The following is a 72,089-nucleotide window of genomic DNA, read 5'->3' on the forward strand; positions in this document are numbered from 1 at the left end:
CAGGTTGCAAATTAAAAATAATTTTTATCTGCATCTACAGTACATCTGAAAAAATATTTGGGCTTCTAGCAGTGTGTGGGACTATTTGTATTAGTCCATCTATACTGACCTCCATCAGGTTGCAAATTCAAAATAATTTTTTTCTGCATCTAACCCAGCCAATAGTTTTGGCCTAATACCACAGTTTGGCCACTCAGCTCTGCTCGGTTACCATCCATTGTTTTTTTGTGCAAACAACTCCAGAGTTGTGAATTAGTTAACCACCAAAATGAGTGGAAAAAGGCCTGCTGCTGGTGGAAAGGGGAATAGGCGTGTTGGGAAGGGGAAAAAAGGTTGTGTCCGTGGGGTAGGTGTTAAAGCAACAGTAACATCTGCAGAAGAAAGACCATCTTCCAGCCAAACTAAAATGTCTACTTCTTTTAGCGGACAATGTGATAAGATCCCTTTCTTACGGCCACGCCAATCGCTACAAATTCCAGATGAGGCACAAAAACAGCAGGTGCTTCAACGGATATCAAGTGCTCCTTTAAGTGGGCTCTCCTCCACATCAACTTCAACATCACAAATACTCCAGTCCTCAAAGGTGTCACCCAAATCGCACTTGCTTCCTCACAGCTCCCAAATCTCCAGCTGCCCGTCTGAGCATGGGGTAGAACAGATGGTTGAGTCTGCAGAGCTGTTTACTCATACTATAGCCTGGGAATCAGAGGTCGACTCCAGCGCTTCTGTGAATCCAGACGAGGAAATGATCTGCACTGATGCCCAGAATCTTTATGAGTCGGATCCAGGACCAGACGCAGAAGGTTCTGACCATAATGTAGACCCTCATTCCCAAACTGTAACTCCTGTTGGTGGAGACAATGAGGAAGACGATGATAAGACTCAAATACCTGATTGGAGCGACAACTTTAGTTTTTTGTCAGGGCAGGAACAGGTTGGCTCTGAGGACGACGGGTGTGATAACGCACAGGGTGATGATGATGAGGTTGGAGATCCCACTTACTGTCAACCCACAGTCAGCCAAGAGATGAGGTCAGCAGAGGAGGTGGAGGAAGATGCTAGTGACGACGAGGTCAGGTTGCGCCTTCCTGGACAGAGACGTAGTACTGGAAGCACGTCAACAACTGCATCCTCAAACACAACTCTGCCTCTCACCACAAGTCGTGGTGGCTCTTCAGGTCGCATGGGTGCTAAGCCTTGCATAGCCTGGGCATTTTTTCAGATCGATAAAGATGACCCAACTCGTGTTATCTGTAACATTTGTCAGCAAAAGCTAAGTAGAGGCCAAAAAATACATAGTTTGAGTACTTCATGCATGAACCGGCACATGGACATGAAGCATAAGTTAAGACAAAAATATATCTCATACCCTACCATAATTATATATAAATGTAAAGCAAAATTGCATAATAAATATAGGGTACTTAGTGAACTATTTTTGATCAAAAAAAGTATACAAGCCGTCCCACCTACGGCAAGGTGACCCTAAATTGGGACGGTACCTATACTGCCTATATTAAAAACCTTACTGTATATCAAAGTTGAAGTAATGCATATAAAAGGGTAGACAAATAGGACCGGGTCCCAACTCCAGACCACCTAGGCCCGTGGTAAGCTACATATATACCAATCAGCTCAACAAAGGGCATGCCACACCCTTAAATTGCACAGAATGCAAACAAGTCAAAAAACCAGACAATGTGAACTGAGGTCTAAGATGGCAGACATACAAGAAACAGAGGCATGTTCACACTAGCAAAAAAGAAGCAAGACAAAAATATATCTCATACCCTACCATAATTATATATAAATGTAAAGCAAAATTGCATAATAAATATAGGGTACTTAGTGAACTATTTTTGATCAAAAAAAGTATACAAGCCGTCCCACCAGCGGCAAGGTGACCCTAAATTGGGACGGTACCTATACTGCCTATATTAAAAACCTTACTGTATATCAAAGTTGAAGTAATGCATATAAAAGGGTAGACAAATAGGACCGGGTCCCAACTCCAGACCACCTAGGCCCGTGGTAAGCTACATATATACCAATCAGCTCAACAAAGGGCATGCCACACCCTTAAATTGCACAGAATGCAAACAAGTCAAAAAACCAGACAATGTGAACTGAGGTCTAAGATGGCAGACATACAAGAAACAGAGGCATGTTCACACTAGCAAAAAAGAAGCAAGACAAAAATATATCTCATACCCTACCATAATTATATATAAATGTAAAGCAAAATTGCATAATAAATATAGGGTACTTAGTGAACTATTTTTGATCAAAAAAAGTATACAAGCCGTCTCACCAGCAGCAAGGTGACCCTAAATTGGGACGGTACCTATACTGCCTATATTAAAAACCTTACTGTATATCAAAGTTGAAGTAATGCATATAAAAGGGTAGACAAATAGGACCGGGTCCCAACTCCAGACCACCTAGGCCCGTGGTAAGCTACATATATACCAATCAGCTCAACAAAGGGCATGCCACACCCTTAAATTGCACAGAATGCAAACAAGTCAAAAAACCAGACAATGTGAACTGAGGTCTAAGATGGCAGACATACAAGAAACAGAGGCATGTTCACACTAGCAAAAAAGAAGCAAGACAAAAATGTATCTCATACCCTACCATAATTATATATAAATGTAAAGCAAAATTGCATAATAAATATAGGGTACTTAGTGAACTATTTTTGATCAAAAAAAGTATACAAGCCGTCCCACCAGCGGCAAGGTGACCCTAAATTGGGACGGTACCTATACTGCCTATATTAAAAACCTTACTATATATCAAAGTTGAAGTAATGCATATAAAAGGGTAGACAAATAGGACCGGGTCCCAACTCCAGACCACCTAGGCCCGTGGTAAGCTACATATATACCAATCAGCTCAACAAAGGGCATGCCACACCCTTAAATTGCACAGAATGCAAACAAGTCAAAAAACCAGACAATGTGAACTGAGGTCTAAGATGGCAGACATACAAGAAACAGAGGCATGTTCACACTAGCAAAAAAGAAGCAAGACAAAAATATATCTCATACCCTACCATAATTATATATAAATGTAAAGCAAAATTGCATAATAAATATAGGGTACTTAGTGAACTATTTTTGATCAAAAAAAGTATACAAGCCGTCCCACCGTCTCACCAGCGGCAAGGTGACCCTAAATTGCATTCTGTGCAATTTAAGGGTGTGGCATGCCCTTTGTTGAGCTGATTGGTATATATGTAGCTTACCACGGGCCTAGGTGGTCTGGAGTTGGGACCCGGTCCTATTTGTCTACCCTTTTATATGCATTACTTCAACTTTGATATACAGTAAGGTTTTTAATATAGGCAGTATAGGTACCATCCCAATTTAGGGTCACCTTGCCGCTGGTGGGACGGCTTGTATACTTTTTTTGATCAAAAATAGTTCACTAAGTACCCTATATTTATTATGCAATTTTGCTTTACATTTATATATAATTATGGTAGGGTATGAGATATATTTTTGTCTTGCTTCTTTTTTGCTAGTGTGAACATGCCTCTGTTTCTTGTATGTCTGCCATCTTAGACCTCAGTTCACATTGTCTGGTTTTTTGACTTGTTTGCATTCTGTGCAATTTAAGGGTGTGGCATGCCCTTTGTTGAGCTGATTGGTATATATGTAGCTTACCACGGGCCTAGGTGGTCTGGAGTTGGGACCCGGTCCTATTTGTCTACCCTTTTATATGCATTACTTCAACTTTGATATACAGTAAGGTTTTTAATATAGGCAGTATAGGTACCGTCCCAATTTAGGGTCACCTTGCCGCTGGTGGGACGGCTTGTATACTTTTTTTGATCAAAAATAGTTCACTAAGTACCCTATATTTATTATGCAATTTTGCTTTACATTTATATATAATTATGGTAGGGTATGAGATATATTTTTGTCTTGCTTCTTTTTTGCTAGTGTGAACATGCCTCTGTTTCTTGTATGTCTGCCATCTTAGACCTCAGTTCACATTGTCTGGTTTTTTGACTTGTTTGCATTCTGTGCAATTTAAGGGTGTGGCATGCCCTTTGTTGAGCTGATTGGTATATATGTAGCTTACCACGGGCCTAGGTGGTCTGGAGTTGGGACCCAGTCCTATTTGTCTACCCTTTTATATGCATTACTTCAACTTTGATATACAGGAAGGTTTTTAATATAGGCAGTATAGGTACCGTCCCAATTTAGGGTCACCTTGCCGCTGGTGGGACGGCTTGTATACTTTTTTTGATCAAAAATAGTTCACTAAGTACCCTATATTTATTATGCAATTTTGCTTTACATTTATATATAATTATGGTAGGGTATGAGATATATTTTTGTCTTGCTTCTTTTTTGCTAGTGTGAACATGCCTCTGTTTCTTGTATGTCTGCCATCTTAGACCTCAGTTCACATTGTCTGGTTTTTTGACTTGTTTGCATTCTGTGCAATTTAAGGGTGTGGCATGCCCTTTGTTGAGCTGATTGGTATATATGTAGCTTACCACGGGCCTAGGTGGTCTGGAGTTGGGACCCGGTCCTATTTGTCTACCCTTTTATATGCATTACTTCAACTTTGATATACAGTAAGGTTTTTAATATAGGCAGTATAGGTACCGTCCCAATTTAGGGTCACCTTGCCGCTGGTGGGACGGCTTGTATACTTTTTTTGATCAAAAATAGTTCACTAAGTACCCTATATTTATTATGCAATTTTGCTTTACATTTATATATAATTATGGTAGGGTATGAGATATATTTTTGTCTTGCTTCTTTTTTGCTAGTGTGAACATGCCTCTGTTTCTTGTATGTCTGCCATCTTAGACCTCAGTTCACATTGTCTGGTTTTTTGACTTGTTTGCATTCTGTGCAATTTAAGGGTGTGGCATGCCCTTTGTTGAGCTGATTGGTATATATGTAGCTTACCACGGGCCTAGGTGGTCTGGAGTTGGGACCCGGTCCTATTTGTCTACCCTTTTATATGCATTACTTCAACTTTGATATACAGTAAGGTTTTTAATATAGGCAGTATAGGTACCGTCCCAATTTAGGGTCACCTTGCCGCTGGTGGGACGGCTTGTATACTTTTTTTGATCAAAAATAGTTCACTAAGTACCCTATATTTATTATGCAATTTTGCTTTACATTTATATATAATTATGGTAGGGTATGAGATATATTTTTGTCTTGCTTCTTTTTTGCTAGTGTGAACATGCCTCTGTTTCTTGTATGTCTGCCATCTTAGACCTCAGTTCACATTGTCTGGTTTTTTGACTTGTTTGCATTCTGTGCAATTTAAGGGTGTGGCATGCCCTTTGTTGAGCTGATTGGTATATATGTAGCTTACCACGGGCCTAGGTGGTCTGGAGTTGGGACCCAGTCCTATTTGTCTACCCTTTTATATGCATTACTTCAACTTTGATATACAGTAAGGTTTTTAATATAGGCAGTATAGGTACCGCCCCAATTTAGGGTCACCTTGCCGCTGGTGGGACGGCTTGTATACTTTTTTTGATCAAAAATAGTTCACTAAGTACCCTATATTTATTATGCAATTTTGCTTTACATTTATATATAATTATGGTAGGGTATGAGATATATTTTTGTCTTGCTTCTTTTTTGCTAGTGTGAACATGCCTCTGTTTCTTCTATGTCTGCCATCTTAGACCTCAGTTCACATTGTCTGTTTTTTTGACTTGTTTGCATTCTGTGCAATTTAAGGGTGTGGCATGCCCTTTGTTGAGCTGATTGGTATATATGTAGCTTACCACGGGCCTAGGTGGTCTGGAGTTGGGACCCGGTCCTATTTGTCTACCCGTTTATATGCATTACTTCAACTTTGATATACAGTAAGGTTTTTAATATAGGCAGTATAGGTACCGTCCCAATTTAGGGTCACCTTGCCGCTGGTGGGACGGCTTGTATACTTTTTTTGATCAAAAATAGTTCACTAAGTACCCTATATTTATTATGCAATTTTGCTTTACATTTATATATAATTATGGTAGGGTATGAGATATATTTTTGTCTTGCTTCTTTTTTGCTAGTGTGAACATGCCTCTGTTTCTTCTATGTCTGCCATCTTAGACCTCAGTTCACATTGTCTGTTTTTTTGACTTGTTTGCATTCTGTGCAATTTAAGGGTGTGGCATGCCCTTTGTTGAGCTGATTGGTATATATGTAGCTTACCACGGGCCTAGGTGGTCTGGAGTTGGGACCCGGTCCTATTTGTCTACCCTTTTATATGCATTACTTCAACTTTGATATACAGTAAGGTTTTTAATATAGGCAGTATAGGTACCGTCCCAATTTAGGGTCACCTTGCCGCTGGTGGGACGGCTTGTATACTTTTTTTGATCAAAAATAGTTCACTAAGTACCCTATATTTATTATGCAATTTTGCTTTACATTTATATATAATTATGGTAGGGTATGAGATATATTTTTGTCTTGCTTCTTTTTTGCTAGTGTGAACATGCCTCTGTTTCTTGTATGTCTGCCATCTTAGACATCAGTTCACATTGTCTGGTTTTTTGACTTGTTTGCATTCTGTGCAATTTAAGGGTGTGGCATGCCCTTTGTTGAGCTGATTGGTATATATGTAGCTTACCACGGGCCTAGGTGGTCTGGAGTTGGGACCCGGTCCTATTTGTCTACCCTTTTATATGCATTACTTCAACTTTGATATACAGTAAGGTTTTTAATATAGGCAGTATAGGTACCGTCCCAATTTAGGGTCACCTTGCCGCTGGTGGGACGGCTTGTATACTTTTTTTGATCAAAAATAGTTCACTAAGTACCCTATATTTATTATGCAATTTTGCTTTACATTTATATATAATTATGGTAGGGTATGAGATATATTTTTGCCTTGCTTCTTTTTTGCTAGTGTGAACATGCCTCTGTTTCTTGTATGTCTGCCATCTTAGACCTCAGTTCACATTGTCTGTTTTTTTGACTTGTTTGCATTCTGTGCAATTTAAGGGTGTGGCATGCCCTTTGTTGAGCTGATTGGTATATATGTAGCTTACCACGGGCCTAGGTGGTCTGGAGTTGGGACCCGGTCCTATTTGTCTACCCTTTTATATGCATTACTTCAACTTTGATATACAGTAAGGTTTTTAATATAGGCAGTATAGGTACCGTCCCAATTTAGGGTCACCTTGCCGCTGGTGGGACGGCTTGTATACTTTTTTTGATCAAAAATAGTTCACTAAGTACCCTATATTTATTATGCAATTTTGCTTTACATTTATATATAATTATGGTAGGGTATGAGATATATTTTTGTCTTGCTTCTTTTTTGCTAGTGTGAACATGCCTCTGTTTCTTGTATGTCTGCCATCTTAGACCTCAGTTCACATTGTCTGGTTTTTTGACTTGTTTGCATTCTGTGCAATTTAAGGGTGTGGCTTGCCCTTTGTTGAGCTGATTGGTATATATGTAGCTTACCACGGGCCTAGGTGGTCTGGAGTTGGGACCCGGTCCTATTTGTCTACCCTTTTATATGCATTACTTCAACTTTGATATACAGTAAGGTTTTTAATATAGGCAGTATAGGTACCGTCCCAATTTAGGGTCACCTTGCCGCTGGTGGGACGGCTTGTATACTTTTTTTGATCAAAAATAGTTCACTAAGTACCCTATATTTATTATGCAACTTTGCTTTACATTTATATATAATTATGGTAGGGTATGAGATATATTTTTGTCTTGCTTCTTTTTTGCTAGTGTGAACATGCCTCTGTTTCTTGTATGTCTGCCATCTTAGACCTCAGTTCACATTGTCTGGTTTTTTGACTTGTTTGCATTCTGTGCAATTTAAGGGTGTGGCATGCCCTTTGTTGAGCTGATTGGTATATATGTAGCTTACCACGGGCCTAGGTGGTCTGGAGTTGGGACCCAGTCCTATTTGTCTACCCTTTTATATGCATTACTTCAACTTTGATATACAGGAAGGTTTTTAATATAGGCAGTATAGGTACCGTCCCAATTTAGGGTCACCTTGCCGCTGGTGGGACGGCTTGTATACTTTTTTTGATCAAAAATAGTTCACTAAGTACCCTATATTTATTATGCAATTTTGCTTTACATTTATATATAATTATGGTAGGGTATGAGATATATTTTTGTGTTGCTTCTTTTTTGCTAGTGTGAACATGCCTCTGTTTCTTGTATGTCTGCCATCTTAGACCTTAGTTCACATTGTCTGGTTTTTTGACTTGTTTGCATTCTGTGCAATTTAAGGGTGTGGCATGCCCTTTGTTGAGCTGATTGGTATATATGTAGCTTACCACGGGCCTAGGTGGTCTGGAGTTGGGACCCGGTCCTATTTGTCTACCCTTTTATATGCATTACTTCAACTTTGATATACAGTAAGGTTTTTAATATAGGCAGTATAGGTACCGTCCCAATTTAGGGTCACCTTGCCGCTGGTGGGACGGCTTGTATACTTTTTTTGATCAAAAATAGTTCACTAAGTACCCTATATTTATTATGCAATTTTGCTTTACATTTATATATAATTATGGTAGGGTATGAGATATATTTTTGTCTTGCTTCTTTTTTGCTAGTGTGAACATGCCTCTGTTTCTTGTATGTCTGCCATCTTAGACCTCAGTTCACATTGTCTGTTTTTTTGACTTGTTTGCATTCTGTGCAATTTAAGGGTGTGGCATGCCCTTTGTTGAGCTGATTGGTATATATGTAGCTTACCACGGGCCTAGGTGGTCTGGAGTTGGGACCCGGTCCTATTTGTCTACCCTTTTATATGCATTACTTCAACTTTGATATACAGTAAGGTTTTTAATATAGGCAGTATAGGTACCGTCCCAATTTAGGGTCACCTTGCCGCTGGTGGGACGGCTTGTATACTTTTTTTGATCAAAAATAGTTCACTAAGTACCCTATATTTATTATGCAATTTTGCTTTACATTTATATATAATTATGGTAGGGTATGAGATATATTTTTGTCTTGCTTCTTTTTTGCTAGTGTGAACATGCCTCTGTTTCTTGTATGTCTGCCATCTTAGACCTCAGTTCATATTGTCTGGTTTTTTGACTTGTTTGCATTCTGTGCAATTTAAGGGTGTGGCATGCCCTTTGTTGAGCTGATTGGTATATATGTAGCTTACCACGGGCCTAGGTGGTCTGGAGTTGGGACCCGGTCCTATTTGTCTACCTTTTTATATGCATTACTTCAACTTTGATATACAGTAAGGTTTTTAATATAGGCAGTATAGGTACCGTCCCAATTTAGGGTCACCTTGCCGCTGGTGGGACGGCTTGTATACTTTTTTGATCAAAAATAGTTCACTAAGTACCCTATATTTATTATGCAATTTTGCTTTACATTTATATATAATTATGGTAGGGTATGAGATATATTTTTGTCTTGCTTCTTTTTTGCTAGTGTGAACATGCCTCTGTTTCTTGTATGTCTGCCATCTAAGACCTCAGTTCACATTGTCTGGTTTTTTGACTTGTTTGCATTCTGTGCAATTTAAGGGTGTGGCATGCCCTTTGTTGAGCTGATTGGTATATATGTAGCTTACCACGGGCCTAGGTGGTCTGGAGTTGGGACCCGGTCCTATTTGTCTACCCTTTTATATGCATTACTTCAACTTTGATATACAGTAAGGTTTTTAATATAGGCAGTATAGGTACCGCCCCAATTTAGGGTCACCTTGCCGCTGGTGGGACGGCTTGTATACTTTTTTTGATCAAAAATAGTTCACTAAGTACCCTATATTTATTATGCAATTTTGCTTTACATTTATATATAATTATGGTAGGGTATGAGATATATTTTTGTCTTGCTTCTTTTTTGCTAGTGTGAACATGCCTCTGTTTCTTGTATGTCTGCCATCTTAGACCTCAGTTCACATTGTCTGTTTTTTTGACTTGTTTGCACTCTGTGCAATTTAAGGGTGTGGCATGCCCTTTGTTGAGCTGATTGGTATATATGTAGCTTACCACGGGCCTAGGTGGTCTGGAGTTGGGACCCGGTCCTATTTGTCTACCCTTTTATATGCATTACTTCAACTTTGATATACAGTAAGGTTTTTAATATAGGCAGAATAGGTACCGTCCCAATTTAGGGTCACCTTGCCGCTGGTGGGACGGCTTGTATACTTTTTTTGATCAAAAATAGTTCACTAAGTACCCTATATTTATTATGCAATTTTGCTTTACATTTATATATAATTATGGTAGGGTATGAGATATATTTTTGTCTTGCTTCTTTTTTGCTAGTGTGAACATGCCTCTGTTTCTTGTATGTCTGCCATCTTAGACCTCAGTTCACATTGTCTGGTTTTTTGACTTGTTTGCATTCTGTGCAATTTAAGGGTGTGGCATGCCCTTTGTTGAGCTGATTGGTATATATGTAGCTTACCACGGGCCTAGGTGGTCTGGAGTTGGGACCCGGTCCTATTTGTCTACCCTTTTATATGCATTACTTCAACTTTGATATACAGTAAGGTTTTTAATATAGGCAGTATAGGTACCGTCCCAATTTAGGGTCACCTTGCCGCTGGTGGGACGGCTTGTATACTTTTTTTGATCAAAAATAGTTCACTAAGTACCCTATATTTATTATGCAATTTTGCTTTACATTTATATATAATTATGGTAGGGTATGAGATATATTTTTGCCTTGCTTCTTTTTTGCTAGTGTGAACATGCCTCTGTTTCTTGTATGTCTGCCATCTTAGACCTCAGTTCACATTGTCTGTTTTTTTGACTTGTTTGCATTCTGTGCAATTTAAGGGTGTGGCATGCCCTTTGTTGAGCTGATTGGTATATATGTAGCTTACCACGGGCCTAGGTGGTCTGGAGTTGGGACCCGGTCCTATTTGTCTACCCTTTTATATGCATTACTTCAACTTTGATATACAGTAAGGTTTTTAATATAGGCAGTATAGGTACCGTCCCAATTTAGGGTCACCTTGCCGCTGGTGGGACGGCTTGTATACTTTTTTTGATCAAAAATAGTTCACTAAGTACCCTATATTTATTATGCAATTTTGCTTTACATTTATATATAATTATGGTAGGGTATGAGATATATTTTTGTCTTGCTTCTTTTTTGCTAGTGTGAACATGCCTCTGTTTCTTGTATGTCTGCCATCTTAGACCTCAGTTCACATTGTCTGTTTTTTTGACTTGTTTGCATTCTGTGCAATTTAAGGGTGTGGCATGCCCTTTGTTGAGCTGATTGGTATATATGTAGCTTACCACGGGCCTAGGTGGTCTGGAGTTGGGACCCGGTCCTATTTGTCTACCCTTTTATATGCATTACTTCATCTTTGATATACAGTAAGGTTTTTAATATAGGCAGTATAGGTACCGTCCCAATTTAGGGTCACCTTGCCGCTGGTGGGACGGCTTGTATACTTTTTTTGATCAAAAATAGTTCACTAAGTACCCTATATTTATTATGCAATTTTGCTTTACATTTATATATAATTATGGTAGGGTATGAGATATATTTTTGTCTTGCTTCTTTTTTGCTAGTGTGAACATGCCTCTGTTTCTTGTATGTCTGCCATCTTAGACCTCAGTTCACATTGTCTGGTTTTTTGACTTGTTTGCATTCTGTGCAATTTAAGGGTGTGGCATGCCCTTTGTTGAGCTGATTGGTATATATGTAGCTTACCACGGGCCTAGGTGGTCTGGAGTTGGGACCCGGTCCTATTTGTCTACCCTTTTATATGCATTACTTCAACTTTGATATACAGTAAGGTTTTTAATATAGGCAGTATAGGTACCGTCCCAATTTAGGGTCACCTTGCCGCTGGTGGGACGGCTTGTATACTTTTTTTGATCAAAAATAGTTCACTAAGTACCCTATATTTATTATGCAATTTTGCTTTACATTTATATATAATTATGGTAGGGTATGAGATATATTTTTGTCTTGCTTCTTTTTTGCTAGTGTGAACATGCCTCTGTTTCTTGTATGTCTGCCATCTTAGACCTCAGTTCACATTGTCTGGTTTTTTGACTTGTTTGCATTCTGTGCAATTTAAGGGTGTGGCATGCCCTTTGTTGAGCTGATTGGTATATATGTAGCTTACCACGGGCCTAGGTGGTCTGGAGTTGGGACCCGGTCCTATTTGTCTACCCTTTTATATGCATTACTTCAACTTTGATATACAGTAAGGTTTTTAATATAGGCAGTATAGGTACCGTCCCAATTTAGGGTCACCTTGCCGCTGGTGGGACGGCTTGTATACTTTTTTTGATCAAAAATAGTTCACTAAGTACCCTATATTTATTATGCAATTTTGCTTTACATTTATATATAATTATGGTAGGGTATGAGATATATTTTTGTCTTGCTTCTTTTTTGCTAGTGTGAACATGCCTCTGTTTCTTGTATGTCTGCCATCTTAGACCTCAGTTCACATTGTCTGGTATGAAGCATAAGTTGCAGTGGGAAGCTCAGTGTGCTACAATGCGGCCTAGCCGGCCGGGCCAATCACCGTCTGCCATATCTTGTGCATCCGCGGCCTCTTCATCCTCTGTGACTGGGGGGACAGCAGTCACACCTGTTTTGGGGCGCAGACCTGCCACCTCTTTACCCGCAACAGCCAGCGTGATTGGCAGGTCATCATTTTCTTTGGAGGTGGTAACACCAGCTGGTGTTGAGCGCTGTCCGACATCGATAGCACCACCTTTGGATCAAGGCAACCTAACATGTCCGCCTGCATCTTCCTCACAGACCGGCAGTTTGCCGGGGACACCCTTATCAACCCCGTCTAAGCACAATAGCCAGCCCTCGGTCCCTCAGATGTGGACAAGTAAAAGACCATTTCCTCCTAGCCATGAGAAAGCTAAGAGGTTGAATTTCACCATCTGCAAGCTCTTGGCAACAGAAATGCTGCCTTTCCGCCTGGTGGACACAGAGGATTTTCGAGACCTTATGTCCGTCGCAGTGCCCCAGTACCAGATGCCCAGTCGGCACTACTTCTCAAAGAAAGGTGTGCCTGCGCTCCACCAGCATGTCGCACACAACATCACCGCTTCTTTGAGAAACTCTGTGTGTGACAGGGTGCATTTCACCACAGACACTTGGACGAGTAGGCATGGACAGGGGCGTTACATGTCGCTGACTGGGCACTGGGTAACTATGGTGACAGCAGGACAAGGGGCTGCTGTCCAAGTCTTGCCGTCCCCACGAGTTGTGCGTCAATCCTCTTTATGTCAAAGTTCCTCCACTGCTTCTGCCTCCTCAACCTCCTCTCGGTCTTCCACCTGCACCCAAAGCCTGTCTGGTCATGCCACAAGCTTTCTAACTGCGCAGAAGGGATCCTGCACACCTCCTTACTATGCTGGCAGTAGGGCTCAACGTCATCAGGCGGTTTTTACATTGAAATGTCTGGGAAATGTGAGTCACACAGCTGAGGAGTTGTGGTCAGCTCTGGAGAACCAATTTCATGAATGGTTGTCTCCACTGGACCTGAAACCAGGGAAGGCCGTGTGCGACAATGCTGCAAACCTGGGTGCGGCCCTTCGCCGGGGCAATGTCACACACGTGCCTTGTATGGCTCACGTGTTGAACCTGGTTGTCCAGCAATTTTTAGCCCACTATCCCAGACTAGATGGCCTTCTGCAGAGGGCACGGTCGCTGTGTGCTCACTTCCGCCGTTCGCATCCCGCAGCTCAGCGACTTACATCTCTACAGAAGTCGTTGGGCCTGCCACTTCACCAGCTAAAATGCGATGTGCCTACCCGGTGGAATTCAACTCTGCACATGTTGCAGCGACTGTGGCAGCACCGACAAGCCCTGGTGCAATACGTTCTGATGTATAGCCTGGGGCAACGAGATTCAGAGGTGGGGCAAATCACGCTGGAGGAGTGGTCTCAGATCAGGGACCTATGCACCCTTCTGCACAGTTTTGAAATGGCGACGAAGATGTTTAGTGCTGACGATGCCATTATCAGCATGACTATTCCGGTGATTTACATGCTGGAGCACATGTTAAACAGAATTCGGAGTCAGGTGGTGGCACAAGAGGAGGTGGAGGAAGTAGAGGAGGAGGAGTTGTATGCGGAAGGGCTAACATCTGCAAGGTCCAGACGGTCGGCAGCACCAAGGCGGCAGGCATGTGAGGGTGGGGGAGATGGTTTTACCAGGGCGCATGGTAGCAGCCAAACTAGTGAGGAAGGTGCAGGAGCCCAGGAAGAAGTGGAGGACGAACTGATGGAAGACTCATCAGATGAGGGAGACCTTGATCACATTTCTGTTGTGCGAGGTTGGGGGGAGAGGACAGAGGAAGGAAGCATGATTGTTACCTCGCCACCAACACAACAGGGACTTGGTGCTCCTGGATGCGCAACACACATGAGTGCCTTCTTGCTGCACTACCTGCAACATGACCCTCGAATTGTGAGAATTAGAAATAATCCTGACTACTGGGTTGCCACACTGTTAGATCCCCGGTACAAAAGTAAATTTGCAGAAATTATTCCTGCCATAGAAAGGGATGCACGCATGCAGGAGTATCAGCAGAGACTGTTGCAGAATCTTACATGTGCTTTTCCACAAAATACCAGTGGTGCACGTAGTGAATCTCACAGTTCCAACTTGCCAACCGTGGGACCGTCAAGTGTTCAGCACTCAAACCGTAACAGAACCACAGTATCTGCTGGTAACATCAATTTTGCGGAATCATTTCACCACTTTTTTAGTCCATCCTTTGCAAGGCCACAGGAGACAAGAAGTCTGACACATAGTCAACGCCTAGAGACGATGGTACAGGAGTATCTCCAAGTAAACATTGAAGCCACGACTGTGTCACTGGACCCTTGCTCTTTTTGGGCTTCCAATCTGGATAAATGGCCGGAGCTAGCCACTTACGCCTTGGAGATCTTGTCATGCCCCGCAGCCAGCGTTCTGTCTGAACGTGTGTTCAGCGCTGCTGGTGGTGTGCTGACAGATAAGCGCACGCGGCTCTCCACTGATAATGTAGACAGACTCACGTTCATAAAGATGAACAAATCATGGATCCGAACGACTTTTCTACCCCTGTGTCATCCTGGGGAGAGTAAAAGCTTGATGATTGGTTAAAATCACCCTACCAACCGTTTTAAGCTTTCAAATTACTAATCATGTTTATCTGTATCTTGACTGGAAAATAATTTGGGCTTTGTAGCAGTGTGCAGCACTGATCCTATTAGGCCATCTATACTAAAGCTTCACCAGATTTAAAATTAAAAATAATTTTTAGCTGCATCTAGCCCGGAAAATAATTTTGGGGCTCCGAGATGCGCAAGGCACATAAGTGCCTTCTTGCTGCACTACCTGCAGCATGACCCTCATATTGTCAGAATTCGAAGTAATCATGACTACTGGGTTGCCACACTCTTAGATCCCCCATACTTTTCGATCAACCTTTTCATTTTAATAAAGACCAAAAAAATGGTCATTTTTGAAATTATAAGCATTAGCAGGTTGTTAGAAACTGAAATCAAACAGTTTTCAACTCAAAACTTTATTCTAGGTGATGTTACATTTTCACATAGGACCCCTTGTTCGAAAGGAGCTTCTGAACTCTCTCGTCCATTGAATTTGTCAGGTTTTGGATGGTTTCTGCTTCAATTGTTTTGCATGAGGACAGAATACCCTCCCAGAGCTGTTGCTTAGATGTGAACTGCCTCCCGCCATCATAGACACTCCTTTTAATGATGCTCCAAAGGTTCTGAATGGGGTAGAGGTCAGGGGAGCATGGGGGTCACACCATAAGTTTGTCCCCTTTTATGCCCATATCAGCCAGAGATGCAGATGTTTTATGTGCAGCATGAGATGGTGCATTATCATGCAGAAAAATGATCTTGCTGTGAAATACACGGTTCTTCTTCTTGAACCATGGCAGGAAGTGCTGTTTGAGAAAATCCACAAACATTATGGAGTTCATCTTTAGCGCCTTCAGGGATCCTAAAGGGGCCGACAATCTCTCTCCCCATGATTCCAGCCCAAAACATTACTCCACCTCCTCCTTGTTGGCGCTGTAGCCGTGTTTGCGTGGGGTGTCCATCAACCAGCCATCCTCCACTCCATCCATCTGGACCATCGAGCGCTGCACGGCACTCATCCGTGAACAAAACAGTTTTGAAATCAGTCTTCATGTCATGTTTGGCCCACTGGAGCCGTTTCTGCTTGTGTGAAGTGGATAGAGGAGGTCGACAGGATGGCGCATGCACAGCTGCAAACCTCTGAAGGACCCTGCATCTTGTTGTTCGGGGGACGTTGGAGGCACAAGCAGCTTCAAAAACTTGTCTGCTGCTATGACAAGGCTTTTTTGCCGCTGCTCTTTCAACCTGACATAATTGCCTGTAGGAAAGAGTCCTCAATTTGCCCTTATCAGCACGCACACGTGTGTACTGTGAATCAGCTACATACTTCTTGATTGCCAAGACACTTCATCCTGATCATCGCACAATGTTGATTGTAGTCATGCCTTGACCTAAACACTCCACAATTTGTTGCTTCTCAGCAGCCGACACATCCTTTTTCTTTCCCATTTTGGCAGAAAATGTAGGCTGCTTAATAATGTGAGAGAGCCTTCTTAAGTAGTCTTGCCTTTCATTGGACACACCTGCCAAACTAATTAGCACAGGTGTCTGCAATTGCTTACAGTGATATAAAGAGCCCTGACACACATCACCATCAATGAGTTTAACTGACAAACAAACAAATTCTTCCCTTATCACTCCTAAACACTTTTTGTATAATAATTTGGAACGCAGTGTACATGTGCTTTTCCACAAAACACCAGTGGTTCACGTAGTGAATCTTACAGTTCTAACTTGCCAACCGTGGTCTGTATGGAGTTGTTCAATAAAGGGCCCAAAATTAAGATAACATAGATGGGAGAGGTCTCTATGAATAGGAATTCCTAAGTATTTGATACCCTGTGAGGGCCAGGCAAAGGGAAAGTTGGACTGGATGGAATCCTATATGGATTTGGGGAGGGAGACATCGAGGGCCTCAGACTTCGCTGCATTGATTTTAAAATTTTACCATGTAACAAAGTGATCTATTTCAGCCAGAACAGCGTGGATGGATATATGTGATTGAGTGATATATACTAGGACATCATCAGCAAATAGAGAGCACTTGTACTCGGTGCCTCCCACCTCAATCCACCTAATATTGGGGTTATGGCGAATTGATGAGAACAGGTGCTCCGTCACTAGGATGTATAAGAGAGGGGACAGAGGACATCACTGCCTTGTACCATTGGTGATTGTGAAAGGTGATGAAAATGTTCTGACGCACCCCCTGGGCCTTGGGACACCCGGAGCCGGACCCTTTTTGGTGGATGCTGGTGGTTGTAGTCTTCATGGCGGCGACCCAGTTCCGTGGCTCAGGGCGGTCAAAGCAGTGCCGGAACTATTTATGTGGTTTTCATGTTTAAATGTCCGACTACGCCACCCGTGGATTGCGGTCAGAGTGAACCGCCGCTACAGGGCAGACCACTGAGGCTGGTGTTGTGGGTGCAGCAGAGCGTAGCATAACTCCCCACGGGAGGAGTATAGCCTCAGGGCAGTGTATGCGGAGGATGGGGGTGATGGTGCAGGGCAGCAGCAGTAACGACACGGAGTCAGTGATGCAGTTCAGGGCCTTTACTCACAGTTCTTATTATCCAGACCACGTCTGCAGGTAACGGCTGCCCACGTCGTACTGTGCTCACCAGGTGAGGGGCTCAGACAACTCCCAGATAACTTTGGAGCACTTCACAGGACCCCCTTTGTGTGTCCTTTGTCTGGCCTTTCTTACCAACACTTCTGTCCGGCTGCCTCGGGCCTCCTCTTGGTAAACTTGGCGCCAGTTTCCCTGACCCTATGTGGTGCCTTCCTAGCGGGTGTAGCGAGGGGCTGCGCCACATAAAATGTCAGAGCCTCCGGTTTCTAGCTGAGGGTCGTTTCCTGCCTCCACTAGTTCGGGGACCGGTCTCCCCCTTTGGCCTGACCCCTCCACGCAGGTGGATTCGGGCGTGCGGTGGCGACTCGCCCGTCCGCACCCCTGGGATCCCTTCATTCCTCGTTCCTGGAGCCTTCTCCGCTCCTCTTCCTTCCTTCTCCCTCTTCCAGGCCTGGGCCTCTGTTACTAGGCCCGCCTCCGGAGCAGAGCTCATGCAGAGCCCCTGCTCCCTGCCACTTCTGCTCAGACTTCTCTGCACTGAACTAAGATGGTGCCCACCTTTTATACTCCCTTCTCAATGCACCCAGGAACTGCTTCCTCCCTGCTCCTGCACTACAGGGTTCCCCTTCCTCAGTGTTCCCTCCCCCCACTCCAGCCAGGGACAGGGACTGTCGTGCCCATCTCAGGGGCATATTGGTCGCCCTGCCCCACGGCAATGTGGTGTAATGCATGCAGGTGTCGGGTCCTGATCCACACTCCATCCTTACCTGAGAGTGAGATATCACACCTCTGGGTGAGGTGCAATACGTCTGTAGCAACCGAGCCCTCAGGGTGCTACAGTTCCATTTATCTTCAGCCTAGGTGACGTATTGCGATACAGGGCCGTGATTTTGGCTATAAAAGGGTCCCCTAGACCCCTACCCCAAGCTTTTTAAGAGAATCATATATGGCGTGCCAGGAGACTCTATGGAATGCTTTCTCAGCATCCAACGAGAGTATCTAATTAAAATTTTTTAACTGCATCTAGCCCAGGAAATACTTTGTGCCTAGTAGCAGTGTCTGCTAGTGAGCGGATTATCCCGGCTGTTAAGCAAGCTGCACCACCTGTAGTTTAGACACTTAATTTTTTCAAAGGAAATGCTTCGGGACCATGGGATACTTAGTGAAGAGCATCAGGAGGCACCCCAAGGCATAGGGGCTGGGACTGGCAGTAGGATGCCTTGCGGTGGACAGCCGAGCTCGATCCTTATAAAAGCTTTTTAACTGCAGCAGCTTTAGTGGACGCTACTGGAGCTGGAATTACCGCGGCTGCTGGCATGAGACTTGCCCTCCAATAGATCCTTGTAAATGGATTTAAAGTGTATTCATTCAAATTAGAGAGACAATTTAAATTAAAAAGCTTAGAGCTGCCTCCACCACAGGGGGGCTCGCTCGACCCACCAGCGGACAGGCACCAGTATTGGGAGAGGGGGGCTGGCCGTCAGGGTTCACCGCGGCTCTGGCACAAACCCGGCGACACTGAGGTGGCACGGGCATGAGCGGACTGAACGTGTCGGCTTCGCATGACTATATGTACTTGTCACTTTTCCATGTGTTAGTTGTGTCTTCTGAGCAGTTTGTCAGCTTTTGGACACCTTTGAAGGTGTTTTCTATGTGTTTCTATGTGTTTTTGGTTGCCTGCCATTGGTTTTAACGGTGTTCGAAGGTGTTCGACGAACAGTTCGACGAACAGTTCGGCGAACACACGGGTGTTCGACGAACCGAACCGAACTCGAACACTACGGGGGTGGCTCAACACTACTGATAACTCGACAGATCAGCAAAACATTTGTTCATCAGGAGAACGTATCCTTTGGTTTACGTTAATAATATCATTGCTCTCAACAGCACATCATCCTGTGTGAACCGAGAAAAATGGCAGTATGTCAACACTGAGCCATCTAATACAAAACATACATACATACTGTCCCTTTATATAAGAATATAACTACTATAATACTGCTCCTGTGTACAAGAATATAACTACTATAATACTGCTCCTATGTACAAGAATATAACTACTATAATACTGCCCCTATGTACAAGAATATCACTACTATAATACTGCCCCTATGTACAAGAATATAACTACTATAATACTGCCCCCATGTACAAGAATATAACTACTATAATACTGCCCCTATGTACAAGAATATAACTACTATAATACTGCTCCTATGTATAAGAATATAACTACTATAATACTGCCCCCTATGTACAAGAATATAACAACTACAGTATAATACTGCTCCTATGTACAAGAATATAACTACTATAATACTGCCCCCTATGTACAAGAATATAACTACTCTAATACTGCTCCTATGTATAAGAATATAACTACTATAATACTGCTCCTATGTATAAGAATATAACTACTATAATACTGCTCCTATGTACAAGAATATAACTACTCTAATACTGCTCCTATGTATAAGAATATAACTACTATAATACTGCCCCTATGTACAAGAATATAACTACTATAATACTGCCCCTATGTACAAGAATATAACTACTATAATACTGCCCCTATGTACAAGAATATAACTACTATAATACTGCCCCTATGTATAAGAATATAACTACTATAATACTGCCCCTATGTACAAGAATATAACAACTACAGTATAATACTGCTCCTATGTACAAGAATATAACTACTCTAATACTGCTCCTATGTATAAGAATATAACTACTATAATACAGCCCCTATGTACAAGAATATAACTACTATAATACTGCCCCTATGTACAAGAATATCACTACTATAATACTGCCCCTATGTACAAGAATATAACTACTATAATACTGCCCCTATGTACAAGAATATAACTACTATAATACTGCCCCTATGTACAAGAATATAACTACTATAATATTGCTCCTATGTATAAGAATATAACTACTATAATACTGCCCCCTATGTACAAGAATATAACTACTATAATACTGCCCCTATGTACAAGAATATCACTACTATAATATTGCTCCTATGTACAAGAATATAACTACTATAATATTGCTCCTATGTATAAGAATATAACTACTATAATACTGCCCCCTATGTACAAGAATATAACTACTATAATACTGCCCCTATGTACAAGAATATAACTACTATAATATTGCTCCTATGTATAAGAATATAACTACTATAATACTGCCCCCTATGTACAAGAATATAACTACTATAATACTGCCCCTATGTACAAGAATATAACTACTATAATACTGCCCCTATGTACAAGAATATCACTACTATAATACTGCCCCTATGTACAAGAATATAACTACTATAATACTGCCCCTATGTACAAGAATATAACTACTATAATACTGCCCCTATGTACAAGAATATAACTACTATAATATTGCTCCTATGTACAAGAATATAACTACTATAATACTGCCCCTATGTACAAGAATATAACTACTATAATACTGCCCCTATGTACAAGAATATAACTACTATAATACTGCCCCTATGTACAAGAATATAACTACTATAATACTGCTCCTATGTATAAGAATATAACTACTATAATACTGCCTCCTATGTACAAGAATATAACTACTATAATACTGCCCCCTATGTACAAGAATATAACTACTATAATACTGCTCCTATGTATAAGAATATAACTACTATAATACTGCCCCTATGTACAAGAATATAACTACTATAATGACCTTTTTATTTAAAACTGACAACCAAATATTACAGAATAATTACATTAAAATCACAAAATAATAAATATTAAAGAAAATAAATACTGTGTTGTTCCATCACTTACACAATAATATTAGATAACATTGATAAATCCCGCCACATGAATGTTCCTCCAGTTCACATTACCGAAGTTAATCTTTATATCTTTCTTATACACTGACTTGAGACTTTCCAGGATCTTATACCTGACACTATCACAGGACAGGACCTCCTTATTGATGAGCAGGCAGCACCGTGCACACCACAGATGATAGATGGTCACCACATTTATTACATAAATTGAGCTTCGGTTATACGCCCTGAGCTCAGGCTGGAAGTCTCCGTACAGCAGTTGACCATACGACTGTCCCACCAGGTGCGGTAACTTTAGGGACAAGGACACACACTCCCATACCTGCATACTGAAGGAACACTCTAGAAGCAGATGCTCCATAGTCTCCTGTATACGGGGACACTCTTCTCTAGGACAGGATCTGTCTGATACATTCCTGCACTTTAGGTTATCTCTGACGTACATCTTACCATGGAGCCCCAGCCACGCCACATCTCTCATATGAGGGGGAACTCTGGGATCTAGTACATTTTTTGCAGCCTGTTTTACATCTAGACTTGGGGCGCCCCTCAATTGAACATGGACACTAAAGTGAGATGACAGCACGTTCTTATACAACTCCTTCCTACTGAGCTGCCTGACGTCCTCATACAGGATCCTCCATCTAATAACCTTACTTATTACATGGACACCATACCAAGAAACATTATTCTTTAGTCGTCCTGAGATTCTCTTGATGGGGTCCCCTACCGACCACACGGACACAAACTGCTGGATCTGGCTCTTAAACAAACCAGACCATGGCGTCTTCTCTGAATTCTTACAAAAAGAGAAATTCTTCATAAGAAACATGAGATTAAAGAAGAGCTCAGGACAGGGCATGGAGAGACCACCCTCCTTATGGGGGAGATAGACAATGTTTCTCCTGACCACATTCACTCTGTTACCCCACAAGAAGTGAAAGAAGACATTGGTAAGTCTGGGGAGTAACACATCGGGCACCAGGAACACCACACTGATATAGAGGAAGAGCGGGAGCAGGAAGGTCTTCAGCAGACGGACCTTCTCCAGATACGTCAGCTTCCAGTGTCTCCAGCTCTGCACCTTCTGCTCACACACCACCAGCTTCTCCTCCCAGTTCACCTTCCCATCATCTACAGCTCCAAACACTACTCCCAAAATCTTTATCTGACCCTGAACTGTTCTGAAGGGCACAGAGAAGACATCACTGTCACCCCCCAACCACAACGCCTCGCTCTTCTCCATGTTCACAGAGGAGTTAGACACATTGGAGAAGGCTGTCATCTCCTGCTGTAGAGCCGTACAGTCTTCTCTAGAAGACACCACCACCGACACGTCATCCGCATAGGCGCAGAACTTTACATCCTCCACTGTACTCTGCAGGCAACACCTCAGCCCTGTGAAACCTCTATGATCCTGCACTTTTCTGAGGAAAGGATCCAGACTAAAGACATACAACAATGGGCTGAGAGGACAGCCCTGCCTCACCCCTGACATGATCCTGAAGGGCTCAGCCAAGTGACCATTAATCAGCGGCAGGCTTACAGCCTCCTTATACACAACCTGCAGCCACTGCACAAACCGCACCGGGAGGCCATAGTGTAACAACACCTGGTACAGGTAGTCATGATGGACTCTATCAAAGGCTTTACTCTGGTCTAAGCCCACAATATATGCCCCCACATTGTGCTGCTTAATGTACGTCACAGCTTCTCTCACCAGCAGCAATGAGTCCTCTATCGTCCGACCCTTCACACCACACGTCTGGTTGGCGATGATCAGCTCACCCGCCACCTCACTCAGCCGATAATACAAGATCTTGGCCAGGATTTTATAGTCAGTGTTTAGCAAAGACAGTGGACGCCAGTTCTTTACATCTTTTAGATTTCCCTTCTTTGCTAAGAGAACCAGAACAGATCTATACTGGGACTGTAGGAGCTTCCCTGCAGAGAGGCAATCATTATAGACCTGCACCAGGTCCGGAGCCAACAAGTCCCTGAACTCTTTGTAAAACTCGCTGGTCAGGCCGTCCAGTACTGGGCTCTTGTTGGCCTTTAAGGAGTCTATGCTCCTCTTCACCTCATCCTCAGTTATGGGATCGGCCATACTATTTGCCTGCACCAGGTCTAACGTTGGTAGGGACACCCCCTTCAGATAAGCTTTAATGTCATCCTTATTAATATGAGCCCCTTTATACAGATCTCTATAATAATCCCCAATGATCCTGTGGACTTTCTCCGGCTCTGACTGCTCCACCCCATTCTCATCTAACAAGCCAGTGATCAGCTTCTTACTAACCCTGTTCTTACAAGCAATAAAGGGATCTGGGTTATGGACGCCCCAACTATCAAACTGTCCCTCCGCCTTGAGAGACTTGAGGCGATCGTACTGCAGCTCCCTCATCCGCTGCTTTATATGGCTGATGCTCCGTCCGTCCACCTCCTCACCACCATTCATCCTGCTGTATAGCCGGCTGAGGTGCAGTCTCAGGGCTGTGTATCTCATATAATCCATATTACTACGTCTCCTGGCTGCTCGTATAATAAACTGCTTGATGTCACTCTTCATGATCTCCCACCACTCAGCTGTGTCATCACACATACACTGGGTGGTCCTACGTTCATTATAGAATGTGGTGAAGGCCTCTCTGAACCGAGGATCTTGGACCACAGAGCTGTTCACCTTCCAGTACCCCTTTCCACAGACCACAGCTTGGGCCAGATCCAGCGTCACACTCACCATACAATGGTCCGAATACTCCAGGGGGCTGATCCTGTACTGAGAGCATCTCACCTCCCTCTTTATATACACCCGGTCTATCCTACTGGCATTACCACCCTTATGGTAAGTGTACGTCTTACTGGTATGATGAGACCCATAGGGGTCTACTAGGTGGGCCTGCTGGACTATATTATTAAGGAACGTCTCATCATATCTTAGTTGCTTATGACTGCTGGATCTGTCCACATTACAGGACACATTATTAAAGTCCCCACACAATATAAATACTTTAGATGTAAAGCAATATGGTTTCATGTGGTCAAATAGTTCCCTCCGCTCTTTCCTGGTCTGCGGAGCATAAATGTTTATCGCTCTATAATGGATGGAGTCCAATGTGAAGTCCAGCATCAGACAGCGACCCGGACAGATCTCCAGGACTCTGTCCACCTGGACATAAATGGTATTAAAGAGGACCCCCACACCGTCATTTCTCTCCAGACCGAAGGACCAGTATGACGGCCTAAGTCTCCAGTCTCTCTTGGCTGCATACACATGAGCATTGCTCTTCAAATACGTCTCCTGCAAGAAGAAGACGTCAGATCTCTCGTCAGACAAACGCTGGTAAATCGCCTGCCGCCGGCTCACAGTCCTCACACTGTTCACATTAATGGAGTTTATTCTCAGCCGCATCCTGATCACTTAGACTTTTTGGTCTTCTTCCTCCTTCCACTGCTGTCACCTGTAGTGCCCCATCTCTTTGTGGACACGGGAGGGTCAGGATCCCCCTCATCAGAGACGTTTTCGAGGACGCATGAAGGACTTTGCTCCATTTGTGACTCTTCATCTTGCTCTTCTCCCAGCACATTGTAACGTCCAGGACTTATCGCCAGCACTGGAGGCTCAGAGGTTTTCTGTACTGTTGTGACTTTTCTGGTGGGATCCACAGATGCATTTTTTCTTTTTACGGTCACAAAGCCTTCCTCATCCACACTGGACAGTGCAGGCGGACTAACTGCTTCCACAGATGTACTGGGCTGATGTTTGGATGTATTGGTGGCAGGCTTTCTGGACACCTTAGGCCTCTCTTTAACAACTGGCATTTTAGGCCCTACTTTAGTGGCTGATCGAAGCTTAGGTCTTATTATATTGGCTGATGGCGGTTTAGGTCTTTCTTTAGTGGCTGGTGGGCCTTTCGGTGGTTCTTCAGTGGCTGGTGGTCCTAGTAGTGCAGCATCCGTTAGTACCTCAGACTCTGGAGCAGGTTCACTGATACTGTGACTTCTGTCCTCATCCATACCAGCTTCTGGGACATCAGAACCTCTGGTGACATCTTCCTGAATAACTTCTGAGGAGGTCTGGCCATTATATTTATTGTGTTCTGCATGCCGGCAATCCCGGAACGTATGCCCTGGTTCTGAGCACAGATTACAGATGACGGGTCCTGTGCATTTGTCCTTTGTATGATCTGACTGTCCACATAATGAGCATGTGATACGAGAGCAGTTTATGGGGAGATGCCGGCCCCCACATCTATGGCACAGACGTGGCTGACCAGGGTAGTAGCAGATCCCCCTCTCTGAGCCCAGGTAGAAGGAGTGCGGCAGATGTCTGGTCACACCGCTCTCTTGTATCAGCTGGATTTTCAGTGTATATCCTCCATTCCATATCTGCTTCTCATCATAGATCTTGTCAGGATGACTTCTCACTATGCACTGCCGGTTCAGCCAGTGCTGCAGATCCGCCACCGCCACCATCTCAGACTGGAACAGGACAGTGGCCGTTATCTCCTGCGGCTTAGATAGCTGGATACAATGGAGGTGATCCCAGATCTCATCTTCTCTGGTGTCATTATAGATGTTCCAGAACAAATCCAGATCGCACTGGAGCTTAAAGCTGATGTCATAGATCCTGCTGGATGGGATATGGATCAGAGCGTAGACCTCAGACGCATTGAACTTCATGAAGTCTTTTAGGAGAACTTTCCCAATGTAAATTCTGGATGGGATGTTCTCCTCTGGTCCTGTGTATTTTATCCTGACTGCGTTTCTCCTCTGAGGCGGGGGGTTCACTGGTCTGGTGACATTAGAGAACAGTCTCCTGAACTGATGGTCAGCAGATGGGTCAGTGCCGGAGCTTTCACCAGCCGCAGATGGGTCAGTGCCGGAGCTTTCACCAGCCGCAGGTGGATCAGTGCTGGAGATCTCCACCGCTGCTGGAGGATTAGTGCTGGAGCTCTCCCTAGCTCCATGATTACTGACACCTGACTGTGCTGCAACAACACCCAGATCTACTACTGATGGTTGCACAGTATTGTCTCCATTCACTGACATGGAGGGTTCAGAGTCCATTACCACTGCAGTGTGGTCTCCATCCGCTGACATACATGACATAGAGTCCATCACCACTGATTGCTGCACAGTATTATCTCCAGTCACTGACATGGAGGGTTCAGAGTCCATTATAATATTTGTATTATCTGTTGCAGACAGACATTCACTAGCACCAGTGAGCGGGGTCTCACTCACAGCGCTGAGGGGGGTCTCACTCACAGTATCAGTACAGGGTGCACTTTCTTTCTCACTCTCAGCAGCTGAGCTCACTTCATTGCTGCATAGAGAGGTCACTGCAGTTAACCCCTCGTTTGCTGGCACACTTTCCTCTGCAGCACTTTCTGGTGTCTCGGACCCCTCACATTGTGCCCCTGATATCAGCGCTGCACTTCTCACTGGGCTTCCTTGCTCCACAATGCTGTACACAGTTTTATATTTAATGTCCTTATTCCCAATAAAGCGTTTTCTGCTCACAGTCTGGGATCTGGATTCTTTTTTTTTCTCTTTAGCCCAAGTCTCCTTTCTGGGCGCAGAGATTAAACCTTTCTCCAGTTTTTCTTTCCTGATCAGCAGCTCTCGGCTGCAATCATCCAGACACTCGCACTTCATCAGTTTTACCTTAGGATCAGTCTCTTTCTTAATTTCTTCTTTTAGTTTGCTGATTTGCAATTCCAGCTTAAATATACTTTGCCTTGTAACTTTAGCATTTAATCCTCCAACATAACAAGCAGGTTTAGAAGACTCACCAGCCACCATCTCCAGCTTTCCATTACCATCAGGTGCAGGCTGCAGGCCAGACTCCAGACCAGGGGCTTTCCCTGGATCATCAGCCCAGCTCCCCTCCCCTCCACCTGGGTCAGAAGCCTCCGCCCTGCTGAGAGCTCTCAAGCACACGTCTATCCTCTCCTATGGACAAGAATAGAACTACTATAATACTGACCCCTATGTACAAGAATATAACTACTATAATACTGCCCCTATGTACAAGAATATAACTACTATACTGCTGCTCCCTATGCACAAGAATATAACTACTGTAATACTGCTCCTATGTACAAGAATATAACTACTATAATACTGCCCTCTATGTACAAGAATATAACTACTATAATACTGCCCCTATGTACAAGAATATAACTACTATACTGCTGCTCCCTATGCACAAGAATATAACTACTGTAATACTGCTCCTATGTACAAGAATATAACTACTATAATACTGCCCCCTATGTACAATAATATAACTACTATAATACTGCCCTCGATGTACAATAATATAACTACTATAACACTGCCCCTATGTACAAGAATATAACTACTATAATACTGCTCCTATGTACAAGAATATAACTACTATAATACTGCCCCTATGTACAAGAATATAACTACTATAATACTGCCCCCTATGTATAAGAATATAACTACTATAATACTGCCCCCTATGTACAAGAATATAACCACTATAATACTGCCCCCTATGTACAAGAATATAACTACTATATACTGCTCCTATGTACAAGAATATAACCACTATAATACTGCTCCTATATACAAGAATATAACTACTATAATGCTGCTCCCTATGTACAAGAATATAACTACTATAATACTGTCCCTATGTACAAGAATATAACTACTATAATACTGGCCCCTATGTACAAGAATATAACTACTATAATACTGCCCCCTATGTACAAGAATATAACAACTATAATACTGCTCCAGTGTACAAGAATATAACTACTATAATTCTGCCCCTATGTACAAGAATATAACTACTATAATACTGCTCCTATGTACAAGAATATAACTACTATAATACTGCTCCTATGTACAAGAATATAACTACTATAATGCTGCTCCCTATGTACAAGAATATAACTACTATAATACTGTCCCTATGTACAAGAATATAACTACTATAATACTGGCCCCTATGTACAAGAATATAACTACTATAATACTGCCCCCTATGTACAAGAATATAACAACTATAATACTGCTCCAGTGTACAAGAATATAACTACTATAATTCTGCCCCTATGTACAAGAATATAACTACTATAATACTGCTCCTATGTACAAGAATATAACTACTATAATACTGCTCCTATGTACAAGAATATAACTACTCTAATACTGCTCCTATGTACAAGAATATAACTACTATAATACTGCTCCTATGTACAAGAATATAACTACTATAATACTGCCCCTATGTACAAGAATATACCTACTATAATACTGCTCCTATGTACAAGAATATAACTACTATAATACTGTCCACTATGTACAAGAATATAACTACTCTAATACTGCTCCTATGTACAAGAATATAACTACTATAATACTGCTCCTATGTACAAGAATATAACTACTATAATACTGCCCCTATGTACAAGAATATACCTACTATAATACTGCTCCTATGTACAAGAATATAACTACTATAATACTGTCCACTATGTACAAGAATATAACTACTATAATACTGCCCCTATGTACAAGAATATAACTACTATACTGCTGCTCCCTATGCACAAGAATATAACTACTGTAATACTGCTTCTATGTACAAGAATATAACTACTATAATACTGCCCTCTATGTACAAGAATATAACTACTATAATACTGCCCCTATGTACAAGAATATAACTACTATACTGCTGCCCCCTATGCACAAGAATATAACTACTGTAATACTGCTCCTATGTACAAGAATATAACTACTATAATACTGCCCCCTATGTACAATAATATAACTACTATAATACTGCCCTCGATGTACAATAATATAACTACTATAACACTGCCCCTATGTACAAGAATATAACTACTATAATACTGCTCCTATGTACAAGAATATAACTACTATAATACTGCCCCTATGTACAAGAATATAACTACTATAATACTGCCCCCTATGTATAAGAATATAACTACTATAATACTGCCCCCTATGTACAAGAATATAACTACTATAATACTGCCCCCTATGTACAAGAATATAACTACTATATACTGCTCCTATGTACAAGAATATAACCACTATAATACTGCTCCTATATACAAGAATATAACTACTATAATGCTGCTCCCTATGTACAAGAATATAACTACTATAATACTGTCCCTATGTACAAGAATATAACTACTATAATACTGGCCCCTATGTACAAGAATATAACTACTATAATACTGCCCCCTATGTACAAGAATATAACAACTATAATACTGCTCCAGTGTACAAGAATATAACTACTATAATTCTGCCCCTATGTACAAGAATATAACTACTATAATACTGCTCCTATGTACAAGAATATAACTACTATAATACTGCTCCTATGTACAAGAATATAACTACTCTAATACTGCTCCTATGTACAAGAATATAACTACTATAATACTGCTCCTATGTACAAGAATATAACTACTATAATACTGCCCCTATGTACAAGAATATACCTACTATAATACTGCTCCTATGTACAAGAATATAACTACTATAATACTGTCCACTATGTGCAAGAATATAACTACTATAATACTGCTCCTATATACAAGAATATAACAACTATAATACTGCTCCTGTGTACAAGAATATAACTACTATAATTCTGCTCCTATGTACAAGAATATAACTACCATAATACTGCTCCTATGTGCAAGAATATAACTACTATAATGCTGCTCCTATGTACAAGAATATAACTACTATAATACTGCTCCTATGTACAAGAATATAACTACTCTAATACTGCTCCTATGTACAAGAATATAACTACTATAATACTGCCCCTATGTACAAGAATATACCTACTATAATACTGCTCCTATGTACAAGAATATAACTACTATAATACTGTCCACTATGTACAAGAATATAACTACTATAATACTGCTCCTATATACAAGAATATAACAACTATAATACTGCCCCCATGTACAAGAATATATCTACTATAATACTGCCCCTATGTACAGGAATATAACTACTATAATACTGCCCCTATGTACAAGAATATAACTACTATAATACTGCCCCCTATGCACAAGAATATAACTACTATAATATTGCCCCCTATGTACAATAATTTAACTACTATAATACAGCCCCTATGTATAAGAATATGACTACTATAATACTGCCCCTATGTACAAGAATATAACTACTATAATATTGCCCCTATGTACAAGAATATACCTACTATAATACTGACCCCTATGTACAAGAAAATAACTACTATAATACTGCTCCTATATACAAGAATATAACTACTATAATACTGCTCCTATGTACAGGAATATAACTACTATATTACTGCCCCCTATATACAAGAATATAACTACTATAATACTGCCCCTATGTACAAGAATATAACTACTATAATACTGCTCCTATGTATAAGAATATAACTACTATAATACTGCCCCCTATGTACAAGAATATAACTACTATAATACCGCCCCCTATGTACAAGAATATAACTACTATAATACTGCTCCTATGTACAAGAATATAACTACTCTAATACTGCTCCTATGTACAAAAACATAACTACTATAATACTGCCCATATGTACAAGAATATAACTAGTATAATACTGCCCCTATGTACAAGAATATAACTACTATAATACTGCCCCAATGTACAAGAATATAACTAATATAATATTGCACCTATGTACAAGAGTATAACTACTATAATATTTCACCTATGTACAAGAATATAACTATTATAATACTGCTCCTATGTACAAGAATATAACTACTATAATACTGCTGCTATGTACAAGAATATAACTACTATAATATTGCCCCTATGTACAAGAATATACCTACTATAATACTGCTCCTATATACAAGAATATAACTACTATAATACTGCTCCTATGTACAAGAATATAACTACTATACTACTGCTCCTATGTACAAGAATATAACTACTCTAATACTGCTCCTATGTACAAGAATATAACTACTATAATACTGCCCCTATGTACAAGAATATAACTACTATAATACTGCCCCTATGTACAAGAATATAACTACTATAATACTGCCCCCTATGTACAAGAATATAACTACTATAATACTGCTCCTATATACAAGAATATAACTACTATAATACTGCCCCCATGTGCAAGAATATATCTACTATAATACTGCCCCTATGTACAGGAATATAACTACTATAATACTGCCCCTATGTACAAGAATATAACTACTATAATACTGCCCCCTATGTACAAGAATATAACTACTATAATACCGCCCCCTATGTACAAGAATATAACTACTATAATACTGCTCCTATGTACAAGAATATAACTACTCTAATACTGCTCCTATGTACAAAAACATAACTACTATAATACTGCCCATATGTACAAGAATATAACTAGTATAATACTGCCCCTATGTACAAGAATATAACTACTTTAATACTGCCCCCTATGTACAAGAATATAACTACTATAATACTTCTCCTATATACAAGAATATAACTACTATAATACTGCCCCCATGCGCAAGAATATATCTACTATAATACTGCTCCTATGTACAAGAATATAACTACTATAATACTGCCCGTATGTACAAGAATATAGCTACTATAATACTGCCTATATGTACATGTATATAACGACTATAATACTGCCCCTATGTAAGACAATATAATTACTATAATAATGCTCCCTATAAGCAAGAATATAACTACTATAATACTGCTCCTATATACAAGAATATAACTACTATAATACTGCCCCAATGTACAAGAATATAACTAATATAATATTGCACCTATGTACAAGAGTATAACTACTATAATATTTCACCTATGTACAAGAATATAACTATTATAATACTGCTCCTATGTACAAGAATATAACTACTATAATACTGCTGCTATGTACAAGAATATAACTACTATAATATTGCCCCTATGTACAAGAATATACCTACTATAATACTGCTCCTATATACAAGAATATAACTACTATAATACTGCTCCTATGTGCAAGAATATAACTACTATAATACTAATAATACTGCATATATGTACAAGAATATAACTACAATAATACTGCTCCTATGTACAGGAATATAACTACTATAATTCTGCTCCTATGTACAAGAATATAACTACTATAGTACTGCTCCTATGTACAAGAATATAACTACTATAATACTGCTCCTATGTACAAGACAATAACTACTATAATACTGCCCCTATGTACAAGAATATAACTACTATAATACTGCTCCTATGTACAATAATATAACTACTATAATACTGCCCCTATGTACAAGAATATAACTACTATAATACTGCTCCTATGTACAATAATGTAACTACTATAATACTGCCCCTATGTACAAGAATAAAACTACTATAATACTGCCCCTATGTACAAAAATATAACTACTATAATACTGCTCCTATGTACAAGAACATAACTACTATAATACTGCTCCTATGTACAAGAATTAGTGTTGAGCGTGCACTAAAATGCTTGCGTGCTCGAAGCCCGGCCGAGCTCGCTGTGATACTCGGGTGCTCGACCCGAGCAATGAGCCCAATGTTAGTCTATTGGAGACCCGAGCATTTTTGCGGCGGCACCCCTGGCAGTCTTTTAAAAGCCTAACAAGTGCCCAAAACGATAGTGACAGTGCTCAAATGACATGGGGGCAGCATGCGGATTGCCCAAGGAAGCATTTCTGACCCCCAGGTCACTGCTGTCAACAACGTGGTCAGAGGTATTAAGCCACTTTTAAGGGCTCACAATAAAATGTTCAAAAACTAAACTGAAACTGCTTTCCTGTGAAATATGTTAAGGAACTTCCTTTCCAGGGTAAAGACTTGTGTATAAGGTAAAATAAATAACCAAAAACAAAAATACTCCTCCACACCTTGGGCTATGTTCACAAGTAGCATTTTTATGCATTTTTGCACTTTTGTATTGCTTTCAACCATGACAAATGCATTTACCGGGAAATGTCATTTTAACATTTTACAACCTTATCTGGCCATGTGCTGTGTGACACATGCATACAGTGCTGAAAAGACATGGGAACAGCATGGGGAAGACCCCTGGAAGCATCTCTGACACCCAGGTCACTGCCTAAAAGTGTGCCCTTCAGAAGTCATCCTTGCCGCATCAGAAGATGCAGACTTGCAACTATCCCCGTGCAAGTCCTTGTCCCAGGGCAGCGTTCAATTGTACCTCCCCCATTCCTTGCAATGCAAGAGCAAATATGCAGCCAACCACCCTCTCACCCCCAGGCTGCAATACCATATTGCTAGCTTGCACTTGAAATTGGGCCTTTAAGGCATGTGGAGGCGGAATCTGGCCATCACGTCATGGTTGCGTTGGCGGCCTGGAATCTATACTCAGTCCCCAGCCGCCTGGCGGCTGGGTGTCCACACTCGTTCCCCAGCTGCCAGGGGGCGGCCGGGTGTCCATACTCGGTCCCCAGCCACCCTGCGGCCGGGTGTCCACACATGGTCCCCAGCCACCCCTATTTCTCCTTGGAACATCCCCCCACACACTTTTCTTAGCCCGGCCTGCTTTAGGGCAGCATTGGACGAGCCCATCAGAGAACCAGACTCCTCCGGTGGACCCTGGCTTCTCCATCAGGGTAGTTGAGAGTGCCAAGGTGAGGAGCATGATGATGATGATACAAGTTAGCATCTGCTTTGTTTTCTTGGAATGCAAGCGTAAGTGTGCAGCCTGCCACCCACCCTCCCCCAGGCTGCAATACCATACTGCTTGCACTTGAAATTGAGCCTTTTAGGCATGTGCAGGCGGAATCTGGCCATCACGTCATGGCTGTGTTGGCGGCCTGGAATCCATACTCAGTCCCCAGCCTCCCGGCGGCCGGGTGTCCACACTCGGTCCCCAGCCACCAGGGGGGGGGCCGGGTGTCCATACTCGGTCCCCAGCCGCACCTATTTCTCCTAGGAAAATCGCGCCACACACTTTTCTTAGCCCGGACTGCTTTAGGGCAGCATTGGACGAGCCCACCAGACAACCAGACTCCTCCGGTGGGCCATGGCTTCTCCATCAGGGGAGTTGAGAGTGCCAAGGTGAGGATCATGATGATGATGATACAAGTTAGCATCTGCTTTGTTTTCTTGGAATGCAAGCGCATGTATGTAGTAGCGGCTAGGCCTGAGGTGGTCAGCGTTTTGGCGCATATCCTACCTCCTCCGAGGATTGCTGGATGTTTTCCTGCTACTATCCCAGTTCTATGACTCCCGTTAAAACAAAGCTTCAGGTGATAAATGATGGATGAGGTAGTGGCAAAGGAGAAAGAGCAGGAGGAACAGGGACCATTCACATCAATATCAGGCCAGTCAAACACACATGTCTTGTAGGATATGTTTCTGTAACAAAATGAGCGGTTCGGCTACACAGTTATAGTGCATACAGTGAGTGCAATGCCTACCAAAAAATTTTGAGGCACTCCAATGCCCCTTGGAAATGACATGGAGGTCAGAGGGCCTTAACTAAACCATTTTTTCCATTTATAGCAACTGGGTCTCCTGTACACTGTTGGCCTAAGCAGTGAATGGAAGACTTTCCAAAAATTATGAGGAACTGCAATGCCCTTGAAACAGACGTGGATTACAGCATACTAAAGACCTTCTACCCATTATTGGGGAGTGGGTCTCCCTTAGTTTTCGCCTTTTCATTGAAAAGCAAAAGCTGACTAAAATTAGGAGGAAATGCAATGCCCGTTGGAAGAGTCGTGGAGGTTAGAGGTAATTAAAAACAACATTTCAAAGCCCCTTGGAAGAGCTGTGGAGTTCAGAGAGGCATAAGAAGACGCTTTTAATGCCCCTTTGAAGAGACGTGGAGGACACAGTAGCTTAACAAGATGGTTTGAATACCCCTTGGAAGAGACGTGGAGGTCCCAGCAGCTTAACAAGACGGTTTTAATGCCCCTCGGAAAAGTGGTGGAGGTCACAGTAGCTTAACAAGACGGTTTTAATGCCCCTAGGAAAAGTGGTGGAGGTCCCAGCAGCTTAACAAGACGCTTTTAATGCCCCTCAAAAGAGACGTAGAGGTCCCAGTAGCTTAACAAGACGCTTTTAATGCCCCTCAGAAGAGACGTGGAGGTCCCAGTAGCTTAGCAAGACGCTTTTAGTGCCCCTCGGAAAAGTGGTGGAGGTCCCAGTAGCTTAACAAGACGCTTTTAATTCCCCTCAGAAGAGACATAGAGGTCCCAGTAGCTTAACAAGACGCTTTTATTGCCCCTCGGAAAAGTAGTGGAGGTCACAGTAGCTTAACAAGACGCTTTTAATGCCCCTCGGAAGAGACGTGGAGGTCCCAGTAGCTTAACAAGATGCTTTTAATGCCCCTCAGAAGAGACGTGGAGGTCCCAGTAGCTTAACAAGACGCTTTTAATGCCCTTCGGAAAAGTGGTGGAGGTCACAGTAGCTTAACAAGACGCTTTTAATGCCCCTCAGAAGAGACGTGGAGGTCCCAGTAGCTCAACAAGACGCTTTTAATACCCCTCAGAAGAGACGTGGAGGACCCAGTAGCTTAACAAGACGCTTTTAATGCCTCTCGGAAAAGAGGTGGAAGTCACAGTAGCTTAACAAGACACTTTTAATGCCCCTCAGAAGAGACGTGGAGGTCCCAGTAGCTTAACAAGATGCTTTTCATGCCCCTCAGAAGAGACGTGGAGGTCCCAGTAGCTTAACAAGACGCTTTTAATGCCCCTCGGCGAAGTGGTGGAGGTCGCAGTAGCTTAACAAGACGCTTTTAATGCCCCTTACAAGAGCGATGCAGTACAGCATCTTAAAAACATTATTCCCATTATTTGGGAGTGGGTCTCCCATAGTATTTGCTTATGCCTTCCAAGCAAAAGCTGCCAAAAATTTGGATGGAGGAACTTGCAATGCCCCTTACAAGAGCCATACAGTACAGCATCTTAAAAATATTATTCCCATTATTGGGGAGTGGGTCTCCCACAGTCTGTGCTTATGCCTTCCAAGCAAAAGCTGACTAAAATAAGGACGGAGGAACTTTCAATAATGGCAACACGGACCACGGTCACCCTGGTGGTATAGTGGTGGTGGAGGCTGAGGATAAGAAGAAGAACATAAAACAGCCGAAATGAGGAAGCGTATACCCATGTGTGGGTGTGAAGCGGTGCATGTGAATACACCTCCCGAAAAAACACAGTGGATTTGACATTATGTTACTCTGCTGTCATTTGGTGGTGATGAGAAGTCTGGCCCAATCCAGCCCTTGTTCATTTTGATAAGGGTCAGCTTGTCAGCATTGTCAGTTGACAGGCGAGTGCGCTTATCAGTTATAATTCCCCCAGCGGCACTAAAAACACGCTCCGATAACACGCTAGCGGCAGGGCAGGCCAGGACCTCCATGGCATACAGAGTGAGTTCATTCCAAGTCTCCAGCTTGGATACCCAATAATTAAAAGGCACAGAGGAATCACGGAGGATGCTGGTACGGTCCGGAAGGTACTCCCTCACCATCTTTTGAAACTTTCCATTCCTTGTGAAAGTACCCCGCGCCTCAGGGTCTGTAAGCAGGGCGAGTCTCAGAAAACTGTCCCATAACGTTGACAGTGTTCCCCTGCCTCTGCTGGATTGGAGTTGACTCTCTCTCACTTGTACGCCTTGGTTGGTCAACGAACTGTGACCTCTGCCGCTAGCGTGTTCAGATGGGAATTTTTTTAACAGTTCTGCAGCAAGGGCCTTCTGGTACTGCCCCATTTTTGTAGACCTCTCCACCTTAGGGATAAGAGAGTGAAAGTTCTCCTTGTTGTGGGGGTCTAAAAGTGTCACCAACCAGTAATGACTGTCACCCAACATATTGACAACGCGAGGGTCACGGTTAAGGCAGCGTAACATAATGTCAGCCATGCGTGCCAGACTGGTAACGGGCAAGACGTCCGTGTCCTCACCAAGATGACGACTGACCATGCTCTCCTCCTCCTCCTCCTCCCCCTCTGTCCTCAGGCCACCCACGCTGAACCGACGGTATGACAGTTGTACAGGTACTACCGTCTACAGCGCATGATACAAGCTCCTGTTCTTCCTCCTCCTCCTCCTCCTCTCCCTCATTGTTCCCCAATGTACGTTGGGATGAGATGAGGCTGGGCTGTGTGTAATCGACCGCTACAGCTTCTTGATCCATCTCATCATACTCTGGCTGCAATGCCTCCTCTTTAATTCTTTGCAGAGAGAGTTGCAAAAGACAGATAAGTGGAAGGCTGACGCTAATGATGGCGTCATCGCAACTCACCATCTGGGTGGACTCCTCAAAGTTTGTCAAGATGGTACAGATGTCAGACATCTAGGTCCACTCCGGAGGTCTTATATGTGGAGTCTGACCTGAATATCGACGGCCTTGTTGCAACTGGTACTCCACAACTGCTCTCTTCTGCGCACAAATCCTTTGCAACATGTGGAGGGTAGAGTTCCAACGTGTGGGGACATCACACACCAGTCAGTGTGACGGAAGCTGCAAACACTGCTGCAACACAGCAAGGGCGGCGGAAGCTGTAGCCGACTTGCGAAAATGAGCTGACAGGTGGCGTACTTTGACGAGCAGATCTGGCAACTCGGGGAACGATTTAAGAAACCGCTGAACCACGAGGTTAAGCACATGAGCCAGTCATGGTACGTGTGTGATCTTGCCTCGCCTCAGAGCCGCCACCAGGTTACGTCCATTGTCACACACGACCATGCCTGGATGTAGGTTCAGCGGTCTCAGCCACAGATCTGCCTGCTCTTTCACAGCTGTCCACAACTCACAAGCAGTGTGATGTTTCTCACCTAAGCTTAGGAGTTTCAGCACAGCCTGTTGCCGTTTGGCGGAGGCAGTACTGCAGTGCTTCCAGCTTGTAACTGATGTGGTGATATGTGAGATGGAGGCTGAACATGAGGAGGAGGAGGATGATGTGCAGGAGCTGTACACTGTGGGGGCAACTCTGACTGACATAGGGCCCGCAATCCTCGGTGTGAGGAGGATGTGTTCCGTCCCAAGGTCCGACTGGGTCCCGACTTCCACTATGTTTACCCAGTGTGCCGTCAGGGAGATGTACCGTCCTTGGCCACAAGCACTTGTCCACGTGTCCGTTGTCAGGTGGACTCTCCCAGTAACTGCGTTGTTGAGGGCACGGCAGATGTTTTGGGACACGTGCTTGTGTAGTGCGGGGATGGCACACCAGGCAAAATATTGTCGGCTGGGGACCGAGTACCAAGGGACGGCCACCGCCATAAGGTTGCGGAAGGATTCCGTCTCCACCAGCCTAAAAGGCAGCAATTCCAACGCAAGCAGTCGTGAAATGTGCGAATTTAGGACTGTGGCTTGTGGGGCATTAGCTGCGAATTTCCGCTTTCGTTCAAAGGTCTGGGATATGGACAATTGAACGCTGCGGTGGGACATGGACGTGGACGTTGATGCTGTTTCTTGAGAAACTGCCATAACAAGTGAAGACTGAGAGGAGGGGGCATCTTTGCATGCGGTATGGACAGGGGATTGCCTTGCACACACAACAGGGGGTTCTATTGCACGCACAACAGTGGAAGAAGCAGTGGTGACACCTGCTGACACTGGTCGTGGACCCTGGGGTTCACCCCACAAAGTCGGGTGCTTTGCTGCCATGTGCCTGATCATGCTGGTGGTGGTCAGGCTGGTAGTTTTGTCACCCCTGCTGATGCTGGCATGGCAGGTGGTACAAATGGCCTTTTTGGAGTCATCAGCAAAGTCTTTAAAAAAATTCCAGACTCTGGAAGACCTACCGGTTGTACTGGCAACGTCCCTCGTGTTGGTGTTACGGGGAACGGTTGCCCGCCTTCTGTCTGCGGCCACCACACTGCTTCTTCCTGCCTGTTGGGGTACTCTGCCTCCCTCCCCCTGTGTGCTGCTGGCCTCACTCTGCATGTCCTCCTGCCACGTTGGGTCAGTTACTAGATCATCCACCACCTCCTCCTCTTCCACTTGCGCACCACGATCCTCCTCCTCACTTCCTGGCAATTGTGTCTCGTCATCGTCCACCTCTTGTGACAAATTGCCAGCGTCGACTTCCTGTGACCGTGGCTGTTCAAATATTTGGCCATCGCTACATGGGATCTCCTCTTCCACCACTTCAAGAGGAGCAGGCGAGGGGCACAAATCTGGAAATGGACCAGTGAACAGCTCTTCAGAGTGTCCAAGTGTGGGATCAATTGCTGTCTGATGACACTCGGCATGGTGGGAGGAAGGAGCATCAGGGTGAGGAGGAGTATGCGGTCGAGACTCACGGCTACTAAGAGTCGAGCGTGTGGAAGACAGGCCGGAGGTGGTGGTGCCCAGGTAACTGGAAGTATTATCTGCTATCCAATTAATAACCTGTTTACACTGATCAGTTCGCAATACTGGTGTTGTTCTGTGCTTCCCTAGTAATTCGGTCAAGAAGTGGGAGCGAGAAGATGTGGCTGTTGGTTGTGGCACATTTTCACCTTGGCCACGGCCCCATCCTCTGCACGCACCATCACCAGAACGTCCACTTCCATGTCCCTTGCCACGCGCCTTGCCCATTGTAAAGTAAGTAAAATAGCTTACACTCGCACTATCAATGGAAAAAGGGTAATATAAAGTAGATTAGAACTGTGGAAGAGGAAAACCACAGTTCTATTTCTCTGTCCTACACCCGACTCTTCAATCAGGGAGAAAATATTACTGTTTTTCTTTACGGAAAAAATAACAAAAGCAGAACAATAGAGATTTCTTACCATGGAACAGCAAAACCACAGTTATAATTTACTGGTGTATGTATACCAGACTTTTGTAAATATATATATTTGCGGCTGAACAGTGAGCGACACACTCAAACTGTTTTTTTTTTATACAAATGGCCCAAAAGTGGATAATACAGAGGTTTGAACGGTGGAACTGCAAAACCACACTTGTATTTCTCGGGCCTACACCAGACTATTTTCAACAGATATATTTGTGTCTGAACAATCAGGAGACACTATTTATTTTTTACGGCAAAAAATGCCAAAAGCAGGATAATAGAGATTTTTTACCGTGGAACAGCAAAACCAGAGTTATAATTTACTGGTGTATACCAGACTTTTTTAAATATATATATATTTGCGGCTGAACAGTGAGCGACACACTTAAACTTTTTTTTTAGATACAAATGGCCCAAAAGTGGATAATACAGTGGTTTGAACCGTGGAACTGCAAAACCACAGTTGTATTTCTCGGGCCTACACCAGACTATTTTCAACAGATATATTTGTGTCTGAAAAATCAGGGAGACACTATTATTTTTTATTTTACGGCAAAAAATGCAAAAAGAAGGATAATAGAGATTTTTTACCGTGGAACTGCAAAAGCACACTTCTGTCTCTCAAGCCTACACCAGACTATTTTCAACAGATATATTTGTGTCTGAAAAATCAGGGAGACACTATTATTATTTTTTTTATGGCAAAAAATGCCAAGAGCAGGATAATAGAGACTTTTTACTGTGGAACAGCAAAAGCACACTTCTGTCCCTCTGGCCTACACCAGACTTTTTTCAACAGATATATTTGTGTCTTAAAAATCAGGAAGACACTATTATTTTTTTTTTTACGGCAAAAAATGCAAAAAGAAGGATAATAGAGATTTTTTACCGTGGAACTGCGAAAGCACACTTCTGTCTCTCCAGCCTACACCAGACTATTTTCAACAGATATATTTGTGTCTGAAAAATCAGGGAGACACTATTATTTTTTTTTTTACGGCTAAAAATGCAAAAAGAAGGATAATAGAGATTTTTTACCGTGGAACTGCAAAAGCACACTTCTGTCTCTCCAGCCTACACCAGACTATTTTCAACAGATATATTTGTGTCTGAAAAATCAGGGAGACACTATTATTTTTTTTTTATGGCAAAAAATGCCAAGAGCAGGATAATAGAGATTTTTTACTGTGGAACAGCAAAAGCACACTTCTGTCTCTCGAGCCTACACCAGACTTTTTTCAACAGATATATTTGTGTCTTAAAAATCAGGGAAATCCAGCCACCGGGTTAAACTACTGAGGACCTGCGGTGACGTGGTATCTGGTCCAGCAGGATCGTGTGACCACTTGAGGAGCACGGAGTTGCGAAGCAAACACCGACAGGACGGTGCTACAAATAGAGGTGACCCGGAGCCTCATTAATCACACGCTTAATCTTGGTTGTGTAGACGTACACAACCATCACAGGTGAGTGTACTGGCACTTTTTAAATTATTTAAATAGCCCTCTGAGTCTACACATGCGCCCTTTCTTTTCTTTTCGCATTAAAAATCAGGGAGACACTATTATTTTTTTTTTTATAGCAAAAAATGCCGAAAACAGGATAATAGAGATTTTTTACCGTGGAACAGCAAAACCACAGTTATAATTTACTGGTGTATACCAGACTTTTTTAAATATATATATTTGCGGCTGAACAGTGAGCGACACACTCAAACTGTTTTTTTTAGATACAAATGGTCCATGGAACTGCAAAACCACACTTCTATTTCTCTGGCCTACACCAGACTATTTTCTACAGATTTATTTGTGTCTGAAAAATCAGAGACACACTTTTTTTTGCGGGGGGGGGGGGCACCAAGCGATTTATAAGATGGGTATTTGTACAGTGTGAAGGAGGAAAAAAAAAAGAGGATTTAGATGAAAAAAAAAAAAGATTTTTCCTGGCCCCCGAGACCTGGGGCTAAGTCCAGCAATTTCAGCAACAGGAGCACACAGGACTGTAATGCAGCGTTTGCTGGTATAACCACTGTGTCTCCTATACAGCCTGCCTGCCTGCCTGATATCTGGGATGGATATTAGTCCTGAGAAGGACTGTTTGTTTGATTTTTCAGGCTTTAGAGACCCTACACTAACTACTTCGCAGTATAAATCTCTCCCTAAATCAGCAGCGCTGTTCCTACACTGTCTGATCAGGAGCGACTGTGTCCAAGATGGCGGCGCCCGGTTTTAATGCACAAGAATATAACTACTATAATACTGCTCCTATGTACAAGAATATAACTACTGTAATACTGCTCCTATATACAAGAATATAACTACTATAATACTGCTCCCTATGTACAAGAATATAAGTACTATAATACTGCTCCTAGGTACAAGAATATAACTACAATAATACTGCTCCTATATACAAGAATATACAGTTATATGAAAAAGTTTGGGCACCCCTATTAATCTTAAGCTTATTGTTTTATAAAAATTGGTGTTCTTGCAACAGCTATTTCAGTTTGATATATGTAATAACTGTTGGACACAGTAATGTTTCTGCCTTGAAATGAGGTTTATTGTACTAACAGAAAATGTGCAATCTGCATTCAAACAAAATTTGACAGGTGCATAAGTATGGGCACCTCACCAGAAAAGTGACATTAATATCTAGTAGATCCTCCTTTAGCAAAAATAACAGCCTCTAGTCGTTTCCTGTAGCTTTTAATGAGTTCCTGGATCCTGGATGAAGGTATTTTTGACCGTTCCTCTTTACAAAACAATTCCAGTTCAGTTAAGTTTGATGGTCGCCGAGCATGGACAGCCCTCTTCAAATGATCCCACAGATGTTCAATGATATTCAGGTCTGGGGACTGGGATGGCCATTCCAGAACATTGTAATTGTTCCTCTGCATGAATGCCTGAGTAGATTTGGAGCGGTGTTTTGGATCATTGTGCTGCTGAAAGATCCATCCCCTGCGTAACTTCAAGTTTATCACTGATTCTTGAACATTATTGTCAAGAATCTGCTGATACTGAGTGGAATCCATGCGTCCCTCAACTTTAACAAGATTCCCAGTGCCGGCATTGGCCACACAGCCCCAAAGCATGATGGAACCTCAACCAAATTTTACTGTGGGTAGCAAGTGTTTTTCTTGGAATGCTGTGTTTTTTTGTCGCCATGCATAATGCCTTTTTGTATGACCAAACAACTCAATCTTGGTTTCATCAGTCCACAAGACCTTCTTCCAAAAAGAAATTGGCTTCTCCAAATGTGCTTTTGCATACCTCAGCCGACTCTGTTTGTGGCGTGCTTGCAGAAACGGCTTCTTTCGCATCACTCTCCCATACAGCTTCTCCTTGTGCAAAGTGCGTTGTACAGTTGACCGATGCACAGTGACACCATCTGCAGCAAGTTGATGCTGCAGCTCTCTGGAGGTGGTCTGAGGATTGTCCTTGACTGATCTCACCATTCTTCTTCTCTGACTTTCTGATGTTTTTCTTGGCCTGCCACTTCAGGCCTTAACAAGAACTGTCCCTGTGTTCTTCCATTTCCTTACTATGTTCCTCACAGTGGAAACTGACCGGATAAATCTCTGAGACAGCTTTTTGTATCCTTCCCCTGAACAACTATGTTGAATAATCTTTGTTTTCAGATCATTTGACAGTTGTTTTGAGGAGCCCATGATGCCACTCTTCAGAGGAGATTCAAACAGGAGAACAACTTGCAAGTGGCCACTTTAAGTAGCTTTTCTCATGATTGCATACACCTGGCAATGAAGTTCAAAGCTCAATGAGGTTACAAAACCAAAAAAAGTGCTTTAGTAAGTCAGTAAAAAGTAGGTAGGAGTATTTAAAACAAGAAAATGATAAGGGTGCCCATACTTATGCACCTGTCAAATTTTGTTTGAATGCAGACTGCACATTTTCTGTTAGTACAATAAATCTCATTTCAAGGCAGAAACATTACTGTATCCAACAGTTATTACATATATCAAACTGAAATAGCTGTTGCAAAAACACCAATTTTTATAAAACATTAAGCTTAAGATTAATAGGGGTGCCTAAACGTTTTCATATAACTATAACTACTATAACATTGCTACTATGTGCAAGACTAAAACTACTATAATACTGCCCCTGTGTACGAGAATATCATTACTATAATACTGCCCCCTATGTACAAGAATATAACTACTATAATAATGATCCTATGTACAAGAATATAACTACTATAATACTGCTCCTATGTACAAGAATATAACTACTATAATACAGCTCCTATGTACAAGAATATAACTACTATAATACTGCTACTATATACAAGAATATAACTACTATAATACTGCTCCCTATGTACAAGAATATAAGTACTATAATACTGCTCCTAGGTACAAGAATATAACTGCTAAAATCCTGCCCCCTATATAAAAGAATATAACTAATATAATACTGCTCACGATGCACAGGAATATAACTACTGTAATACTGCCCCTATGTGCAAGAATATAACTGATATTATACTACCTCTATATACAAGAATATAACTACTATAATACTGACCCCTAGGTACAATAATATAACTACTACAATACTGCCCCTATGTACAAGAATATAACTACTATTATACTGCTCCCTATGCACAAGAATATAACTACTTTAATACTGCCCCTATCTACAAGAATATAGCTACCATAATACTGCTCCAATGTACAAGAATATAACTACTATAATACTGCTCCCTATGTACAAGAATATACCTACAATAATACTGCCACTTATGTACAAAAATATAACTACTATAACACTGCCCCTATATACAAGAACATAACTACTATAATACTGCTCCTATGTACAAGATTATAACTAATATAATACTGCCCCCTATGAACAAAAATATTACTACTATAATACTACCCCTATATACAAGAATATAAGTACTATAACACTGCTGCTATGTACAATAATATAACTACTATAATATTGCCCCCTATGTACAAGAATATAACTAATATAGTACTGCCCCTCTGTACTAGAATATAACAACTATAATATTGCTCCATATGTACAAGAATATAACTACTATAATACTAATTCTATGTATAAGAATATAACTACTATAATACTGCTCTTATGTACAAGAATATAACTGCTAAAATACTGCTCCTATGTATATGAATATAACTACTATAATACTGCCTCTATGTACAAGAATATAACTACTATAATACTGCCCCTATGTAAAAGAATATAACTACTATAATACTGCCCCAATGTACAAGAATATAACTACTATAATACTGCCCCTATGTACAAGAATATAACTACTATAATACTGCTCCGGTGTACATGAATATTTCTACTATAATACTGCTCCAATGTACAAGAATATAACTACTATAATGCTGCCCCTTATGTACAAGAAAATATCTACTATAATACTGCCCCCTATATACAAGATAATAACTACTATAATACTGCTGCTATGTACAAGAATTGTAGTACTATAAAACTGCTCCTATGTACAAGAATATAAATACTGTAATACTACCCCCTATGTACAAGAATATAACTACTATAATACTGCCCCCTATGTACAAGAATATAACTACTATAATACTGCTCCTATATACAAGAATATAACTACTATAATACTGCTCCTATGTGCAAGACTAAAACTACTATAATACTGCCCCTGTGTACGAGAATATCACTACTATAATACTGCCCCCTATGTACAAGAATATAAGTACTATAATACTGATCCTATGTACAAGAATATAACTACTATAATACTGCCCCTATGTACAAGAATATACCTACTATAATACTGCTCCTATGTAAAAGAATATAACTACTATAATACTGCCCCAATGTACAAGAATATAACTACTATAATACTGCCCCTATGTACAAGAATATAACTACTATAATACTGCTCCGGTGTACATGAATATTTCTACTATAATACTGCTCCAATGTACAAGAATATAACTACTATAATGCTGCCCCTTATGTACAAGAAAATATCTACTATAATACAGCCCCCTATATACAAGATAATAACTACTATAATACTGCTGCTATGTACAAGAATTGTAGTACTATAAAACTGCTCCTATGTACAAGAATATAAATACTGTAATACTACCCCCTATGTACAAGAATATAACTACTATAATACTGATCCTATGTACAAGAATATAGCTACTATAATACTGATCCTATGTACAAGAATATAACTACTATAATACAGCCCCTATGTACAAGAATATAACTACTATAAAACTTCTCCCTATTTACAAGAATATAACTACTATAATACTGCTCCTACTGTATGTACAAGAATATAACTACTATAATACAGCCCTATGTACAAGAATATAACTTATATAATACTGCTCCTATGTACAAGACTAAAACTACTATAATACTGCCCCTGTGTACAAGAATATCACTACTATAATACTGCCCCCTATGTACAAGAATATAAGTACTATAATACTGCTTCTAGGTACAAGAATATAACTACTATAATACTGATTCTATGTACATGAATATAACTACTATAATACAACCCCTTTGTACAAGAATATTACTACCATAAATCTGCTCCCTATGTACAAGAATATAACTACTATAATACTGCTCCTATGTACAAGAATATAACTAATATAATACAGCTCCTATGTACAAGAATATAACTACTATAATGCTGCGCCCTATGTACAAGAATATAACTACTATAATACTGCCCCCTGTGTACAAGAATGTAACTTCTATAATACTGCCCCTATATACAAGAATATAACTACGATAAAACTACCCCCTATGTAAAAAAATATAACTAGTATAATACTGCTCCTATGTACAAGAATATAACTACTATAATACTGCTCATATGTACAAGAATATAGCAACTGTAATAATGCTTCTTATGTACAAGAATATAATACTATAATACTGCTCATATGTACAAGAATATAGCAACTATAATACTGCTCCTATGTACAAGAATATAACTACTATAATACTAAATTTATGTACAAGAATATAATTACTATAATACTGCTTTATCTACAAGAATATAACTACTATAATACTGCTCCTATGTACAAGAATATAACTACTATAATACTGCCCCCTATGTACAAGAATATAACTACTATAATACTGCTCCCTATGTACAAGAATATAACTACTATAATACTGCTCCCTATGTACAAGAATATAACAACTATAATACTGCTCCTATGTACAAGAATATAACTACTATAATACTGCCCCTATGTACAAGAATATAACTACTATAATACTGCTCCCTATATACAAGAATATAACTACTATAATACTGCCCCCTATGTACAAGAATATAGCTACTATATTACTGCCCCCTATGGACAAGAATATAACTGCTGTAATACTGCCCTTATGTACAATAATATAACAACTAAAATACTGCTCCATGGTACAAGAATATAACTACTATAATATTGCCCCTATATACAAAAATATAACTACTATAATACTGCCCCTATGTGCAAGAATATAACTACTAAAATATTGCCTCCTATGTACAAGAATATAACTACTATAATAACTTTCCTTTGTACAAGAATATAACTACTATAATACTTTTCCTTTGAACAATAATATAGCCACTATATAACTGCCCCTATGTACAAAATATAACTACTGTAATACTGCCCCTTTGTACAAGAATATAACTACTATAATACTACCCTGTATGTAGAAGAATATATCTTCTATAATACTGCCTCCTAGGTACAAGAATATAACTACTATATTACTGCTCCTATGTACAAGCATATATCTACAATAATACTGCCCCTCTCTACAGGGATATTACTACTATAATATTGCCCCTATGTAAAAGAATATAACTACTATAATACTGCTCCTATGTACAAGAATATAGCTGCTATAATACTGCCCCTATGTACAAGAATATGTCTACTATAATACTGTTCACTATGTACAAGAATATAACTACTATAATACTGCCTCCTAGGTACAAGAATATATCTACTATATTACTGCTCCTATCTACAAGAATATAACTACTATAATACTGCCCCTCTGTGCAAGAATATAACTACTATAATACTGTTCCTATGTACAAGAATATAACTACCATAATACTGCCCCTTGTGTACAAGATTATAACTACTATAATACTGCCCCTATGTAAAAGAATATAACTACAATAATTCTGCTCCTATGTGCAAGAATATAACTACTATAATACTGCCCTTATGTAGAAGAATATAACTACTATAATACTGCCACTATGTACAAGAATGTAATTCCTATAATACTGCCACTATGTACAAGGATATAACTCCTATAATACTGCCCCCTATGTACAAGAATATTACTACTATAATACTGCCCCTATGTACAAGAATATAACAACTATAATACTGCCCCTATGTATAATAATATAACTACTATAATACTGCTCCTCTGTACAAGAATATATCTACTATAATACTGGCCCCTATCTACAATAATATAACTTCTGTAATACTGCCCCCTATGTACAAGAATATAACTACTATAATACTGCCCCTATGTGCAAGAATTTAACTACTATAATACTCCCCCTATGTATAATAATATAACTACTATAATACTGCCCCCTATGTACAAGAATATAACTACTATAATACTGCTCCTTTGTTCAAGAATATATCTACTATAATACTGCCCCTTATGTACAAGAATATAACTACTATAATACTGCCGCTATGTACAAGAATATAACTACTATAATACTGCCCCTATGTATAATAATATAACTACTATAATACTGCTCCTCTGTACAAGAATATAACTACTATTATACTGCTCCTATGTACAAGAATATAGCTACTATAATACTGCCCCTATGTACAAGAATATAACTACTATAATACTTCTCCTATGTACAAGAATATAACTACTATAATACTGCCCCTATGTACAAGAATATAACTACTATAATACTGCTCCTATGTACAAGAATATAACTACTATAATACTGCCACTATGTACAAGAATATAACTACTATAATACTGCCCCCTATGTACAAGAATATAACTACTATAATACTGCCCCCTATGTACAGGAATATAACTACTATAATACTTCTCCTATGTACAAGAATATAACTACTATAATACTGCCCCTATGTACAAGAATATAACTACTATAATACTGCCCCCTATGTACAGGAATATAACTACTATAATACTGCCCCTATGTACAAGAATATAACTACTATAATACTGCCCCCCTATGTACAGGAATATAACTACTAAAATACTGCTCCTATGCACAAGAATATAACTACTATAATACTGCCCCCTATGTACAAGAATATAAATACTATAATACTGCTCCTATGTACAAGAATATAACTACTCTATTATTGCTCCTCTCTACAAGAATATAACTACTATATTGCTGCCCCCTATGTACAAGAATCTAACTACTATAATACTGCCCCCCTATGTACAAGAATATAACTACTATAATACTGCTCCTATGTACAAGAATATAACTACTATAATACTGCCACTATGTACAAGAATATAACTACTATAATACTGCCCCCTATGTACAAGAATATAACTACTATAATACTGCCCCCTATGTACAGGAATATAACTACTATAATACTTCTCCTATGTACAAGAATATAACTACTATAATACTGCCCCTATGTACAAGAATATAACTACTATAATACTGCCCCCTATGTACAGGAATATAACTACTATAATACTGCCCCTATGTACAAGAATATAACTACTATAATACTGCCCCCCTATGTACAGGAATATAACTACTAAAATACTGCTCCTATGCACAAGAATATAACTACTATAATACTGCCCCCTATGTACAAGAATATAAATACTATAATACTGCTCCTATGTACAAGAATATAACTACTCTATTATTGCTCCTCTCTACAAGAATATAACTACTATATTGCTGCCCCCTATGTACAAGAATCTAACTACTATAATACTGCCCCCCTATGTACAAGAATATAACTACTATAATACTGCTCCTATGTACAAGAATATAACTACTATGATACTGCCCCTATGTGCAAGAATATGACTACTATAATATTGCTCCATATGTACTAGTATATAACTACTATAATACTGCTCATATGTACAAGAATATAAATACTATAATACTGCCCCCTACTGTACAAGAATATAAATACTATAATACTGCACCTATGTACAAGAATATAACTACTATAATATTGCTCCTCTCTGCAAGAATATAACTACTATAATACTGCCCCTATGTACAAGAATATAACTACTATAATACTGCCCCCTATGTACAAGAATATAACTACTATATTGCTGCCCCCTATGTACAAGAATATAACTACTATAATACTGCCCCCCTATGTTCAAGAATATAACTACTATAATACTGCTCCTATATACAAGAATATAACTACTATAATACTGCCCCCTATGTACAAGAATATAAATACTATAATACTGCTCCTATGTACAAGAATATAACTACTATAATATTGCTCCTCTCTACAAGAATATAACTACTATAATACTGCCCCTATGTACAAGAATATAACTACTATAATGCTGCCCCCTATGTACAAGAATATAACTACTATAATACTGCCACTATGTACAAGAATATAACTACTATAATACTGTCCACTATGTACAAGAATATAACTACTATAATACTGTTCTCTACATGCAGGAATATAACTATTTTAATACTGATGTTTATGCTATGTAGATAGGTAGAACTGTTATTTTTTCTTTTTATTTACTTACGGTACATTTATTATTTTTTTCTGTTTTTAATTAGACACTTTATTTAGTTTTTTCCTTGTTTTAATCACATTTTCGCGCATTGTATTTATTTTTTTTTACCCCATCAGTTCAATGTCTTTTCTCATTCTTACCACAATATGATTCATTGTATCTAAAGGAATAAAAATCATCACTTTGCTCGGATTCTGCTTAGAGTCACCGTTCACTTCTCACATGGCGTCAGGTCCAGCTGCCCCTGGCAATAAGCCATTATCAGAATCACTTGCCATCTTTTGTCACAGAATCTGTTGACATTTAGAGGGGACGACGCAGTGTCGAAGCCGAACAAAAACCAGAGCGCCTCCATCACAATTCAGCTCCATACGTGTTACTGTAGGTAAAGGTAACGCGTGACGCCAAGAAGAAGGGAATGTATGCAAGTTCTGGGCCAGTCGGCACAGAAACATCAGAGGGAAATATAGATGTAAAAAAAAATAAAGGAACTGGAATATAAGTTGGTGTGCATGAAGCATGTAGGCGCATGTTCACACTGGCCACTAAACAGACAAAACCCAAGATAGAAACATAACCAGCAAATACCCTGCAGAAAATGATTAAACAGCAATAGTGCATGAAAATAATATAGGGCGCTTAATTAAGTAATTTTGATAAAAAAATGTAAAAGCCATCCAACCACATCATGGTGACCCTAATCAGGACAGTTCTAACCTCTAATATTAAAACCTTACCGTTTGTCAAGTAACATGCATGTGGATAAGGGCTGAGAAGGACTGAACCCTGCTAGTAGACTTGCACAGTATTTGCTTATTATTAGAGATGAGCGAACGTGCTCGCCACTGCTCGGTAATCGCTCAAGAATCACGGTGCTCGACAAGCTCGGCGAGTATTTCCGGGTTGCTCGAGCAGGAGCTCAGGTCCCCTCCTTGCATGTTTGGCAGTGAACATCCCTGAACATGCAGGGATTGCTTGCCACGCACTGAAATGCCTTAGCCATGTTAGTTGTGGCATTACAGTGATTGGCTGGCCACATAGTGTCATCAGGTCTATATCATACCTGGCGCCGCCATGCTCGTCACAGTCACTCCGGAATAAAGCAGAGTAGAGAGAGGTGCTGCTGAGCTAGGGAGAGATTTGCTTGTTTATAAGAGTAGTTAGTAAAAGTATTCCACAGCATATCTATATATCCATCTGAACTAACAGTCCTTCTGAGGACCAATCCAGCTGCATATATTCAGTGTTGATAGCAGGAGTTAGGCAGGCAGGCAGTGTATGTGGCAGACTGCAGTGCACGATACGGCAAAAAAGGCTCCATTGCACATGTTGACTGATCCTGCTGTTAAAGATATTTGTAGACATAGCCCCAGGTCTCAGGGGCCAGGGATAATGTTTTTTTACTCTTAATCCTGATTATTTGCTTAAAAAGCAATCCAGAGTACACCATTTTTCTACTCCATTTGCTCGTTAGCACTGCAGAATACAACCAGATCTTTTCCATATTACAACAATAAATATCCAGAAATTTGCAGTGAAAGTCGAAAATATTGGCCTCCATTTACATTTTGTTGCAGTGTGTCAGTGAAGCTATTCACAAGAGGTCGCTGTGAAGAATAGTAGCCTACAGACCCACGATTTAAAACCGTGGTTTTCCATCAGAAGTATCACATACAGTGGGGGAAATAAGTATTTGATCCCTTGCTGTTTTTGTAGGTTTGCCCAGTCTATAATTTTAAGTGTAGGTTAATTTTAACAATGAGAGACAGAATATCAAAAAAAAATCAAGAAAATCACATTGTATAAATTAGATAATTTTGTTTTCATTTTGCAGTGAGAAATAACTATTTGATCCCTCTGGCAAACAACACTTAATACTTGGTGACAAAATCCTTGTTTGCAAGCACAGCAGTCAGAGGTTTTTTGCAGTTGATGATGAGGTTTGCGTACATGTCAGGAGGAGTTTTGGTCCACTCCTCTTTGTAGATCATCTCTAAATCATTCAGATTTTGAGGCTGTCGCTTGGCAACTCGGAGCTTCATGGGATTAAGGTCTGGAGACTGACTAGGCCACTCCATGACCTTACTGTGCTTCTTTTTGAGCCATTACTTTGTTGCCTTGGCTGTATGTTTTGGGTCATTGTCTTGCTGGAAGACCCAGCCACGACCCACTTTTAATTTACTGGCGGAGGGAAGGAGGTTGTCACTCAGGATTTTACGGTTCATGGCTCCATCCATTCTACCACTGATGCAGTGAAGTAGTCCTGTGCCCTTAGCAGAGAAACACCCCCAAAACATAATGTTTCCACCTCCATGCTTGACAGTGGGGATGGTGTTCTTTTGGTCATAGGCAGCATTTATCTTCCTCCAAACACGGCGAGTTGAGTTAATGCCAAAGAGCTCAATTTTTGTCTCATCTGACCACAGCACCTTCTCCCAATAACTCACAGAATCATCCAGGTGTTCATTGACAAACTTCAGACGGGCCTGCTCATGTGCCTTCTTGAGCAGGAGGACCTTGCTGGCACTGCAGGATTTTAAACCTTTAAGGCTTAATATGTTACCAACGGTTTTCTAGGTGACTGTGATCCCAGCTGCTTTGAAATCATTAACAAGATCCTCCCATGTAGTTTTAGGCTGATCTCTCACCTTCCTCATGATCAATGATACCCCACAAGGTGAGATTTTGCATGGCGCCCCAGATAGATTGACAGTCATTTTGTATTTCTTCCATATTCTTAATATTGGATTATTTTTGGGATATTCTATCTCTCAATGTTAAAATTAACCTACCCTTAAAATTATAGACTGTTCACGTTTTGTCACTGGACAAACTTACAAAAACAGCAAGGGATCAAATACTTATTTCCACCACTATATAACTGCGGTCCAATTTCAGCCATTTCTGGCATCCATTTACTTTTTGTTGCAGTGTGCCAGTGAAGCTATTCACCCGAGGTCGCTGTGAAGAATAGTAACCTACAAGCCAGCTATTTAAAACCATGGTTATCTGTCAGACGTATCACATATAACTCTTGAAAAAGCCTGCAGCTTCAGCGGCGAAAGGCGCGTCGGGGCTCCCTCCTGTCAAGATGATGATCTATTTTTCACCCCTCCATGTTTCCCTGTGGTATTAGTCGGTAAGCGGAACCTCTCTTGATCTTTATGATGTGGCAACTATACACACTAGTGGGTAATATAAATACCTGCAGTCCGCCTGTCGTGCTAAATATTTATTAGGGTCCACATGTTGTGCCTTTTCTGAGGGGTGTGATGGCCTTTTTGCACCTTATATTTGACTTGCATTGCGATTGATAATATATATTGTAATATTGTATGTTTTTGATGGTCAGATTTTAATCATGTACTAAATAAAAATCCGTTTTATGCCCTTTATACTCTATGTTTCTCCTGTTATACGTATCACATATAACTGCGGTTCACATCCAGCCATTTGTAGTGAATGTGGAAAATATTGTCCTCCATTTAAAATGAGTGAGGCTTGGGGCAATGGACGGGGAACTGGATGTGATGGTGATGGTGCATGCAGAGGACGAGGCCGAGGCTGTGAGCAAGCTGAAATTGTGCCACAACAAACACTTACATCTTCTCGCTTGATCTTCCTGTCCCAATTACTAGGGGATCGCAGAACACCACTATTGAACACAGAGCAGTGTGAAAAGGTTATTGGTTGGATAGCGGATAATGCTTACAGTCACTTTGCCACCACCACCACCCTGTTTTCCACAGGGTCAAGTCTCAGTAGCCGTCAGTCTGTACCGCAGATTCCTCACCCGGATCCTCCTTCCTCCCACCATACTGAGTGCCCGGAGACAACTGATCCCACACTTGGACACTCTGAAGAGCTGCTCACTTTTCCATTTATAGGTTCGGGCCTCTCGCCCGGCCAGCTTCAAGCGGGTCAAGTGGAGAACATGTGTAGCAATGCCAAAATATGTGAGCAGCCAAGGTCACACGAAGGCAATGGTAGGAAAGTGCAATTAGTGTTGCAAGAGGTGGAGACACAATTGCCAAAAAATCAGGAGGAGGACCAGGGTGCAGAAGTGGAAGAAGATGTGGTGGTTGATAAAGTAACTGACCCAACCTGGCAGGAGGACATGCAGAGTGAGGACAGCAGCACACAGGGGTAGGGAGGCATAGCACCACAACAGGCAGGAAGAAGTAGTGTGATGGCCGCAGACACAAGGTGGGAAAGTTTTCCCGTAAAGCCAACATGACGGAAGTTGCCAGTACAACTGTTAGGTCTTCCCGAGTCTGGTTCTTTTTTAAAGACTCTGCAGATAACCCCAAAAAGGCAATTTGCACCACCTGCCAGGCCAGCATCAGCAGGGGTAGCAAAACTAGCAGCTTGACCTCCACCAGCATGATCAGGCACATGGCAGCAAAGCACCCGACTAAGTGGGCCGAACCCCATGGTACAGAAACAGTGTCTGCGGGTGACACCACTGCTTGTTCCGCTGTTGTGCATGCACACCAATCCCCTATCCATGGCACATGCGAAGATGCCTCCTGCCCTGTACCTGTAGTTGCACACTGTCAACTAGCACCATCAGCAAGCACGTCCACGTCCTTGTCCCAGAGCAGCGTTCAGTAGTCCCTACCCCAGTCCCTGGAACGCAAGCACAAATACACAGCTAATGCCCCACAGGCCACACTACTAAATTCACACATTTTACGAATGCTTGCGCTCGAAATGTTGCCTTTTAGGCTCATGGATACGGAAGCTTTCTGCAGCCTGATGGCGGCGGCCATCCCTCGGTACTCAGTCCTCAGCCGCCACTATTTCTCCCGATGTGCTGTTCCCGCATTACACAAGAATGTGTCCAACAACATTAGCAGTACCCTCAACAATGCAGTTACTGGGAAAGTCCACCTAACCACGGACACGTGGATCAATGTTTGTGGGCAGGGATGGTACATCTCGCTGACGGCACACTGGGTTAATATAGTGGAAGCCGGGACCCAGTCAGACCTTGGGATGGAACATTTCCTCCCAACGACAAGGATTGCGGGCCCTGGGTCAATCAGGGTTGCTCCCACATTCTACACCTCCTGCACCTCATCCTCCTCCTCTTCAGCCTCCATCTCCAAAATGACCACATCAGTCACAAGCTGGAAGCACTGCAGCACTGCTTCTGTCAAGCGGCAACAGGCTGTGAAGAAGCTAATATACTTAGATGACAAACCACACAACACTGAAGAGTTGTGGACAGCTCTGAAAGAGCAGGCAGATCTGTGGCTGACACTACTGAACCTACAGCCAGACATGGACATGTGTGACAATGGCCAGAACCTGGTGGCGTCTCTGAGGCGAGGCGAGCTCACACACGTATCATCCCTGGCCCATGTGCTTAACCTCGTGGTTCAGCGGTTTCTCAAAACCTACCCGGATCTGTTGGATCTGCTTGTCAAAGTACGCCACCTGTGTGCCCATTTTAGAAAGTCACCTACAGCTTCCACCTCCCTTGCCGTGTTTCAGCAGCATTTGCAGCTTCCGGCTCACCGACTGGTGTGTGATTTCCCCACGCATTGGAACTCTACACTGCAGATGTTGGGAAGGATTTGTGAGCAGAAGAGGGCAGTTGTTGACTTCCAGCTAGTGTTGAGCCACCCCCGTAGTGTTCGAGTTCAGTTCGGTTCGTCGAACACCCGTGTGTTCGCCGAACTGTTCGTCGAACTGTTCGTCGAACACCTTCGAACACTGTTAAAACCAATGGCAGGCAAACAAAAACACATAGAAACACATAGAAAACACCTTCAAAGGTGTCCAAAAGCTGACAAACTGCTCAGAAGACATAACTAACACATGGAAAAGTGACAAGTACATATAGTCATGCGAAAAGAAAAGAGGTGGAGGAGTAAAAGGAGGGGGAGCCACAGATATAGGCATGTCATGCCCTTCTAAAATCCAAAAAGTGAGAAGCCTACACGGCCAGTCTGTTCCTGCCCGTGCCACCTCCGTTTGTGCCAGAGCCGCGGTGGACCCTGACAGCCAGCCCACCTCTCTCAATACTGGTGCCTGTCTGCAGGTGGGTCGAGCGAGCCCCCCTGTGGTGGAGGCAGCTCTAAGCTTTTTAATTTAAATTGTCTCTCTAATTTGAATGAATACACTTTAAATCCTTTTACAAGGATCTATTGAAGGGCAAGTCTCAGGCCTTCAGCCGCGTAATTCCAGCTCCAGTAGCTTCCACTAAAGCTGCTGCAGTTAAAAAGCTTTTATAAGGATCGAGCTCGGCTGTCCACCGCAAGGCGTCCTACCGCCAGTCCCAGCCCCTATGCCTTGGGGTGCCTCCTTATGCTCTTCACTGAGTATCCCATGGTCCCGAAGCATTTCCTTTGAAAAAATTAAGTGTCCAAACTACAGGTGGTGTAGCTTGCTTAACAGCCGGGATAATCCGCTGACTAGCAGACACTGTTACTAGGCACAAAGTATTTCCTGGGCTAGATGCAGTTAAAAATTTGTAACTAGATACTCTCGTTGGATGCTGAGAAAGCATTCCATAGAGTCTCCTGGCATGCCATATATTATTCTCTTAAAAAGCTTGGGGTAGGGGTCTAGGGGACCCTTTTATAGCCAAAATCACGGCCCTGTATCGCAATGCGTCACTTAGGCTGAAGATAAATGAAACTGTAGCACCCCGAGGGCTCGGTTGCTGCAGAGGTATTGCACCTCACCCAGAGGTGTGATATCTCACTCTCAGGAAAGGATGGAGTGTGGATCAGAACCCCGACACCTGCATGCATTACACCACATTGCCGTGGGGCAGGGCGACCAATATGCCCCTGAGATGGGCACGACAGTCCCTGTCCCTGGCTGGAGTGGGGGGAGGGAACACTGAGGAAGGGGAACCCTGTAGTGCAGGAGCAGGGAGGAAGCAGTTCCTGGGTGCATTGAGAAGGGAGTATAAAAGGTGGGCACCATCTTAGTTCAGTGCAGAGAAGTCTGAGCAGAAGTGACAGGGAGCAAGGGCTCTGCATGAGCTCTGCTCCAGAGGCGGGCCTAGTAACAGAGGCCCAGGCCTGGAAGAGGGAGAAGGAAGGAAGAGGAGCGGAGAAGGCTCCAGGAACGAGGAACAAAGGGATCCCAGGGGTGTGGACGGGCGAGTCGCCACCGCACGCCCGAATCCACCTGCGTGGAGGAGTCAGGCCAAAGGGGGAGACCGGTCCCCGAAACTAGTGGAGGCGGGAAACGACCCTCAGCTAGAAACCGGAGGCTGTGACATTTTATGTGGCGCAGCCCCTCGCTACACCCGCTAGGAGGGCAGCACATAGGGTCAGGGAAACTGGCGCCAAGTTTACCAAGAGGAGGCCCGAGGCAGCCGGACAGAAGGGTTGGTAAGAAAGGCCAGACAAAGGACACACAAAGGGGGTCCTGTGAAGCGCTCCAAAGTTATCTGGGAGTTGTCTGAGCCCCTCACCTGGTGAGCACAGTATGACGTGGGCAGCCGTTACCTGCAGAAGTGGTCTGGATAATAAGAACTGTGAGTAAAGGCCCTGGACTGCATCACTGACTCCGTGTCGTTACTGCTGCTGCCCTGCACCATCACCCCCATCCTCCGCATACACTGCCCTGAGGCTATACTCCTCCCGTGGGGAGTTATGCTACGCTCTGCTGCACCCACAACACCAGCCTCAGCGGTCTGCCCTGCAGCGGCGGTTCACTCTGACCGCAATCCACGGGTGGCGTAGTCGGACATTTAAACATCAAAACCACATAAATAGTTCCGGCACTGCTTTGACCGCCCTGAGCCACGGAACCGGGTCGCCGCCACGGAGACTACAACCACCAGCATCCACCAAAAAGGGTCCGGCTCCGGATGTCCCAAGGCCCAGGGGTCGCGTCAGAACATTTTCATCACCTTTCATAATCACCAATGGGACAAGGCAGGCATGTCCTCTGTCCCCTCTCTTATACATCCTAGTGACGGAGCACCTGCTCTCATCAATTCGCCATAACCCCAATATTAGGTGGATTGAGGTGGGAGGCACCGAGTACAAGTGCTCTGCATTTGCTGATGATGTCAATCACATATATCCATCAGCAGGCTGTTATGGCTGAAATAGATCACTTTGTTACATGGTCAAATTTTAAAATCAATACAGCGAAGTCTGAGGCCCTCGATGTCTCCCTCCCCAAATCCAGATGGATGGAGTGGAGGATGGCTGGTTGATGGACACCCCACGCAAACATGGCTACAGCGCCAACAAGGAGGAGGTGGAGTAATGTTTTGGGCTGTAATCATGGGGAGAGAGATTGTCAGCCCCTTTAGGATCCCTGAAGGGGTAAAGATGAACTCCATAATGTATGTGGAGATTCTCAAACAGCACTTCCTGCCATGGTTCAAGAAGAAGAACCGTGTATTCCACAGCAAGATCATTTTCATGCATGATAATGCACCTTCTCGTGCTGCACATAACACATCTGCATCTCTGGCTGATATGGGCATAAAAGGGGACAAACTTATGGTGTGACCCCCATGTTCCCCTGACCTCTACCCCATTCAGAACCTCTGGAGCATCATCAAAAGGAGTGTCTATGATGGCGGGAGGCAGTTCACATCTAAGCAACAGCTCTGGGAGGGTATTCTGTCCTCATGCAAAACAATTGAAGCAGAAACCATCCAAAACCTGACAAATTCAATGGACGAGAGAGTTCAGAAGCTCCTTTCGAACAAGGGGTCCTATGTGCAAATGTAACATCACCTAGAATAAAGTTTTGAGTTGAAAACTGTTTGATTTCAGTTTCTAATAACCTGCTAATGCTTATAATTTAAAAAATGACCATTTTTTTGGTCTTTATTAAAATGAAAAGGTTGATCGAAGAGTGTGGGGGATCTAAGAGTGTGGCAACCCAGTTGTCAGGATTACTTCAAATTCTGACAATCTGAGGGTCATGTTGCAGGTAGTGCAGCAAGAAGGCACTTATGTGTCTTGCTCATCTCGGAGCCCCAAAATTATTTTCCGGGCTAGATGCAGCTAAAAATTATTATTAATTTTAAATCTGGTGGAGCTTAGTATAGATGGCCTAATAGAATCAGTACTGCATACTGCTACAAAGCCCAAATTATTTTCCAGCCAAGATACAGATAAACATGATTAGTAATTTTAAATCTGGTGAAGCTTTAGTATAGATGGCCTAATAGAATCATTACTGCACACTGCTACAAAGCCCAAATAATTTTCCAGCCAAGATACAGATAAACATGATTAGTAATTTGAAAGCTTAAAACGGTTGGTGAGGTGATTTTAACCAATCATCAAGCTTTTACTCTCCCCAGGATGACACAGGGGTAGAAAAGTCGTTTCGAATCCATGATTTGTTCATCTTTATGAACGTGAGTCTTTCTACATTCTCAGTGGACAGCCGCGTGCGCTTATCTGTCAGCACACCACCAGCAGCGCTGAACACACGTTCAGACAGAACGCTGGCTGCGGGGCATGACAAGATCTCCAAGGCGTAAGTGGCGAGCTCCGGCCATTTATCCAGATTGGAAGCCCAAAAAGAGCAAGGGTCCAGTGACACAGTCATGGCTTCAATGTTTACTTGGAGATACTCCTGTACCATCGTCTCTAGGCGTTGACTATGTGTCAGACTTCTTGTCTCCTGTGGCCTTGCAAAGGATGAGCTAAAAAAGTGGTGAAATTATTCCGCAAAATTGATGTAACCAGCAGATACTGTGTTTCTGTTACGGTTTGAGTGTTGAACACTCGACGGTCCCACGGTTGGCAAGTTGGAACTGTCAGATTCACTACGTGCACCACTGGTGTTTTGTGGAAAAGCACATGTAAGATTCTGCAACAGTCTCTGCTGATACTCCTGCATGCGTGCATCCCTTTCTATGGCAGGAATAATTTCTGCAAATTTACTTTTGCACCGGGGATCTAACAGTGTGGCAACCCAGTAGTCAGGATTATTTCTAATTCTCCCAATTCGAGGCTCATGTTGCAGGTAGTGCAGCAAGAAGGCACTCATGTGTGTTGCGCATCCAGGAGCACCAAGTCCCTGTTGTGTTGGTGGCGAGATAACAACCATGCTTCCTTCCTCTGTCCTCTCCCCACAACCTCGCACAACAGAAATGTGATTAAGGTCTCCCTCATCTGATGAGTCTTCCATCAGTTCGTCCTCCACTTCTTCCTGGGCTCCTGCACCTTCCTCACTAGTTTGGCTGCTACCATGCGCCCTGGTAAAACCATCTCCCCCACCCTCACATGCCTGCCGCCTTGCTGCTGCCGACCGTCTGGACCTTGCAGATGTTAGCCCTTCCGCATACAACTCATCCTCCTCTACTTCCTCCACCTCCTCTTGTGCCACCACCTGACTCCGAATTCTGTTTAACATGTGCTCCAGCATGTAAATCACCGGAATAGTCATGCTGATAATGGCATCGTCAGCACTAAACATCTTCGTCGCCATTTCAAAACTGTGTAGAAGGGTGCATAGGACCCTGATCTGAGACCACTCCTCCAGCGTGATTTGCCCCACCTCTGGATCCCGTTGGCCCAGGCTATACGTCAGAACGTATTGCACCAGGGCTTGTCGGTGCTGCCACAGTTGCTGCAACATGTGCAGAGTTGAATTCCACTGGGTAGGCACATCGCATTTTACCCGGTGAAGTGGCAGGCCCAACGACTTCTGTAGAGATGTAAGTCGCTGAGCTGCGGGATGCGAACGGCGGAAGTGAGCACACAGCGACAGTGCCCTCTGCAGAAGGCAATCTAGTCCGGGATAGTGGGCTAAAAATTGCTGAACAACCAGGTTCAACACGTGAGCCATACAAGGCACGTGTGTGACATTGCCCCGGCGAAGGGCCGCACCCAGGTTTGCAGCATTGTCGCACACGGCCTTCCCTGGTTTCAGGTCCAGTGGAGAAAACCATTCATGAAATTGGTTCTCCAGAGCTGACCACAACTCCTCAGCTGTGTGACTCACATTTCCCAGACATTTCAAAGTAAAAACCGCCTGATGACATTGAGCCCTACTGCCAGCATAGTAAGGAGGTGTGCAGGATCCCTTCGGCGCAGTTAGAAAGCTTGTGGCATGACCAGACTGGCTTTGGGTGCAGGTGGAGGACCGAGAGGAGGTTGAGGAGGCAGAAGCAGTGGAGGAACTTTGACATAAAGAGGATTGACGCACAACTCGTGGGGACGGCAAGACTTGGACAGCAGCCCCTTGTCCTGCTGTCACCATAGTTACCCAGTGCCCAGTCAGCGACATGTAACGCCCCTGTCCATGCCTACTCGTCCAAGTGTCTGTGGTGAAATGCACCCTGTCACACACAGAGTTTCTCAAAGAAGCGGTGATGTTATGTGCGACATGCTGGTGGAGCGCAGGCACACCTTTCTTTGAGAAGTAGTGCCGACTGGGCATCTGGTACTGGGGCACTGCGTCGGACATAAGGTCTCGAAAATCCTCTGTGTCCACCAGGCGGAAAGGCAGCATTTCTGTAGCCAAGAGCTTGCAGATGGTGAAATTCAACCTCTTAGCTTTCTCATGACTAGGAGGAAATGGTCTTTTGCTTGTCCACATCTGAGGGACTGAGGGCTGGCTGTTGTGCTTAGACGGGGTTGATAAGGGTGTCCCCGGCAAACTGCCGGTCTGTGAGGAAGATGCAGGTGGACATGTTAGGTTGCCTTGATCCAAAGGTGGTGCTATTGATGTCGGACAGTGCTCAACACCAGCTGGTGTTACCACCTCCAAAGAAAATGATGACCTGCCAATCACGCTGGCTGTTGCGGGTAAAGAGGTGGCAGGTCTGCGTCCCAAAACAGGTGTGACTGCTGTCCCCCCAGTCACAGAGGATGAAGAGGCCGCAGATGCACAAGATGGGGCAGACGGTGGTTGGCCCGGCCGGCTAGGCCGCATTGTAGCACAGTGAGCTTCCCACTGCAACTTATGCTTCATGTCCATGTGCCGGTTCATGCATGAAGTACTCAAACTATGTATTTTTTGGCCTCTACTTAGCTTTTGCTGACAAATGTTACAGATAACATGAGTTGGGTCATCTTTATCGATCTGAAAAAATGCCCAGGCTATGCAAGGCTTAGCACCCATGCGACCTGAAGAGCCACCACGACTTGTGGTCAGAGGCAGAGTTGGGTTTGAGGATGCAGTTGTTGACGTGCTTCCAGTACTACGTCTCTGTCCAGGAAGGCGCAACCTGACCTCGTCGTCACTAGAATCCTCCTCCACCTCCTCTGCTGACCTCATCTCTTGGCTGACTGTGGGTTGACAGTAAGTGGGATCTCCAACCTCATCATGATCACCCTGTGTGTTATCACACCCGTCGTTCTCAGAGCCAACCTGTTCCTGCCCTGACAAAAAACTAAAGTTGTCGCTCCAATCAGGTATTTGAGTCTCATCATCGTCTTCCTCATTGTCTCCACCAACAGGAGTTACAGTTTGGGAATGAGGGTCTACATTATGGTCAGAACCTTCTGCGTCTGGTCCTGGATCCGACTCATAAAGATTCTGGGCATCAGTGCAGATCATTTCCTCGTCTGGATTCACAGAAGCGCTGGAGCCGACCTCTGATTCCCAGGCTATAGTATGAGTAAACAGCTCTGCAGACTCAACCATCTGTTCTACCTCATACTCAGACGGGCAGCTGGAGATTTGGGAGCTGTGAGGAAGCAAGTGCGATTGGGGTGACACCTCTGAGGACTGGAGTATTTGTGATGTTGAAGTTGATGTGGAGGAGAGCTCACTTAAAGGAGCACTTGATATCCTTTGAAGCACCTGCTGTTTTTGTGCCTCATCTGGAATTTGTAGCGATTGGCGTGGCCGTAAGAAAGGGATCTTATCACATTGTCCGCTAAAAGAAGTAGACATTTTAGTTTTGCTGGAAGATGGTCTTTCTTCTGCAGATGTTACTGTTGCTATAACACCTACTCCACGGACACAACCTTTTTTCCCCTTCCCAACACGCCTATTCCCCTTTCCACCAGCAACAGGCCTTTTTCCACTCATTTTGGTGGTTAACTAATTCACAACTCTGGAGTTGTTTGCACAAAAAAACAATGGATGGGAACCGAGCAGAGCTGAGTGGCCAAACTGTGGTATTAGGCCAAAACTATTGTCTGGGTTAGATGCAGAAAAAAATTATATTCAGTTTGCAACCTGATGGAGGTCAGTATAGATGGACTAATAGAACAAGTCCCACACACTGCTAGAAGGCCAAATATTTTTTCAGAGCTAGATGCAGAAAAAAATTATATTCAATTTGCAACCTGATGGAGGTCAGTATAGATGGACTAATAGAACAAGTCCCACACACTGCTAGAAGGCCAAATATTTTTTCAGAGCTAGATGCAGAAAAAAATTATATTCAATTTGCAACCTGATGGAGGTCAGTATAGATGGACTAATAGAACAAGTCCCACACAGTGCTAGAAGGCCAAATATTTTTTCAGAGCTAGATGCAGAAAAAAATTATATTCAATTTGCAACCTGATGGAGGTCATTATAGATGGACTAATAGAACAAGTCCCACACACTGCTAGAAGGCCAAATATTTTTTCAGAGCTAGATGCAGAAAAAAATTATATTCAATTTGCAACCTGATGGAGGTCAGTATAGATGGACTAATAGAACAAGTCCCACACACTGCTAGAAGCCCAAATATTTTTTCAGAGCTAGATGCAAAAAAATATTATATTCAATTTGCAACCTGATGGAGGTCAGTATAGATGGACTAATAGAACAAGTACCACACACAGCTAGAAGCCCAAATATTTTTTCAGAGGTAGATGCAGAAAAAAATTATATTCAATTTGCAACCTGATGGAGGTCAGTATAGATGGACTAATAGAACAAGTCCCACACACTGCTAGAAGGCCAAATATTTTTCAGAGGTAGATGCAGAAAAAAATTATATTCAATTTGCAACCTGATGGAGGTCAGTATACATGCACTAATAGAACAAGTCCCACACACTGCTAGAAGCCCAAATATTTTTTCAGAGCTAGATGCAGAAAAATATTATATTCAATTTGCAACCTGATGGAGGTCAGTATAGATGGACTAATAGAACAAGTCCCACACACTGCTAGAAGGCCAAATATTTTTTCAGAGCTAGATGCAGAAAAAAATTATATTCAATTTGCAACCTGATGGAGGTCAGTATAGATGGACTAATAGAACAAGTCCCAAACACTGCTAGAGCCCAATTATTTTTTCAGAGGTAGATGCAGAAAAAAATTATATTCAGTTTGCAACCTGATGGAGGTCAGTATAGATGGACTAATAGAACAAGTCCCACACACTGCTAGAAGGCCAAATATTTTTTCAGAGCTAGATGCAGAAAAAAATTATATTCAATTTGCAACCTGATGGAGGTCAGTATAGATGGACTAATAGAACAAGTCCCACACACTGCTAGAAGGCCAAATATTTTTTCAGAGCTAGGTGCAGAAAAAAATTATATTCAATTTGCAACCTGATGGAGGTCAGTATAGATGGACTAATACAACAAGTCCCACACACTGCTAGAAGGCCAAATATTTTTTCAGAGCTAGATGCAGAAAAAAATTATATTCAATTTGCAACCTGATGGAGGTCAGTATAGATGGACTAATAGAACAAGTCCCACACACTGCTAGAAGGCCAAATATTTTTTCAGAGCTAGGTGCAGAAAAGAATTATATTCAATTTGCAACCTGATGGAGGTCAGTATAGATGTACTAATAGAACAAGTCCCACACACTGCTAGAAGGCCAAATATTTTTTCAGAGGTAGATGCAGAAAAAAATTATATTCAATTTGCAACCTGATGGAGGTCAGTATAGATGGACTAATAGAACTAGTCCCACACGCTGCTAGAGCCCAAATATTTTTTCAGAGGTAGATGCAGAAAAAAATTATATTCAATTTGCAACCTGATGGAGGTCAGTATAGATGGACTAATAGAGAAAGTCTCACACACTGCTAGAAGGCCAAATATTTTTTCAGAGCTAGGTGCAGAAAAAAATATATTCAATTTGCAACCTGATGGAGGTCAGTATAGATGGACTAATAGAACAAGTCCCACACACTGCTAGAAGGCCAAATATTTTTCAGAGCTAGATGCATAAAAAAATTATATTCAATTTGCAACCTGATGGAGGTCAGTATAGATGGATTAATAGAACAAGTCCCACACACTGCTAGAAGGCCAAATATTTTTTCAGAGCTAGATGCAGAAAAAAGTTATATTCAATTTGGAACCTGATGGAGGTCAGTATAGATGGACTAATAGAACAAGTCCCACACACTGCTAGAAGGCCAAATATTTTTTCAGAGCTAGATGCAGAAAAAAATTATATTCAATTTGCAACCTGATGGAGGTCAGTATAGATGGACTAATAGAACAAGTCCCACACACTGCTAGAGCCCAAATATTTTTTCAGAGGTACATGCAGAAAAAAAATATATTCAGTTTGCAACCTGATTGAGGTCAGTATAGATGGACTAATAGAAGAAGTCCCACACACTTCTAGAAGGCCAAATATTTTTTCAGAGCTAGATGCAGAAAAAAATTATATTCAATTTGCAACCTGATGGAGGTCAGTATAGATGGACTAATAGAACAAGTCCCACACACTGCTAGAAGGCCAAATATTTTTTCAGAGGTAGGTGCAGAAGAAAATTATATTCAATTTGCAACCTGATGGAGGTCAGTATAGATGGACTAATAGAACAAGTCCCACACACTGCTAGAAGGCCAAATATTTTTTCAGAGCTAGATGCAGAAAAAAATTATATTCAATTTGCAACCTGATGGAGGTCAGTATAGATGGACTAATACAACAAGTCCCACACACTGCTAGAAACCCAAATATTTTTTCAGAGGTAGATGCAGAAAAAAATTATATTCAGTTTGCAGCCTGATGGAGGTCAGTATAGATGGACTAATAGAACAAGTCCCACACACAGCTAGAAGCCCAAATATTTTTTCAGAGCTAGACGCAGAAAAAAATTATAATCAGTTTGCAACCTGATGGAGGTCAGTATAGATGGACTAATAGACGAAGTCCCACACACTGCTAGAAGGCCAAATATTTTTTCAGAGCTAGATGCAGAAAAAAATTATATTCAATTTGCAACCTGATGGAGGTCAGTATAGATGGACTAGTAGAACAAGTCCCACACACTGCTAGAAGGCCAAATATTTTTCAGAGGTAGATGCAGAAAAAAATTATATTCAATTTGCAACCTGATGGAGGTCAGTATACATGCACTAATAGAACAAGTCCCACACACTGCTAGAAGCCCAAATATTTTTTCAGAGCTAGATGCAGAAAAATATTATATTCAATTTGCAACCTGATGGAGGTCAGTATAGATGGACTAATAGAACAAGTCCCACACACTGCTAGAAGGCCAAATATTTTTTCAGAGCTAGATGCAGAAAAAAATTATATTCAATTTGCAACCTGATGGAGGTCAGTATAGATGGACTAATAGAACAAGTCCCAAACACTGCTAGAGCCCAATTATTTTTTTCAGAGGTAGATGCAGAAAAAAATTATATTCAGTTTGCAACCTGATGGAGGTCAGTATAGATGGACTAATAGAACAAGTCCCACACACTGCTAGAAGGCCAAAAATTTTTTCAGAGCTAGATGCAGAAAAAAATTATATTCAATTTGCAACCTGATGGAGGTCAGTATAGATGGACTAATAGAACAAGTCCCATATACTGCTAGAAGGCCAAATATTTTTTCAGAGCTAGGTGCAGAAAAAAATTATATTCAATTTGCAACCTGATGGAGGTCAGTATAGATGGACTAATACAACAAGTCCCACACACTGCTAGAAGGCCAAATATTTTTTCAGAGCTAGATGCAGAAAAAAATTATATTCAATTTGCAACCTGATGGAGGTCAGTATAGATGGACTAATAGAACAAGTCCCACACACTGCTAGAAGGCCAAATATTTTTTCAGAGCTAGGTGCAGAAAAGAATTATATTCAATTTGCAACCTGATGGAGGTCAGTATAGATGTACTAATAGAACAAGTCCCACACACTGCTAGAAGGCCAAATATTTTTTCAGAGCTAGATGCAGAAAAAAATTATATTCAATTTGCAACCTGATGGAGGTCAGTATAGATGGACTAATAGAACTAGTCCCACACACTGCTAGAGCCCAAATATTTTTTCAGAGGTAGATGCAGAAAAAAATTATATTCAATTTGCAACCTGATGGAGGTCAGTATAGATGGACTAATAGAGAAAGTCTCACACACTGCTAGAAGGCCAAATATTTTTTCAGAGCTAGGTGCAGAAAAAATTATATTCAATTTGCAACCTGATGGAGGTCAGTATAGATGGACTAATAGAACAAGTCCCACACACTGCTAGAAGGCCAAATATTTTTTCAGAGCTAGATGCAGAAAAAAATTATATTCAATTTGCAACCTGATGGAGGTCAGTATAGATGGACTAATAGAACAAGTCCCACACACTGCTAGAAGGCCAAATATTTTTTCAGAGCTAGATGCAGAAAAAAGTTATATTCAATTTGCAACCTGATGGAGGTCAGTATAGATGGACTAATAGAACAAGTCCCACACACTGCTAGAAGGCCAAATATTTTTTCAGAGCTAGATGCAGAAAAAAATTATATTCAATTTGCAACCTGATGGAGGTCAGTATAGATGGACTAATAGAACAAGTCCCACACACTGCTAGAGCCCAAATATTTTTTCAGAGGTAGATGCAGAAAAAAAATATATTCAGTTTGCAACCTGATTGAGGTCAGTATAGATGGACTAATAGAAGAAGTCCCACACACTGCTAGAAGGCCAAATATTTTTTCAGAGCTAGATGCAGAAAAAAATTATATTCAATTTGCAACCTGATGGAGGTCAGTATAGATGGACTAATAGAACAAGTCCCACACACTGCTAGAAGGCCAAATATTTTTTCAGAGGTAGGTGCAGAAAAAAATTATATTCAATTTGCAACCTGATGGAGGTCAGTATAGATGGACTAATAGAACAAGTCCCACACACTGCTAGAAGGCCAAATATTTTTTCAGAGCTAGATGCAGAAAAAAATTATATTCAATTTGCAACCTGATGGAGGTCAGTATAGATGGACTAATAGAATGATGCTATGCCCAAAAAGATTTTACTTCACTAGGTACAGTAAAAAAATTGGTATTCTATACACAGGTGGTGTAGCTTGCAACACAGATAGGCTACTCCACTGACTAACAAACTCTGCAATAGGCCAAAAAGGATTAGCTTTGCTAGAGTTAGCCAAATGCTGTGAAAAAAACTTGCACAGCACTGGCACAGACCTGCCTGGCAAAAACTGAAAGGAACTGATGTAACTTAGTCCTGAAAAGGACTGCAATTACAATTAGTCTTTACTAGTCTTTACTAATTGAAAGCATCGCCAAACCAGGGATTGAAGCTTGAAGAGGACAATTTGCATATTACAGGTGCCTTCTGGGAAAAGCGAAGAGTCTCCTTCAGCTAGAAGATCGTTGGGTACAGCCGGGACCAGCTGCTTGGAAAGCATCGCCAAACCAGGGATTGAAGCTTGAAGAGGACAATTTGCATATTCCAGGTGCCTTCTGGGAAAAGCGAAGAGTCTCCTTCAGCTAGAAGATCGTTGGGTACAGCCGGGACCAGCTGCTTGGAAAGCATCGCCAAACCAGGGATTGAAGCTTGAAGAGGACAATTTGCATATTCCAGGTGCCTTCTGGGAAAAGCGAAGAGTCTCCTTCAGCTAGAAGATCGTTGGGTACAGCCGGGACCAGCTGCTTGGAAAGCATCGCCAAACCAGGGATTGAAGCTTGAAGAGGACAATTTGCATATTCCAGGTGCCTTCTGGGAAAAGCGAAGAGTCTCCTTCAGCTAGAAGATCATTGGGTACAGCCGGGACCAGCTGCTTGGAAAGCATCGCCAAACCGCACACCTGACGGCGCGCGAATTTGTTTAATTTGTTTGTCCCAGGGTATCACAAGAAAGAAGACAGACATCAAGTCAGCAGGGACAAGGAGCAGCATGGCAGATGTGACAACCTACATGGTGAGCTGCAACATGTGCTACATGTTCACAGATCGACCAGAAGCTGAAACCAACTTCACCTGCCAGAAGTGTAGACTACTGGCTCTTTTAGAAGAAAAGGTGCGGGGACTGGAAGAAAGAATTGCGACATTAAAACTCATCAAGGGAAATGAAGACTTCCTGGACAGAACAGAAGCATCACTACTGGTCACGGAAAGTCAAGGAAGCATCAGAGAACCTGAAGAGGCAGACAAGTGGAGGCAAGTGACCAAAAGAAGCAAGAAGACCATGGAGACACCACCAACCACACAACTGAGAAACAGATTCCAAGGACTAGTGGAGGACGAAGATGGCACACCTAAGGATGAGGAACTACCAGCAAGCAAAAAAGGAAAGAGCACCCAGAAACACCCAGAAGCGACAAGAAAAAGGACAGCCAAGAAGGGAAGAAGAGTGGTGGTGGTGGGAGACTCACTACTGAGAGGAACAGAAGCAGCTATCTGCAGACCGGACATAACCGCAAGAGAAGTATGCTGCCTCCCAGGGGTGAAGATCAAGGATGTTACCGATAGGATACCGAAGCTCATCAGTTCCAAGGATGTCCACCCATTTCTTCTGATACATGTTGGCACCAATGACACGGCAAAGAAGGACCTACCGACAATCTGCAAGGACTTTGAAGCATTGGGGAAGAAAGTAAAAGAACTGGATGCGCAGGTAGTTTTTTCTTCTATCCTTCCAGTAGACGGGCATGGCGTCAGGAGATGGAACAGGATCCTTGAGGTGAACAACTGGCTGAGACGATGGTGCAGACAACAAGGATTTGGATTCCTGGACCACGGTGTGAATTACCTCTATGACGGACTCCTTGCCAGAGACGGACTACACCTCAACAAACCCGGGAAACACACATTCGCCAGGAGACTCGCAACACTCATCAGGAGGGCGTTAAACTAGAAGAAGAGGGGATGGGAAGAAAAACGCCGGACACGATCATGCAACCAGAGAACATACTAATGAAAGATATGAAGTGCGACAAAGAAGGTCCAAGACAAGATACTTGGAAGGGAGGTAAGAAAATTTCTAATACAATCCACAGGGAGAAGATTGGAACAAAACAAAATCGTGTAAACTGCATTCTAGCAAATGCCAGGAGCCTGACAAACAAGATGGATGAACTGGAAGCAGAAATATCTACAGGTAACTATGACATAGTGGGAATAACCGAGACATGGTTAGATGAAAGCTATGACTGGGCAGTTAACTTACAGGGTTACAGTCTGTTTAGAAGGGATCGAAGAAGTCGGAAAGGGGGTGGAGTCTGTCTATATGTAAAGACGTGTCTAAAGCCTACAATACGGGAGGATGTATGGGAGGGAAATGAGGAGGTCGAGTCCTTATGTGTGGAGATACATGGGGCAAAAAACAATAATAAAATTATCATAGGAGTCTGTTATAAACCACCAAATATAGCAGAAGCCACGGAAAGTCTATTAATGAGACAAATAGACGAAGTAGCAAAAAATAATGAGGTGCTTATTATGGGGGACTTCAACTACCCCGATATAGACTGGGAAACCGAAAGCTGTAGATCTCAGAAAGGAAACAGGTTTCTGTCAATTATCAAAGACAATTATTTGTCACAACTTGTGCAGGAACCAACTAGAGGGACGGCCCTTTTAGACTTAATATTAACTAACAGGCCAGACAGAATAACTGAGGCGCAGGTCGGGGGGCACCTGGGAAATAGTGACCACAACATTATACAATTCCACATGTGCTTCAGTAGGTGCCCAGCAAGGGAGTCACAAAAACACTGAACTTCAGGAGGGCAAAGTTTGATCAGCTAAGAGATGCCCTTCACCTTATAGACTGGGATAGTATCTTTAGTAATAGGAGCACGGATAGAAAATGGGACA

The sequence above is a fragment of the Phyllobates terribilis genome, unplaced genomic scaffold (genome assembly GCF_046119375.1).
Source record: "Phyllobates terribilis strain yellow unplaced genomic scaffold, ASM4611937v1 Scaffold_7__3_contigs__length_470593459, whole genome shotgun sequence".
Taxonomy (NCBI): domain Eukaryota; kingdom Metazoa; phylum Chordata; class Amphibia; order Anura; family Dendrobatidae; genus Phyllobates; species Phyllobates terribilis.